At 41.2% G+C, this 72,089-nt stretch overlaps 1 protein-coding gene and 1 non-coding gene across 2 annotated transcripts; both read left to right on the top strand.

Moving 5' to 3' along the window:
• The first annotated feature begins 13,059 nt into the window (after positions 1-13,059).
• wasf2 (WASP family member 2) lies at positions 13,060-48,808 on the top strand. Its single transcript, XM_072547959.1, has 9 exons — positions 13,060-13,176; positions 29,984-30,136; positions 31,639-31,773; positions 33,670-33,823; positions 36,268-36,385; positions 40,524-40,654; positions 43,316-43,468; positions 43,967-44,490; positions 47,357-48,808. Exons 2-9 carry the CDS (start codon positions 30,004-30,006, stop codon positions 47,509-47,511), a joined length of 1,503 nt encoding a protein of 500 aa, XP_072404060.1. The 5' UTR covers positions 13,060-13,176; positions 29,984-30,003; the 3' UTR covers positions 47,512-48,808.
• On the top strand, positions 39,979-40,050 carry trnaw-cca (transfer RNA tryptophan (anticodon CCA)). Its single transcript has one exon. It is a non-coding gene; the product is annotated as a tRNA-Trp (tRNA).
• Positions 48,809-72,089: the final 23,281 nt, after the last annotated feature.

The raw sequence follows: 72,089 nt of genomic DNA on the forward strand, positions 1-72,089 counted from the left end.
AAGTATGTACAAGGAGAACTCAACTTGTATTATTACTAACTTGCAGGAGGAAGTGAATCTTTTTCACAGTAGACCATTCAGCCCATCGAGTCTCTTCTGCCAATTACATCATGGATGATTTGATAATGCATAACTTCACTGTTCTGTCTTTTCCTAGGTGATAACTAAAATAGTTTGAGGATAGTTTCTAAATCTGAGGCTCATTATAGACATTGCCCATTTTTTTTCCCACTGTCTTCGGTGTTACTGACTGAATTGGGTCTCCTGGGTTGTCGCATTTCATTCATATGGATTCTGGTTCTAAAGAATCTGGTTCTGAAGATTCTGGTTCTGAAATCCATCAATTTTCCCAACATTACAAAGAGACTGAAAAATCTATATTCAAATACTCATGTATCTCAATTTGAGGAAATGTGACAGACTGACAATATTGAAAAAAATGGGAGAAGGAAAGACATGTTAGAGGAATAAAACATTGCAATGTAAGGATATGATAGGCATTGTCTTTGGTCCCTGATGTGGTTTCTTGTGGTAAGTAAATAAGTGGAAGGTACAAATTTATTTTGATTTGATTTGTGAAACCTGTCTCCTTGGGCATAATTAAATGTAATAATGTGGGATAAAGTCTCAAAGCATGAGGAAGTAGAGACAGGGAGAGTGGGCAGTTATCTTCATTGAGAGGTATGGATGATAAAGGTCTAGATGATGTGGGAGATCAGTGCAGTTAATGAACTATCTATAAATGTGAGGGAGAATTCTTTCTGAACCACAGCTGGAATGTCACCTGATTGTTGTAAACTGTAAAGGCTGACCATGATTGCACAATAGAAGGCTAAAATATGTGAAGCTCATACCTCATATACAAGACTTGACAGAATCAGACGATGATTCATTTGCAAGAGCACCCAAAGAAACTATCCTTTTCAATCTGTCGCTGCCTATGTCTGACAGCAGTGCCTCAAGTCAGTGGACTGAATTTTCATAACAATACTGTAGAATATGAAAATCTGGAAGGAAGGGATTTGAGGTTTTCAGTAACAGTCTGAAAGAACCCACAGTCTTGAGAATGAACGTAGCTTCCTTTATTGCTGCATCCAAAGTTCTTTTTGGCTGGAGGATCTGAGCTGGTGAAAGGTTCAATGTTGGTCATTAGTGGAGCTTATATAGAGAAAGAAAAGATTTTGAAATCAAGGCCGAGAATTATAAAATGGAATCATTCCCTAATTGGATGCCAGCGTCGGGCAGTGAGCACAGGTGACTGCTGCGTGAACAAGATAGGATATGAATGTGATTGCCAGATGAGTTGAGGGCTTCTGGCAATTGGAAGATGAGAGGCCACTCAGGAGTGCTTTGGATTCTGTGCAAAGGTAACAGGAAGATGGTTTCAGCAACAGATGAGTCTGATTCAGGGGCAGGGTCAAGGGAGGTTGAATTGGTGAAACTATACCATTTTGGCAAAGTTCTTGCCCTTGTGTCAGCGCTAAATGGCACAGCAAGGCAGAATTAATATAAGCCTGAGGGGACAATGATTATGCAAGGCAAAGATAGTGGGAGTATCCAGGAATACTCAGAGTGAGTCAGCACTCTGACAGTGAGGGAAGATCCTGGAGATCCAGCCTGGGGCAGTCCCTGAGCTGTTGGGGGGTGGGGATTCCTGAGTACACAGTGTCCTTGCTGCAGCGTTACAATAAGCATTCCTAGGGCAGCATTGAAATGCAGTCAGTGGATCAAAGGTGTACAATGATCTTGCAGTAGGTTTAATAAGGATGAGCATCATTGTAGCCCCAGAACACAAAATCAGAAAGCAGGGATCACAGAGGACAGCTAGGGTGTGTGGGGAGATGGTGACAAAGGTGTTGTCATTTCAAGGGTGGATTCTCTGCCAGCATTGTGCTCCTCTGTTGAACAAAGGATGCTGAAGGAGGGATCCATTCTCCAACAAGCTCCAAATATATGTATATTTGGATGGATGCATAAATAGGAAAGTTTTAGAGGGATATGGGCCAGGAATAGACTGCTGGGACTAGTTTACTTTGGGATTATATATGGCAAGGATTGGTTGGACTGAAGGGTCTGTTTCTGTGCTTTATGAATCAATGGCTCTATGTCATTGTCCTGTTTTTAGAGGCTGGGACATGTCAGATGCCAGTGTCTGTGGACATGGAGTGTGTATGGCCACAGATGTTGTTGCTCAAATACCTTCACAGAGGCTGGGATCCCATCAAAAAGTCACCCTATATTTACACATGAACAGGCCTTGTCTCCAGTACAGTCTCATTCAGAGTCACCTCTCAAAGTGCCAGTATCTCTGACAACCCCCTTTTTTTTGTTTAACCCCCACACTACCGTCTAACTGCAGTAGTGCTTATATTTTCCCCAGCACCCATATTGTGTGTGTGCAGGTGTGAGACACAGTGAAAGACACAAGGTGCACAAATCTTTATTCAGTTGTGTTGGAAACACCCGAGTGGCCAGTGACAAGTGGTGACCTCCCCCACCCCCTTTGTTTTTTTTAAAAAAAAATTTCTCTAACCCCCACACTACCGCCTAACTGCGGTAGTGCTTATTTTTCCCCAGCACCCATGGTGTGTGTGTGCAGGTGTGAGACACAGTGAAAGACACAAGGTGCACGAATCTTTATTCAATTTCCACCACCAGGAAGATAGGAAAAACATTCGAGTGGCCAGTGACAAGCAGTGCCCTTCACATCAAAGGGCAATGCTGTGTGATCAAAACAGTGAAGGGGAGGGTAGGGATTAAATCAAAATAGAGTTGGAGGGGGAAATAATGCACTCCACTCCCTGTGACGCCCACCTCTCCCTGAACAACTCCAGGGTGTTGGTGGACACTGCGTGCTCCTTCTTCAAGGACACCCAGGCTCTAACATACCCCCCCCACCCCTTGTTATCTATCATCAAGAGTTCCCTGATTGGGGCTGTTAACCTCGTCCAATCAGGGAACTCAGATTCTGAGATCCAGCTGGCTGACCACATGACAATCAGTACAGAGTGCCCAGTGTCCAACATTATTGACTTTCAGCGGGATGTTACTCATGCCTTCCTACACATTAACAGCACAGAGGTGGAACGACTGAGAATGTCAAGCTCCTGGGAGTGATCATCCACAAGCTTTCTTGGACTCTTCATGTGGACGCACTGGTTACAAAGGCCCAACAGCATCTCCTCTTCCTCAGGTAGCTGAGGAAATTTGGCATGACTGTGCTTTATGAATCAATGGCTCTATGTCATTGTCCTGTTTTTAGAGGCTGGGACATGTCAGATGCCAGTGTCTGTGGACATGGAGTGTGTATGGCCCTTGCCAACTTTTATAGGTGTGCCATCGAGAGCATTGGGTCTGGATGTATCACTACCTGGTATGGCAACTGTACCATTCAAGATCGGAGATGGTTACAGAGAGTGGTGAACTCGGCCCAGACAATCACAAAGACCAACCTCCCATCTATAGAATCTATCTACCAGGCCAAATGTCAAGGAAAGGCCGTCAGCATTGTCAAAGATCCAACCCACCCTGGCAACGTTTTTCTACAACCTCTACCATCGGGGAGAAGGTACAGAAACCTGAACACACGCAGCAGCTGGTTTCGAAGTAGTGTCTACCCTACTGTTGTTAGAATACTGAATGGACTCACAAACTCTTAACATTCGCCTGTAACTGTGTTCTAGTTTTTGCTGCTGTTTACCTATTATATACTATCTATGCTATTTAACTCTGATCTGCCTGTACTGCTCACAAGACAAAGCTTTTCACTGTGCCTCGGTGCACGTGACAGTAAATTCAATTCAATTCAATGGAGGTCCTCCAGAGTAACTGGCTTCCTGACATTGCCGTGTACCCACTCTGGGTCAAGTTTCTCGAAGTCGGGTTTGTTTGGCTCGTTTGGTGAGAGGGGAAGCTGAATATTAATGAGGTAAGTTGGGAGGTTAACGAGGCATTTAATAAGGAATAAAGCTCCTGATGTGGGAACTCACTGCTGCCTATTGAGATATTCACCGCTGCCGGGTGTGAAAAGCATAAAAGATGGAAGTAGATACTCCCACTGTTGCAATAAGCCTCACTGGATTTCTTATATAATTTTGCCACACATCACACTGCAGCCCACAATGCTCAGCCTCCTGTTAAATTCTGCCCAGTGTATAATGATAAATGTGTTAGTGTCACAGCTTGCACATTGTAATGAAGTGGAGATCAGCAGAGATTTAGAATGGAATCTAATAATTACTCGGCATGTGGCTTAGCTGTCATTTTGTCTTAGAACAAGAATGTTTTCTTTAAAGTGCTTCGGAATATTTTACTGCAGCTTTAAAAATACACAGTGTTGTTGCAAAATGGTATTGGTTCTGCAGATTCATAACAACTGGAGTCCACTTTGGATGAGTGTGTCCTGCCAACTCATTGTCCCATATGTTATGGGGGTTAGTTAGTTCAGTTAATTGGAAGGCAGGTTTGAAATATAAAAGTGACAGCAATAGTATGGGTTCAATTCCTGCGCCAGCTGAGGTAGTCATGAAGGTCCCACCTTCTCAATCTTACCTGAGGTGTGGTGACTCTCAGGTGAATTCACCACCAGTCATCTCTCTCTTTAATGAGAGAGTAGCCTTAATGCCAACTAAACTGAAGTCGAGGATCAGGGCTCAGCACAGAGGAGTAACATCACAGGTAAACCACAAGTTGATTAACAACTACTAACTTGACTATCTATTATAGTTTATTTTTAGATTGAACATAAATAGGGGAAATATTTACAGGCTACAAACTAAAACACCAGTACAAAATTTAAAAAATCAAGAACCAAGTAATCAAAATATAGATGCAGGTTCAGGTGATGTGTTGTAACTGAATGATGTGGGAGGTAGAGTCAGAAGGCCTGGAATCTGTATGTGGGTAGAGTTGAGGAACTGGAAAGGGAAAAAGACCCTGATGGGAATTGTATACAGGCCTTGTAGTAGTAGTCAGGATGTGGCAAAGAAAATAAATCAGGAGATAGAAAGAGAAAGGCATTATTACAATAATCATAGGGGACTTCAATATACAGGTGGACTGGGAAAATCAGGTTGGTAGTGGATCACAAGAAAAGGAATTCATGGAGCAGCTTGTGGTAGAGCCCTTGAGAGATCGGGCAATTCTGGATTTGGTGATGGGTAATGAAGCAGACTTGCTTAAGGATCTGATGGTGAAGGAACCCTTGGGGGCACTGACCATAATGTGATAAAATTCATCCTGCAGTTTGAGAGGAAGAAGCTGGAATAAAGCTGAGTAATGGGAAACAAAGGAATGTTATCGGCACTGAATAGGTTGCATTAGTCTTCCTGGTGGAAGACACCAGCAGCAGACCAGAACTGCAGGACAGTCGGGGCAGAGGTGAGTATAGTAGCCATCACTAAGGAGAAGGTGCTGTGAAAGCTGAAATCACTCAGACCAGATGGACTACACTACAAGCTCTGAAGGAGACAGCTGAGGAGATTGTACAGACATTGGTTGTGATGTTTCAGGAATCACTGGAGTCGGGGAAAGGACTGGAAAATAGTTAATGTAACCACCTTGTTTAAAAAGGGAAGGAGGCTGAGACAGGAAACTATAGACCAGTTAGCCAGACCTCAGTTGTTGGTAAAGTTTTAGAGTCCATTATTAAGGATGAGATTGCAGAGTACTTGGAAGTGCATGGTAAGATAGGACTGAGTCAGCACAGCTTCATCAAGGGGAGATCATACCTGACAAATCTGTTAGAATTCTTTGAGGAGATAATGAGCAAGTTAGACAAAGGAGAGCCAGTGGACATGATCCGTTTGAACTTCCAGAAGACCTCTGACAAGGAGCTGTTTGGGTGGCAGCTATGAAAAGAACCCATGTTGTTAGGCACTGGTGTGAATAGAGGATTGGCTGATTGGCCCAGTTCTGCTCCTATGTCTTACGGTCTTAGAGGCTGAGATTGTGTTTTCCTCAGAGCAGTGAAGGTTGAGAGGGTGTAAGATTAGGAAGGGCATTGATAGTGTGGAAGCCAGGTCATTGAGTATATTTAAGACTGAGATAGATAGGTTCTTGAGTATCAAAGGGATCAAGGGTTATGGTGAGAAAGCAGAAGAATGGCTTTGAGAAATGTGTCAGCCATGATGGAACAGTGGAGCAGACTCGATGGGCTGAATGGCTTAACTTCTGCTCCTGTGTCTTTATGGTCTTATGGTCTAACTCTCCATGTTCCCTATGCTCCTCAAATTCTGACCTCTTCAGCATTCCCAATATTAATTGCAAAAACAGAAATTGCTGGAAAAACTCAGAAAAAGGCTCACTGGACCTGAAACGTTAACTCTGATTTCTCTCCACACATGCTGCTAGACATTCCTAGTTTTTTCCAGCAATCTCTCTTTTTGTTTCTGATTTCCAGTATCCGCAGATTTTTTGGTTCTTTTGCCCAATACTAACTGCTCCGCCTTCACCTCCAGGATTCCTTTTTCCTATCTTCCATCCCCACCCAAATCTTTCTGTTAATTCAAGACCATGCCTTAAAAACTACCGGTTATGTGGCTCAGTGTCAAAACTGTTTTGTTAATGCTCCTGTAAAGTATCTTTACCACATTAAAGTGCTGTTGGTTACAATTGTTCTATGTCTTATTTCAGTCCATTAATAAATATTAATTAATGTACTCTAAATTAAATACTGTAGCTATCAGAGTGTAATTTTCCCACTGTTTTTGAGACAAGAAGTTATGAGAATGGTTCATATTGTTTTCAAAACAGATTTGAAGGGTTTGATTGCTTACCCTGGGAATACAACATCACACTCCTTAACATATGAGGCACGAGTTGGCAATGAACAGTAGTTTTTTTTATATGAAGCATGAATGAAAATGATCAGACAGGAGGCTGAAATGTAACATAAGTCATGGTCATATTTTTCAATTAATCAAATAGTGTCATGCTTCTTGTCACATATCAAGAAATTTTTAATTATCTACTAAAATTAATTTCAAAACGTAGTGAGTCGAGGCCTACATTAGCATTAATGAACATTACCAGACTGTAACCATTAACAGGACATCTTATGATCTTGCAGCTCTCTCTCTCTCTGTGATCTGGCACACCCACACTTCCTCTCTCTATGACTTGGCATTCATACAGTCACAGAGTCATACAGCACAGAAATAGACCCTTCGGCCCAACTCATCCATGGTGATCATGTTTCCAAAACTGAACTAGTTCCATTTTCCTGCATTTAGTCCATATCCCTCTAAACCTTTCCTGTCCATGTGTCTGACCAGATGTCTCTGAAGTGGTGTAATTGTAGCTGTCTCTTCTGGCAGCTTGTTCCACACACACACCACCCTCTGTGTGAAAAGGTTGCCCCTCAGGTTCCTTTTAAAGCTATCCCCTCTTACCTTAAACCTACACCCTCTACTCCCCTACCCTGGAGAAAAGATCTTGGATAATCACATAAACCATGCCCCTCATTGTTATATAAACCTATAAAGAGGTCAACCTTCAGCCTCTGATGCTCCAGAGAAAAATGTCCCAACCTATGCTGCCTCTCCTTATAACTCAAATCTTCTAGTCTCAATAACATCCTTGTAAATATTTCTTGCACCGTTTCCATTTTAATAGCATCCTTCCTGTTGCTGGGCAACCAGAATTGTATGCAGTACTCCAAATATGGCCTTACCAATGTCTTGTACAGCTATAACATTATGTCCCATCTTCTGTACTCAGTGCTCTGACCAATGAAGGCAAGCATGCCAAATGCTTTCTTCACCGCCCTACCTACCTGTGATGTCACTTTCAAAGAACTATGTACCTTCACCCCGAGGTCACTCTGTGATCTGGGAGATCCCTTATTGTCTCTCTGTAATCTGACAATCCCCCCACTCTCTCCCTCTGTGATCTGTAGATCCTGCCATTCTCTCTCTCTCTCTCTTTCGGAGATAAGACCATGAGACATAGGAGCGGAAGGAAGGCCATTCAGCCCATTGACTCCACTCCACCATTTAATCATGGCTGATGGGCATTTCAATTCCACTTACCCGCACTCTCCCTGTTGCCCTTAATTCTTTGAGAGATCAAGAATTTATCCATCTCTACCTTGAAGATATTAAACGTCCCAGTCTCCACTGCGCTCTGTGGTAATGAATTCCACAGGCTCACCACTCTCTGGCTGAAGAAATGACCCCCTCTAATTCTAAGGCTGTGCCCACAGGTCCCAGTCTCCCCGCCTAACAGAAACAACTTCTCAGCGTCCACCCTTTCTAAGCCATGCATTATCTTGGAAGTTTCTACTAGATCTCCCATCAACCTTCTAAACTCTAATGAATACAATCCCAGGATCCTCAGCTGTTCATCATATGTTAGGCCTACTATTCCAGGGATCATAAGTGCGAATCTCTGCTGAACACGCTCCAGTGCCAGTATGTCCTTCCTGAGGTGTGAGGCCCAAAATTGGACACAGTATTCTAAATGGGGCCTAACTAGAGCTTTATACAGTTTCAGAAGCACATTGCTGCCTTTATCTTGAGGTAAATGACAACATTACATTCACTTTCTTAATCATGGACTCAACCTGCAAGTTAACCTTTAGAGATTCCTGGACTAGCACTCCCAGATCCCTTTGTACTTTGGTTTTATGAATTTTCTCACCATTTAGAAAATAGTCCATGCCTGTATTCTTTTTCCAAAGTGCAAGGCCTCACACTTGCTCACATTCAATTTCATCAGCCATTTCCTAGACCACTCTCCTAAGCTGTCTAAACCTTTCAGCAGCCTCCCCACCTCCTCAGTACTACCTGCCTGTCCACCTTGGGGCCGCACGGTGGCTCAGTGGTTAGCACTGCTGTCTCACAGCACCAGGGTCCCAGGTTTGATTCCAGCCTCAGTTGACTGACTGTGTGGATTTTGCACATTCTCCCCGTGTCTGCATGGATTTCCTCCAGACACTCCGGTTTCCTCCCACAGTCCAAAGATGTGCAGACCAGGTGAACTGGCCATACTAAATTGCCCATAGTGTTAGGTGCATTAGTCAGAGGGAAATGGGTCTGGTTGAATTACTCTTCAGAGGGTTGGTGTGGACTTTTTGGGCTGAAGGGCCTGTTTCCACACTGTCCGGGATCTAATCTAACTTTGTATCCTCAGCAAACTTCACCAAAATGTCCCCAATCCCTTCATCCAGATCATTAATATTTAAACTGAACAGCTCCGGCCCAAACAGTGAACCCTGAAGGATACCGCTTGTCACCTGCTGCCATTCTGAAAAAGAACCTTTTATCCCAACTGTCTGCCTTCTGTCAGACAGCCAATCCTTAATCCATGTAGTAGCTCACCTCGAACACCATGGGCCCTCACCTTACTCAGCAGCCTCCTGTGAGGCACCTTATTAAAGGCCTTTTGGAAATCTAAGTAGATAATATCCACTGGGTTTCTCTGGTCTAACCTACTTGCTACCTCTTCAAAGAATTCTAACAGGTTTTTCAGGCACGACCTCCCCATACTAAATCCATGCTGACTTGTTCTATTCCAACCCTGCACTTCCAAGAATTTAAAAATCTCATCCTTAACGATGGATTCTAGAATTTTACCAACAAGTGAGGTAAGGCTAATTGGCTTTTAATTTTCCATCTTTTCTCTTGATCCTTTCTTGAACAAGGGGGTTACAACATCGATTTTTCCAATCATCTGGGACTTTCCCTGACTCCAGTGATTTTTGAAAGATTACAACCAACGCCTCCACTATTTCCTCAGCCACTTCCCTCAGAACTCGAGGATATAGCCCATCAGGGCCAGGATATTTATCAATTTTTAAGCCCTTTAGCTTTTCTAGCACTTTCTCCTTTGTAATGGCTATCATACTCAACTCTGCCCCTTGCCTCTCCTTAACTGGTGGGATATTACTCATGTCTTCCACTGTGAACACTAACACAAAGTATTTATTAAGTTCTTCAGCTATTTCCTTATCTCCCATCACTAGCCTTCCTGCATCAATTTGGAGCAGCCCAATGTCTACTTTTGTCTTTCGTTTGTTTCTTATGTATTGAAAGAAACTTTTACTATAATTTCTAATATTACTGGATAGCTTACCTTCATATTTGATTCTCTCCTTCCGTATTTCTCTTCTTGTTATCCTCTGTCTGTTTCTGTCGTCTTCCCAATCTTCTGATTTCCCAATGTTCTTGGCGACTTTATAGGCTCTCTCTTTTTCTTTGATACATTTCCTGACTACCTTTCTCAGTCATGGCTGTCTAATTCCCACCCCAACCCCTCCACCCTGGATAATCTTTCTTTTCTTTGGGATCGACCTCTGTCCTGTGTCCTCAATTATATCCAGAAACTCCTGCCTTTGTTGCTCTACTGTCTTCCCCACTAGGCTCTGCTTCGAGTCAATTTTTGTCAGTTCCTCTCTCATGCCCTTGTAACTACCTTTATTTAACTGTAACATCACTACATTTTGCCTTGTCTCTTTGAAACTGCAAACTGAACTCTACCATATTATGATTGCTGCCTTCCAAGTGTTCCCTTACTTTAAGATCTTTTATAAAGTCTGGCTTATTACATCGCACTAAGTCCAGAATTGCCTGCTCCCCTGTCTGGCTCCATCACAAGCTGTTCCAAAAAGCCATCCTGTAAGCATTCCATTAATTTCCTTTCTTTGGATCCAGCAGCAACATTATTCACCCAGCACACTGCAGATTGAAGTCCTCCATGATCACCATGACCTTGCCTTTCCAACAGGGCCTATCTATTTCCCGGTACATCTTGCGCCCCTGGTCCTGACCACTGCTGGGAGGTCTGTACATAACTCCCATTATGGATTTTTTGCCTTTGTGGTTCGTCAAATCCATCCACACAGACTCCACATTATCTGACCTTAGATTTAATTTCATTCTTACTGAACAAGACAATCCTGCCCCTTTAGCCCACCTCCCTGTCTTTTTGATAAGTTGTAAATCCTTGAATGTTTAACTGCCAGTCCTGAACCGCTTGCAACTAAATCCCTGTGCATGCTAACCTGCTGCTTATCTCTCTCTACTTGACTCCATACTCCCGGTCACTTTCCCTTTCCCCTTCCCCCGACCCACAAGTTTAAAGTCCTAGTGACCACTGTATTTATCCTTTTTGCCAGAACACTGGTTCCAGATCGGTTCAGGTTGAGATCGTCCCATCAATACAGATCCCCTTGGTTCCTAAACTGATGCCAATGTCCTATGTAACAGAATCCCTGTTTCCCACACCAATCCCTTAGCCACGTGTTTACTTCCGTAATTTTCTTATCCCTATGTCAATTAGCGTATGGCTCAGGCAATAATCCAGAGATTGTGACCCTCAAGGACCTGTTCTTCAATTTCTTTCCTAGAGCTCGATAATCCCCAAGCAAGTCCTCCTTCCTAGCCTTCCCTATTTTGTTAGTGCCAATGTTGACCACAATTGGATCCTCCCCCTCCCGCTCCAATATTCTTTCAAGCCAGTCAGAAATGTCCTGTACCCTGGCACTGGGCAGGCAACACATCATGCGTGACTCCTGATCCAGCTCACAAAGGATACTCTTTGTCCCCCTAATTATAGAATCCCCTTAATCAACTACTTGTCTGTTTGCTCCCCTCTTAAATGGCTTTCTTCACCATGGTGCTGTGGTCAGCTGGCTCATCCTGGCCACAGCCCTTCTCCTCATCCGTACAGGGACCAAAAATCTCATACCTGTTGAACAAGGTGAAGGGCTGAGGCTCCTGCAATCCTGAACCCAGAATCCCCCTATCTGCCACAATTACAGTCATATCTTGTTGTCACCCAGTCTACCAGGTATGACTGCCTCGTGAAACAATGTGTCTAGGTAACTCTCCCCCTTGCGCTTGTGCTGCAGTGTTTGAAGCTCAGATTCCAGATCATTAATTCTAATCTGGAGTTTTTCGAGCAACCAACTCTTGCTGCAGATGTGGTCAGTGTCAATCATAATGGGATCAACCAGCTCCCACATCATACAGCAACAGCACATCACCTATCCAGCCATCTCTACTTATTTAATTAATTTTTACAATTTTATGAGTAAATAATTTCTCGTACTTCACTATGGCCTTATTCAACTATCCAACCAACAGTAAACTTGTAATCAATCACACGATTCACAAGAAACATCAATTGAAATGCCTCTCTGTGATCTAAAAGCCCCTCCCTCTGTCTCTGGGGTCTGGTAGTTCACCACTCCCCCCCCCCAACTTTGTGATCTCTACCTCTGCAACAGATAGGTAGAATCCCTACAGTGTGGAAACAGGCCCACAGGGTCCACACCGACTCTCTGAAGAGTAAACCCAGACCCAACTCCACCCTATCTTTACCCTTGACTAATGCACCCAATATGCACGTGACTCCTGGACGCTATGGGCAATTTAGCCTGTCCAATTCACCTGACCTGCAAATCTCTGGACTGTGGGAGGAAACCAGAGCACCCGGAGGAAACCTATGCAGACACATGGAGAATGTGCAAACTCCACACAGACAGTCGCCCAAGGCTAGAATTGAAGCTGGGTCCCTGGTGCTGAGAGACAGCAGTGCTAACCACTGAGTTACCATCCTGCTAGAATCAGGTACATCCCCTGCCTATGTGACCTGGTAGACCTCACCTCTCTGTGTGTGCATTCTGGCAGCCCCTGCCCCTTTGTGTGATCTAGTTAATCTCCTGTTTATGTGATCTGGTAGATTCCCCCACCCTCCCTCTCTGTGACTGGCAGTCCCCCCACTCTGACCATTCCAGGTTGTGCACAGACCTGCTCTGGAATGTGCAACATCTGGACAGGACCACAACGCCCAGTGACGAGGAGTAAATCAGTAACATTCAGAAGTCCCGGAAGGAGTTTCCAACTTTTACCCAAAGTACGGTCGTGACTTAGTAATAATATTTTTGTTGCCGAGTAGCAACAATGTAACCGATGTTTTCAGCGTTTATATTATTGTTTTGAAATAGTTCCCCCCCCCCTCTCAGTCTGGAATGGTTTCTCCCGGATTGTGACACGTCAGTGTGATTGATGGTCTGATTGGCCAATGGGAGTGCTTGCCTACCGGAAGCGGAAATGTGTTTGGCGGTGTGTGGGGTGTGGTCATGGCGGTCGGGAGGGAGAGTGTCCGGGGCCGAGTGGAGGATCTGCTCTAAGATGTGAGATCGGCCGCGACTCCCGTCGGGAATCTTTGAGAGTGAGTTTGTTTTTGTCCCGCGCTGTAATCGGGGCCATTTCGGCCGCGGCCTGGAGGCTTCCAGCTTCTTCTGGTGGGGGCCGCTCCCGGATTGTGTTCCTCACCCCCCGGCCCCGGCCCCGGGCCTGGCCCCAGAGAGAGCGCTCTATACCGGGGTGTTTGGAGGGGAACAGCACCTTCTCTTTTCCCCCCCCACTCCCCATCCCCTCCACCCTCCACCCTTATCCCCCCCACCCCCATCCTCCCAACTCCCCACCCCCAACCCATCCTGTCCCCATTCCCCCCGCCCCCCCACCCCCCCCATTCCCTCCACCCCCCCTCATTCCCCCCCCCACCCCCCCTCATTCCCCCCCCCACCCCCCCCCCTCATTCCCCCCCGACCCCCCACCCCCCCTCATTCCCCCCCCGCCCCCCCTCATTCCCCCCCCGCCGCCACCCCCATTCCCCCCCGCCGCCCCCCCTCATTCCCCCCCCCTCATTTCCCCCCCCCCTCATTCCCCCCCCCTCATTCCCCCCCCCCTCATTCCCCCCCCTCATTCTCGCCCCCTCATTCCCCCCCCTCATTCCCCCCTGCTGCCCCCTCATTCCCCCCTGCTGCCCCCTCATTCCCCCCACCCCCTCATTCCCCCTTATTCCCCTTCCCCCTGCCCTCATCCCCCCCCTCCACCTCACTGCTTTTTATTCCCCTTCTTCTCCCCCCCCCCCACCCTCACTCTCACTCTCACTCTCACTGTCAGCTTATCCTTCACATCCACTTCTCTGTCCCCTCCTGACTCCTCCATCCATCACGCCCCATCCTTGCCCCCCTTCTCGCCCTCACCCCATCCTCGTCCCCAATCCTCCATCACCATCCCTCACCTTGCCGCACCCTCACGTCTGCACCCTATCCTCAACCCCTTCCCCATCTTCACCATCACATCCTCCACCTTGCCTGGAAGCATGGTGGAGACTGGTCCAATAGTAACTTTCAGTTTATTTGGATGAAAATAATGTGCAATGAAATGGTGGAAAAGCTGGAAATTGACATGATAATTTAGTGAGCTGATGCAGGTACAAAGAGTCCAATGGTCCCCTGCACCAGGACAGCCAGTACAAGAATCCGAACCCTTGCTGTTGGCATTATTCTGCATCCCGCACTCATTTTGGGGCCATCTAACTGACACCAATTGAAAATAATTGACCAAAAGGAGGGCTTTGTAATAAATAAAGCCAGAAATTGCTGGGGAAACTCAGCAGGTCTGTTAGCATCTGTTGAGGAAAAGCATAACATTCTGAGTCCTGTAACACTTCAGAATCTTGTTCTGATGAATGGTCACAGGACATGAAACTTTAACTCTGTTTTCTCCCACAGATGCTGCCACACTTGCTGAGTTTCTCCAGCAGTTTCTGTTTGTTTGTTTGTTTCAGGTATCCAGCATTTGCAGTTCTTTGCTTTATTTAAAAGTTTTACAATGTTTGCCTTGACATATTGAAGGATGTCAATAGTACTTGTTTGGTGTGGAAAATCTCGAACTACAAGTCTGTTAGGTTTGCATGCTATAAGAGATGGTGAAAAAATTGCCAAAATGTTTCAATTTCAAGCAAATCTTTGCACGATCAGCTGCCTTGGTCATTTAAACTTTCATTTTGAGGAAGGGGAAATACTTTGTTCCGGGTTGTGGTGAATTTAACCTTTCTGTCTGCTGTCTTGTTTTTCATACGTTATTCTTCCTCAAAACTGCATTATTTGAAGTACTTAATGTTGAAGTTCGTAATTCGGCAAATAGTTTTCTTAAGGAAATGTATTCTGTTGCCCTGAATTTTAGTGTGATGTTTCTTTTAAAAAAAATGTTTAAAGCTTTCAGAATGTCTCATTTGCTTATTGCATGTATTTTTAAGAAAAAAAATGGTTTGTCAAAACGAAATCTGGTGTACTGTTGTGACATTCAAAGTTGGCATGTCATAAATCATCTGTTGAACATTTGCACGGCCATTCCAATCGTTGAGTCATACTTGGGTGTGTACTTAACTATTCTTGTCTTCCCACAAGCCATTGCTTTTGTACGCAATGTCTGTTGAGGGAAGATATTTGAATTTGATTAGAATTTTGAGCTGTATTTTGAAGTTTAAAAATATAAGCTTTTTCTAGCGCCAAAAGTTGCGATTGACATATGGGATGTAATTAAACAGAAATGTCCTGTAGATTTACCATAAATAGAGGGGGAAAAAAACGACTTGTAATCCTGTTAATTGACCAATCACCAGATCTGGATTGTATTCTGGCCACAATGTTTTTTCTGAGCATGGGCCTTAGATTTTCAGAATGAAAATACATTTTAGGAGATGGGAGTATGTGGGAGGTTGCAAATCTTCATGTTGAAGATGATAATTGCTCCTAAAAATGTGGCGTTATTGCTTTGAATCTCAGGTCAAGGTACAGTTCTGTGCCACTGCCAAATCTTAGGGTTGAAATTTAAAGAGCAGTCTTTGTCTCAAGGTGGCATTAACTCACAACCTTTGGGGCCTTTACAAAGGATAGTAATCTCCTTTGAGTTCCTCCTGGAATTTGAAGTCTAAGATTTTTAAAAGAATTATGTTGCTCTGAAGTCCAACATGGAAATTTTATTGGTTGCAAGCTATTTGTGATTAAACCTTGGACAACCCAAAGTTCTGCTCTGTATGTTTATATTTGATGTTATTAACACTGATTCTGAGTTAAAGGATTAAACAGTAAAAAGTGTTTGATAGTCCTGGAACATGATTGTTAGATTTTCCTCATGATAGGTTGAGTAAAGAGGGAAAAGCCAAATATAGTTAACCTGTCCACTCCAGTCTGTCATCTATGAATCCCTGTCCCAGGTCGTTTAGCTTGCTCTCACTTAGATGCAATAAAGGAAAAGGACCTATATTTATACAGTATGTTCATGACCACCTGGTAAGTGAAGTACTTCTGAAGTCTAGTCATTTATAGCATAGGAAACACGACAGCCAATTTGTGACTGGTAGTGACTGTGTTACAGCAGTGTTGTCTTGGTGCACCACTGGAGTAAGTCTTGATTTTCTCCTGAAGCCCTGGAGAGGGACCTGAATCCAGCACATTCTGATCTGAAGTGAGATGTCTTTAAACTGCTGTGGCTGCCATTTTTGCAGGATGTACACAGTTTTCAGGATTTGGGGAGGAACATTGTTCTGCTCCCACTAATCTGCCCTCTAGAAAATGTTAGTTGAACACGGATAATCTCAGTTCTGAGGAAGGGTCACTCAATCTGAAATGTTAACTCTGATTTCTCTCCACATATGCTGCCAGACTTGCTGAGCTTTTCCAGCGATTTTGTTTGTTTCTGATTTCCAGCATTGGCAGTTCTTTTGGTTTTTTTAGTGTAATCCCTGTGCTACTTTCAGCTACCTGCAGTGGGCAGACGTTTATCCAACCATAATTCTGTGAAGTTACCTGAAAATGTTTTGAATTGTGTAAGCACATAAGGAAAGTAAACTAAAGGAAGTGTCATTAGGCTAGGAAACATCAGTTATACTTCAGTGTTCCCCAGTAAGCATTCACTGTATGTGACATTGGATTTGCTATTGGTATGCAGAAAATAGTAAATTACAGAAAGTCATTTTGACTGGTATAATGAAAAATATTGCCTGGGCCCAGAGGTTACATTTTGAATGGATGGATATCCTTATTTCTGCTGTGTTTTGCTGTAAATGGGTGTGAACTTAAAGGCATGTGTTTTTGTGAAAACATAACATTTAATCCATAGCATTTAAAAACATTTGCACACAAGAGATTTACTAATGAATGTAGCCTGCGTAGACAATAAATTTTATGCTGTTGTCCCAACTGATCACAATTTAATTGGCCTGACTATTTTACTGAAATATTTAGCTGGGTGCAGTGAGCTATGTTGGCTTTTGAGATTAGATTGAAAAGGTGGATAAAAAGACTAGGAACAGAATGGGTGAATGTAATTAGATAATCTGTTTATGTGAAAGGTAAACACCAGCTTCCTGATTATAGTATGGGCTTCTATTTAAATATAAGGAATGCTTTTTAGTGATTTATTCTTGAAGTTGCATTGGTTTTTGGGAACAGTCCTTGTCAATCATTTCTAAAAAACTATGCCTTTACACTAAATTCTTATAAGAAAATGTGTATTGTGAACCTTGTGGATTGCATTTTGAATTGTTTTTAATTGTAGCAGGAGTTATGTTGGACTCTGCTTATTTTCACTTCAATTAAAACCATTTGGTATTGAAATCTTTAATTTGCCTATCTACTAAAGTCTACAGATAGCACGCAACTCTAAAGTAAGTTTTGTTTCATAAATTGGGTGGTTGTATAACTATTAATCCAGTAAATTGAATATTTCAAAACCTATCATCTTTGGCCTCTGTGACAAAAACTTACCATCCTGTCCAACATTTGAATAGATGCTGTGCTAGTGAAAAGTTTGCTCCAAATGTACAAAATGTTGCTGTGAAAGCCAGTGCAAAATAGCTGACACTCAGGACATGATGTTTTTCCTCCCTTAAGTGTAAATTGAAGTTACTGTTCATCACATGTAATAAGGCTAACCTCACATACAATAATTGATATTCCAGTCAGATGTTCATCAAAGTGAATAACGAAATAATTGCTGATTTTATTTTTAGTTGGACTTTTTTTTGTTTTGCTGATGGCATGGATTCAGAATCCTGAATACACCATAATGGCTTCCTTATGATCTGACTCCATTTTATTGTTGTTTTTGTAGTCAGTCGATTGTAATATGTCTGAAAGTTGCCACCCAGGTAAATAGTGCTGTGAAGAAGGCATATGGCGTACTGGGCTTTATTGGTAGAGGAATTGAGTTCCAGAGTCCTGAGGTCATGTTGCAGTTGTATAAGACTCTGGTGCGGCCTCATCTGGAGTATTGTGTGCAGTTTTGGTCGCCATACTATAGGAAGGATGTGGAGGCACTGGAACGAGTGCAGAGGAGGTTTACCAGGATGTTGCCTGGCATGGTAGGAAGATTCTATGAGGAGAGGCTGAGGCACTTGTGGCTGTTCTCATTGGAGAAAAGAAGGTTTAGGGGCGATTTGATAGAGGTGTACAAGATGATGAGGGGTTTAGATAGGGTTGACAGTGAGAACCTTTTTCCGCGTATGGAGTCAGCTGTTACTAGGGGACACAGCTTTAAATTAAGGGGAGGTTGGTATAGGACAGATGTTAGGGGTAGATTCTTTACTCAGCGGGTTGTGAGTTCATGGAATGCCCTGCCAGTATCAGTGGTGGACTCTCCCTCTTTATGGTCATTCAAGCAGGCATTGGATAAGCATATGGAGGTTATTGGGCTAGTGTAGGTTAGGTAGGCTTCAGTCGGTGCAACATCGAGGGCCGAAGGGCCTGTACTGCGCTGTATTTTTCTATGTTCTATGTAAGGAACCCCTTGTAAAATTTAAGTCAGTGGAAATCAGGAAAATCTCCACTGATTGAAGTCACATTTAAATATAAGAAAATGTCTGTTAAAGGCCAGTCATCTCACTGCTATGACATGGGTGCACGAACTCTTCAGGGCGTGTCCTCAGCCTAAACATCTTGAACTGTTCTATCAGTGATCTTTTCTCTGCTAATCATGAGGTCAGAAATAGGCTGTTCAGTTTGTGTCCAAATATAACAGGACTGGGACAGTATTTAGGCTTCACCTGATAAGTGACGAGTAACATTTGTACCACTCAAGTGCCAGCCAATGACCATCTTATCATATTATCACTGACATGAAATTGAATCTATGAGCCATATAAATGTGGCTACAAGAGTAGGTCAAATGACAAGTAATTTGCCTATTAAATGACAAAGCCACCTCTTCTACAAAGAATGAGTTGTGATTATGATGGAATACTCTCCATTTGCCTGGATTGTTGCAGCTCCAACAATGGTCAAAAGCTTGACACCATTGAGGAGAAAGGAGACTCAATTGGTACCCATTCACCACCTGAAAAATTCAACCCCTTACCAAGGGCAGCAGAACCCATATTGTGCAGTGGGATTCACCCTGACTCCTTCAGCATCTTCCGAATCAATACCTCAACTATGTGAACAAACAAAGGTACCAGTTGTGCAAGGACACAATCAATTCTTTCCAGGCTCACTAAATTTTGACAGGGATTTAAATCTCCGTTCAAAATCTTGAAGTTTTCCTCTTAGCAGCATTGTCAATGTACCTACAGCACATGGTTTGTGGCAGTTCCAGGTGACCTACCCTTCCTGGAATCAGTTGAGGAATGGCCAGGTGTACTAGAGTTGCCAGTGATGCTAATATCGTATTGACAGAAACAAAAAAATTCCTCTGTACACTAGCTGCAGGGTTACATCAGATGCTCTTGGGTGAATGGTTTTTAATATGAATTATAGGTTGTGTTTTTTTCCAATCACTTTGCTTGAAACGGTTGTTTCGCAAACATAAGATTTAGAAAAAACATGTAATATATTTCCAAACATGCAGTTCGTCAACTCTTAGCAAACATTCAGTTATGATGAATGGAATTCTCCACCACATTGATCGAGACACTGAGAGTGGGCAAATACACACCAGAGTCACAGTAATGTGGTAGGTGTGAAGTTAGCCACTTTGGGAAAAGCAGAAAGGCCTTGCATTATTTAAGTGCTGATAATTTGGCAAATGATGATGTACAAGGACAGCCATGTCCCATTGTACATCAATTGCTGGAAGTAAATATGCAGGTGCAGCATGCAGTTTGCAAAACACACAGTATGTTGGCATCCATCGCAGGAAGGATTGAGGAGAAGAGCAAGGAAGTCCTTCTGTGCTGAATGGGGTCTCTGTGAGACCAAACCTGCAGTTTTGTCGTCTTACATAAAACATAAACTTGTTAGAAGGATTGCAGTGAAGGTTCACCAGACTGATTCTTGGGGTTGCAGGATTGTTGGATGAGGAGAGGGGTTGGCTGGGCTTGTATTCATTGGAGGTTAGAATGAGAGGGGATCTCATTGTAATGTGACATTGACAGGGCTGGACACACTTGCTGTAAGTAAGAGGTTTTCCTTGGCTGGGCAGTCCTCAAAAGGAGGTCCCAATCTCAGGATAAAGAGTAGACCACTTTGGACTGAGATGAGACTTCACTGTGTGGTGAACCTATAGAGTTCTTGACCACGGAAGGCAGAGGAACCTCTTACTGAAGAGTTTTTAAAAAAAAACAGATTTCTAGCACTAAAGGTGTCAAGAATGGCGTTGAGATAGAAGATCAGCTACGATTGTGGTGGAGAAGGCTTGATGGGCCAAATAGCATAGTCATATTTTCTATGTTTGGTATAATATCAAGTTACCCTGACATTACTTGTCAGCTGCCATTTAATCTAGCCTTGCATCCTGCAATTTTCAGACATCATCTTCACTTTTCTTGTATTCGATTTGCCTGCTATTCTGTATCTGAGATGAAGGCCAAATGTGTGTGTTCATTTAATCAGGATTTCAACATGTTTGCACTTTTCAAAAAAATATTAAGATCTCCACCATGTGAGATTTTGTCAGTTATTTTGATCATTCTGTCCCCTCAGCTACATGTTTTGGCCATTTTATTAATTATATTTTCAAACAAAAACGATTCCTGCTAGATGATTGCAAGGAATTCAGATTGTTTAGTTGCTAAACAGTGACACAAATGAGCCACAGTGCCACAAACATTGCAGGTGGGTGGGGCAAATAATCAAACTGAAATCATCCAACAGGAAGTGTGCTATGTTGTTTGCAATTAGCACATGGGGGAGGGGAAGAGGTCTATTCCTTATCAATTGTCAGCTGTGTGTAGGTTGGGAGGGGAAGATAAATCAAGACTTAATTAAGCTATCGTCTGTGAACTGACTTGAAACACAAGCAATTTGCACAGATTACCCGTTCACTACTTTTACATTTCTATAAACTGATTTTCCAATTTTTGGAATATTGGGTATATGTATCTGAAAAGCTGCTCAGGCAAAATATAAAGTAGCTAATATTCAGGAAACTTAAATTTTGCAGAAGTCTGTAGGAAATAGTGCTGCCGTGCAACTGGTGATAAACCGCTACATAACTATTTTTAACACCTTGTTGGGGGAACAGACAATGCTCTCATTGGCAGAATTCTTCACAGTTCTGACTTCAGTTTATAGTGCACAAAGCCATCCATGATATTCATTGTAGTTTAAATTGATATTTAGGTGTCTTTTAAACTTCAAATGTGATTTTTACAGAAACTCATGCACTGTACAAAGCACATCAAATTATTTTATATCTGCTGTATCATATATCAGTGTACAATTTGATAGCATTAACTGTAAAACCACCCACTGGGGTATATCTCAATCCAGCTTGTAGCAAACTGCTGGTTTGTAGATCCCTGGGCCTTAGTTCATCAGACAACATACTTCAGTGAAGAGCTTGGCACAATCATTAGAAAATCAGCCATCAATGTTGACTGACTAATTATGGGGCAGCACAGTGGCACAGCAGTTAGCACTACTGCCTCACAGCGCCAGGAACCCAGGTTCTGTCTGTGTGGAGTTTGCACATTCTTCTCCGTGTCTGTGTGGGTTTCCTTCGGGTGCTCCGGTTTCTCCCCACAGTCCAAAGATGTGCAGATCAGGTGAATTGGCCACGCTAAATTGCCCGTAGTGTTAGGTGCATTAGTCAGAGGGCAAAGAGTCTGGGTGGGTTACTCTTCAGAGGGTTAGTGTGGACTTGTTGGGCCAAAGGGCCTGTTTCCACACTGTAGGGGATCTAATCTAATCAAAACAGGCTTCAAAAAACAGTAGATTGATTCACAGGACCAAGATATTTATACGTAAGGTCTGTGTCCTCCGCACAATGCGTGGACAATCTCTACCTACTAAGAAAGAATGCTCAACAGCTTCCGTCTTCTGTGTTGATGGTATATTCTCAACATCAAATGGGAAGACAAAGTATTAAATGAAGTAGACCTTTCTGGGATAAATGTGCTGGCTGCAGCCATTCAAAGAAGGCTTCACGGCTTGGGCATATGCACAAAATGGAAGCTGGTCATATATCCAAGGATTTATGATATGGGGAAGTAACTTGTGCCAAGAGATCAGAGCAACTAACATCACATTTTAAGGAACAAACAAAAACAGACACTGGAGAAACTCAGCCGCATCTATGGAGAGAAAACAGTACTATATTATAAAGAATATTGTCAAAGGAATTGTGAAAATCCTCAATGTAATCGCAAGTGGGAAAGGGAAGGAAGCCAAAACCAAGTAATGTCTGTAATTGGGAAAATGTTAAATTCTATTATGAAGGATCTAACAGAAGTATGTAATGATTAAGCAGAGTCAACGAGGCTTCATGAAGGGGAGTCATGCCTGACAAAATTATTAAAATTGTTTAAAGAGGTGATAAGCAGGATAGATAAAGGGGAAGCTGTGGTAAAACATATTTATAACAGTGGATTTTCAGAAGGTGATTGAGGTAGCACAACTTACGTCAGGAACAAAACAGAAGTTGCTTGAAAAACTCAGCAGGTCTGGCAGTATCTGTCGAGAGAAAGTAGAGTTAACATTTCAAATTCTGAAAGAAGGATCACTGACTTGAAATGTTAACTATTTTCTTCAACATATGCTGCCAGATGTGCTAAATTTCTCCAATTTATATTTATTTCAGATAGTCAATATCCATCGTTCTTTGTTTTGTATAAAAGCAGATAATGTTGGGTGTAGTTTATTAGCATGAATAAAGGATTGGCTAACTAATAGAAGACAATGGGAGAAAGGGTTCATTTCAGGATGGTCAGTTGTAAATAGTGGTGTGCTACAGAGATCAATGTTATTTACAAAGTATGCCAATAACTTGGCTCTCCGCCTGTATTCCTGATGAAGCGCTTTTGCCCGAAACGTCGATTTTACTGCTCCTTGTTTGCTGCCTGAACTGCTGTGCTCTTCCAGCACCACTAATCCAGAATGAGGAAGGTGAATGTCATATCACCAGGTTTATGGATGATACAAAAATAGAATGACACAGTCTGTGGAGGGATATGGGCAGATGGCATATAATGTGGGAAAGTGAGGTGATGCACATTGACGAAACGATTCGAGGAACTAAGTATTATTTAAATTAAGAAAGGCTACCAAAAGCTATGGAAGAAAGGGACGAGAGACTCCTTGTCATAAATCTGAAATTGGATGCTAGTTTATGAGCAGGTAGTAGGGAAGAGATAGAGTCATAGAGATGTACAGCATGGAAACAGACCCTTCGGTCCAACATGTCCATGCCGACCAGATATCCCAATCCAATCTAGTCACACCTGCCAGCACCGGGCCCACATCCCTCCAAATCATTCCTATTCATACACCCATCCAAATGCCTCTGAATTGTTGCAATTGTACCAGCCTCCACCATGTCCTCTGGCAGCTCATTCCATACACGTATCACCCTCTGTGTGAAAAAGTTGCTCCTTAGGTACCTTTTTATATCTTTCCCCTCTCACCCTAAACCAATGCCATCTAGTTCTGGACTCCCCCCACCCCAGGGAAATTGCCTATTTATCCTATCCATGCCCCTCATAATTTTGTAAACCTCTATAAGGTCACCTCTAGCCTCCGACGCTCCAGGGAAAACAGCCCCAGCCTGTTCAGCCTCTCCTTGTAGCTCAGATCCTCCAACCCTGGCAACATCCTTGTAAATCTTTTCTGAACCCTTTCAAGTTTCACAACATCTTTTCGATAGGAAGGAGACCAGAATTGCACGCAATATTCCAACAGTGGCCTAACCAATGTCCTGTACAGCCGCAACATGACCTCCTAACTCCTGTACTCTTTACTCTGACCAATAAAGGAAAGCATACCAAACGCTGCCTTCACTATCCTATCTACCTGCGACTCCACTTTCAAGGAGCTATGAACCTGCACTCCAAGTTCTCTTTGTTCAGCGACACTCCCTAGGACCTTACCATCAAGTGTATAAGTCCTGCTAAGATTTGCTTTCCTAAAATGCAGCACCTCGCATTTATCTGAATTAAACTCCATCTGCCATTTCTCAGCCCGTTGGCCCATCTGGTCCAGATCCTGTTGTAATCTGAGGTAACCCTCTTCGCTGTCCACTACACCTCCAATTTTGGTGTCATCTGCAAACTTACTAACTGTACCTCTTATGCTCGCATCCAAATCATTTATATAAATGACAAAAAGTAGAGGACCCAGCACCTTGTGGCACTCCACTGGTCACAAGTCTGAAAAATGTTAGAATGATAGAAAATGTTGACCTTTATTTCAAAGGGAGAGGACTACAAAAGTAGAGAAGTTTTGCTAAAACAATACAAGGCACTAGTCCGTCTATGATTGAAATATTATGAACAGTTTTGGGCCCCTTATGTAAGGAAATATATTGGTACTGGATGTAGTCCAGAGGTGATTCACTAGGGTGATCTTAGATATGGAGGGTCTCTCTTACGAGGTGAGGTTGAGTAGGTTAGACCTGTACTGTGGAGGTTAGAAGAATGCGAGGCGACCTTATTGCAGTATGCACAGTTTTAGAAAGGTTGTATTTCTTCATGCGGTAGTCAGAGGTCCAGAAGGTTTAGCCTCCGAATAATATTTAAGGCAGATGAATTTATTCTCCTGAAGGTGTGTAATTCCTTACTGCAGGGGGCTATCTGGCCACGGTTGTTGAGTATATTCATTGCTGAAATAAATTTTCAATCGCTAAGTAAATCCAAGATTATGGGTAAAAGGGAAGAAAGTAGGGTTGAGGATTGTCAGATCAACCATGATCCTGTTGAATGTCAGATGACTTGATGGACTGGCCTATTTGTCCTATATCTTATGGTTTTATTTGCAATTATTAGTTGCCCTGCTAAAATGACTAACGGCAGTTGACTTATATGACCAATTGTAGGGCAATGACAGACAACAGTGTTCGTGTACGGTTGGAATCGTGAAGTGGTCATTCTGAGTAAGGATGTTAAGTTTCCTTTATCAAATGGTCTTGACTTCTTTAAAAATTGGCAACTCAGTCCTGAGTTGAAAATTAGTAGGAGCTAGTCAGTGGATATCGGTATAATTCCTAAAGTGTGGAAACAGGCCCTTCGGCCCATCAAGTCCACACTGACCCTCTGAAGAGTAACCCACCCAGACCCATTCCCCTACTACTCTACATTTCCCTCAGACTAATGCACCTAACCTACACATCCCTGAACACTCTGGGCAATTTAGCATGGCCAATTCACCTAACCTGCACATATTTGGATTATGGGAGGAAAGCAGAGCACCCGGAGGAAACCCACCCAGTCATGGGGAGAATATGTAAATTCCACAAGACAGTTGCCTGAGGCAGGAATCGAACCCCGGTCCCTGGCGCTGTGAGTCAACACAGCTAACCACTAAGCCAACGTGTAGCCCTCATGTTTACCAGTCTGTTTTGTAACCAGAGTATGGAAATTGACTGGACTTCCTTTTCAAATGCTCTCCCTGGCTGACCTTTCCCCAAGAATCCTCCACTCCCCACTTTCAGCCAGTTTATAAGGTTAGATGCCTTTGTACCCTAGGGCAGTCAAGCCTCCACTTGGCTACCTTCCTTCTCCATCCTCTCCCACTCTAACTTGGTCTCATATGAGGAGTTGTTATAAGAAGCTCCTTGCTCTATCAGCTGCTTGTTAGGTATTTATACCAAAGCAATTATGAGCGAACTTGTTCCATTTACAGTTGTTGCAAAGCGTGAATTCACTGTGCGACCTCTATGAAACCAAACAATTCTTTAGTTCCATAATAACTGTTGCTTTATTTCTCAAAAGCAGATTTGCCTCTTCAAATGCTCTCCTGGCTGACCTCTCCTATCATCTAGTTTTCTATTCTCTTTCCTTAAATGTAAGTACAGAACTCTGATGCCTTTATCCTAATTGGCACTAGATCCTCTATTATGCATTCTCCTGTGCTTGCTGATTTGCATTGGCTTCTGGTTCTCTGGCATCTCAAGTTTAAAATTCTCATTGTTCATTCTTTCCTGTCACCACAAATGCCTCCAGTTCCCTCCGAACTCTTGCATAACCCCACCAGTGGTAGCCTTGACTTAATCTTCGAAACCCTGAGCTGAAGCATTCTGATCCCAAAATCTTTGTTTCTCAACCAGTTTCCTCATTTTACAACTAAGCTCTTTGACAAAGCTGTTAGTCACCTGTTCTAAAACCTTTCTTTGGCAATTTTGTCTGTGCTTCAATGGAAACAACCTTGATAATGTGTTGAGTCATTGGCTGCTTTTTAACCTTGTCATATTCATTGTTAAAGTTGCTAGAATATGAATAAACTTTTGTTGGAACAAAAGAGTTCATTGAAAATTGTTCTGTGGCGTTTACGTCATTTTCAGGAGTTTTTCAGGGGAATCTCCCAAGACTGATCTTCCCTCTATCAGAAAGTCAGGAGTGGAGATGTTCACTGTGCAGTCATCAACGTTCAGCACCATTTGTGGCTCCTCTGATACTGAGGCAGCCTATGTCCAAGTACAAGGAGGCTTGGATGATATCTAGATTTGGGCTGACAGGTGGCAAGTAACATTTACACCCACAAGTGCCAGGCAATGACCATTTTCAACCGAAATAGATCTAACCATCATACCTTGACCTTTAGTGGCATTATCATTACTGAATGCCTAATTGTCAATATACTAGGGGTTACCAAGGACCTGAAGCTGACCCAGACCAGCCGTATAAATACAAGAGCAGGTCTCAGGCTATGAATTCTGTGGTGAGTAATTTTGTTTTTGTGTCCTCAATACTTGTACCTTCTTGATGGTAGATAAGTCAGGAATGCAATGGATTACACTCCACTTGAGGTTGAGTGCAGCACCAGCAACGTTCAAGCTGAATACCATCCAACACAAAGCAGACTGCTTGATTGGCTGCCCATCTTCCATCTTCAACATTCAATGCTTTCACCTTTCACACACAGTAGCAGCAGTATGTATCGTCTATAAGGTGCACTCTGGTAACTCACCAAGATTCCTTGGACAGCATCTTCCAAACTGTAATCTATGAAACATAAAATAACTAGGGCAGCAGTCGCATGGGAATGCCGCCACCTGTATGTTTGCCTTCATCCACAGACCATCCTGACTTGGAACTGTTATTGTTAATCCTTCACTGTGACTGTGTTAAAATCCAGGAATGCCTTTCGAACAGCATTGTGGTGCACCTATATCCAAGGACGACAATGGTTCAAGAAGGCAGTTCACTGCTATCACTTCCAGGGAAATTGGGAATGGACAAGTACTGGTCTAACTAGCTACACCCATATCTGATTATTATTTATTTTAATGAATTTTAAGTGTTCACGTGCATTTAGAAAATTGCTTCAGAACAATGTTAGATTTCTCAGACACCCATCAGTGAGACTTCTGACAAAGCAAGGTTTGTACCATTGAAATTTAATAATTAAAACGTTTCTCACTTGAACCATTATATTTGAAATGTTATTCCAGGCATCTGATTGTACCAAGTTGGCTAAAGTCAGATTTAGTTGATTGAAATTATTCTGTCAGTTTATTTATCAAGCTGATATTCCAGTCAATGCGATGACAAGCACTTAAAATTGTGAATGATTTGGCTGAAAGTGATGGTAGGGTCTGGCAGTTGGGATTAGTGTGTTAGCTGGTGCTGAAGAGTGATAAGATCTCTTAAATGGGCAGTTGTCAGTAAATGTTTTGAGCAGTGGTGGAATGCAGACCAGTCATTCTAAGATTGAAGCTTATCTGGGATGTGCTTGACTACCCTTTCTGTTGGTCAGCCAGCTGCTGCTTCAGAACTTGGTTTAGGAAAAGCTGCAGCATTTCCGATGGGAGCTCTTCATCAGTGAACTGAATAAGATTTGGCAATATGCAGCACGAGTTTCCTATACCATCGTATTTTTGGAAAACAGTAAGTTGAAATTTTGTTGAAATGTAAGTAGGCCAATGGTCTGATCACTTCAGAGTGTACTCAATGCAGAAATAAACTTGGACAAAATGAACCTTTGCACCAACAAATTTATTAGCACTTTTTAAAATTTTTTAAATGCTAGTTCTTGAGTGCAATTATTTCACTTTTTTTTTAAATGGTTACATGCTTGGCAGATTTGTTTCTTTAAATTTATGCTTTGTATCAGAAAAGTTTTTATTTCAGTATCCTGCACACTGTTATAAAATTAAATGTACATATTAAACAAATTTCCTGGGAAATTCTGTGCAGCAGTTTTGGGCTTTTGTCACTTGGACAGCAGTCTTATAGTTTTTAGTCAACTGATATCTGATTAAGAGAGAACTCCAATTTGAGATAATTAATTTCGTTTCTTCCCTGTATTTCAAATGCAATGACAAATAAATAATTGCTACATCAAGAGCTTAAACTGCTATCCAAATGACTAAAGCCAAAGAACTCTGCGGAGAAATTCCCATACATAAACAGTATAATAGACAGCAGTTATCTCAAAGTAAAATTCTAAAATGGGGGTATGGTTTCATCAAAAGTATTAATTCTGTTGGAAACAAGTTGGAATGGAAGGCAGGTGTGAAGTATTTCTATCTGTTTAGAGTTTTGAATCAAAGAACAATACAACACAGAAACAGGCTCTTTGGCCCACCAAGCCTACTTCGATTCCTATCCTTGTTTAGACCTGCTACTTATTGCAAATACGTGGTTCCCATCCCTCTGTTTGCCTCCCGTTCATTTGTCCATGAAGATACACCTTAAATGTTGCTAATGTGCCTGCTTCCACCACCTCCACCGGCAGTGCATTCCAGGGACCTACCATCCTCTGTGGTAAAACTTTTCCCCACACTTCTCTCCTAAATGTTTTTTCTCTCTTACTTTCCACCCTGAGAAAAGTCTGAGTATCTAATCTATCTAGAAGGCGTTTGGTATGCTTTCCTTTATTGGTCAGAGTATTGCGTACACGAGTTGGGAGGTCATGTTGTGGATGTACAGGACATTGGTTAGGCCACTATTGGAATGTTGCGTAGAATTCTGGTCGTCTCCTTGTCGGAAAGATGTGAAACTTGAAAGGGTTCAGAAAATATTTACAAAGATGTTGCCAGGGTTGGAGGATCTGAGCTACAGGGAGAGGCTGAACAGGTTTGGGCTGTTTTCCCTGGAGCGTCGGAGGTTGAGGGGTGACCTTATAGAGGTTTACAAAATTATGAGGGGCATGGATAGGATAAATAGGCAAAGTCTTTTCCCTGAGGTTGGGGAGTTCAGAACTAGAGGGCATAGGTTTAGGGTGAGAGGGGAAAGATATAAAAGAGACCTAAGGGACAACGTTTTCATGCAGAGTGTGGTATGTGTACGGAATGAGCTGCCAGAGGAAGTGGTGGAGGCTGGTTCAATTGCAACATTTAAGAGGCATCTGAATGGGTATATGAATTGGATGGATTTGAAGGGATTTGCACCAGGTGCTAGCAGGTGAGATGAGATTGGGTTTGGATATCTGGTCTGCATGGACGAGTTGGACCAAAGAGTCTGTGTCCATGCTGTACGTCTCTATGACTCTAGTTTTTGAAGAGAATATGAGAGTCATAAAGACCTTCAGAGCAGGCAACATCCTGGTAAGCCTCTACACCGTTTCTAAAGCATCCACGTCCTACTGGAAGTGTAATGACCAGAATGGTACACAATATTTCAAATATGGTTGAACTGAAGGTTTATACAGCTGTCACATAACTTGTGTATACTTTGGCAGAACCCATATGTTTTGCAATAATCTATTCTTAAAAATTAGGGTTGGAGCCTCAATATTTCCTCTTGTTAATATATTCTATGATATTAAAAATACTATATTTGAGATTTTCACAGTTTTTATGATTTGTATTTCTAGGTCCTATCTTGTGAACCACGATGCCTTTAGTAACAAGGAACATTGAACCGAGGTACCTGTGCCACCAGCCTCTACCTAATAGTATTCAAAGTGAATTGGAATGTGTGACAAATATCACACTTGCAAATGTCATCAGGCAGCTTGGCAGTTTGAGTAAGTATTATTTAGCCTGTATCCTTTTTAATTTTTAGAAGGCTCATTTTCGAAACATGTAAAGCTTTGATCAAAAGTTGTTATTGACTCTTTGTTAGAGCTCCTGATTCAAAACGCGCAAGATTTAAATTGTAACCTGTTGTCTATTTTTGATTTCTTTTCACTTGCTGCAGCCTGCTACTCTCCGTGAAATAAGAGATTGCAGACAATTGAAAACAGCAAAAGGTCAAGTTTTATTTAGCTCTCTGAAAACATCATAGACAGTGTCTGAACAATAAAGGGGCTCAAGGGTGATCTCTGGATTTTTAAAAATTCATTCACAGGATGAGAGCATCAATGGCTAGGCCAGTATTTATTGCCCAGAGGGCAATTAAGAGTCAACCACATCGCAGTGGGTCTGGAGTCACATGCAGGGTTTGCCAAAGGATGGCAGTTTCCTTCCCTACTGGACAATCGTGAACTCGATGGGTTTTTCTAGCATTCAACAATGGTTTCATGGTCATAATGCTCTTAATTCCAGATTTTTATAAAATTCAAATTGCACCATCTGCTTTGGCCAGATTTGAACCTAGTCCCCACATAATTACCTGCACCTCTGGATTAACAGTCCAGTGATAATACCACTGGGCTGTGACCTCCCCATTTGTGTGTCTCAGTTGCTTTGGATTTTTGTGATGTGGTTTGCTCTCTTCGCTATCGACATTCAAGGGTTTCTCTTTTTTTGTTGACAGTGTTCCTATGTCATAGTGTTTGAATTATCTTATTCATCAGTAATTCTTTCAAATAAAGGGAAGTGCTTCATAGGAAATAGGACAACATCTGGTCTGCAACTCCACCATGAAGGAAGTGTCTGTGCTGATGCAGACACTTAAAAATCTGGCTGTCTGCCTCAAATGAAAACAGCTGTCAATATAAACTATTTTGGTTTCTCTACATTAATGTCCCCTGGATTAAGCTATTTATAGCTTTATATTAAAACGAGAATGTATGTGCAAGGATAAATTCATCTGGATGGAAGTTTCAGCCAGGTTCATTTTAATTGCAATTCTTATGCAGTAATGGAATTTTTCTGAATTGTTTCTGCCTTTTTCATTATCTTTCATCTTGTATCCAACCCAGTTATAAGCAGCTTTTATAAACAATTCACCAATGTGCCTCTTCCTTGTTCCACCCCAAATACACACCCAGAGCACATTTTCCCCTTATTCCCATCCCCAAAATATTAAAACCTGAAACTCACATTTTGCATTCCGAATATTTAGTTGTATTAATTTAAATGCAGCTTGCCTGCGTCAGTCTTTGTTCATGTATTTATTTCTTAAAAGTTGAATTTATTGACTGACCAGACCAACTATAGTCCAGAAACTGCTGCTGGAAGTTTGCATGCAAGTACACAGAAATAACTGAAGAAACTTGGTTTTGTAGAATTTTACTCCTAGTATTTTTACATTTGTGATTTTATAACTGTTGCCTATTAACCTATTGCCTCTAATTCTTGTCAGGTAAATATGCCGAGGATATCTTTGGTGAGCTATTTAGGGAAGCAGGTAGCTTCGCTATTAGAGTAAACAGCCTTGGAGAGCGGATTGACCGTTTGCAGGTTAAAGTAACACAACTCGATCCCAAAGTAGAAGATGGTAAGAGAGAATGACCTGGTGATGTTTACATTTTTATACAGATATCATATAACTGTTACTTTGCTGAAGTGTTGAGTTTATATGAAGCATCTGACAGGGGTGCAAACCTCTTCATTCCGTGCTTTTTAGGTCTTTTCATGTTTTAATTTAGAAACACTTAAAGCTATTTCCCCATTCTACCCACGGCGCAGCTTCAATATCTTTTTTTGGTTTGCTGGCTAGTAGCTTTTAAACTTTGGTTAGTGACCATTCACAAGCTTGAAACTAAGATGACTTGAACCAGAAACAAGCCCTTTTGCTGGTAAAATTGCTCTGCCTCAGTTTAGTGAGCAGAGATTAGCTTGAAGAAACAAAAGTTCAATTCTTTAATAAATGTATTTTCAAGTTATCATTGACATACTTATGAACATACCATGGCATCTTATTTTTCTTGTATGATAAGTTGAAAAGTAGTATTTTCTTTAATCCTGTTGGTAGTTTAGGTGAATGGTAGTTGAATGCAAAGAAGAAATACTTAAGTTTTACTAGTTATATTTGACACATTTTAAAAACTCAAGCACTTATCATCAGTATTGAGTATTCTGTATCCAATTAAAGTCCAAATTAAAAGCACAAGCTGGTTTTGTTCCAAAGGCTTGTGTTAATCCACTTGAACAGTGTAGGATGCCATGGGCAGAGAATTAGAAACGAGACAAAGTTAATGTGGAAAGCAAACAATAATAATTCAGATTTGTTGCAAACAGACTGAGCTATACAGCAAAATGATAATTACTCAATCTGCTTTTGGCTTCCCTTGTGGATACGGTCCATAATGTTTGGTGTTTGTAATACACTAGTTTGGAAGTGATAGAAATAAACTAGGAAGTAACATTTGGGACCCTAATCTGCTAGTTCGATTAGATTACTCTACAGTGTGGAAACAGGCCCTTCAGCCCAACAAGTCCACACCGACCTGCCAAAGCGCAACCCACCCATACCCCTACATTTACCCCTTCACTTAACACTACGGGCAATTTAGCATGGCCAATTCACCTGACCTGAACATCTTTGGACTGTGGGAGGAAACCGGAGCACCCGGAGGAAACCCACACAGACACGGGGAGAATGTGCAAACTCCACACAGTCAGTCGCCTGAGATGGGAATTGAACCCGGGTCTCTGGTGCTGTGAGGCAGCAGTGCTAACCACTGTGCCACCGTGCTGTCGGTTAATCAAGAGGAAGTGAGGTGAAAAGTCTTGTATCTCCTGTGTTTGTGTAGGAGAAGCTGAAATCCTGGCAGAAAAGTCAAGTCATAGAGAGTTACACAGAAAAAGGTCCTTTGGCCCATTGCATCCACAGCAGTCAAAAAAAAACATCTAAACGTCTACAAACAAGAATTTAGAATATATGATCTGTCTTTTGCTGAACCTCTGGAAACGAAAGTGTAGAATAATTTTACAAAATTGTATAATAGAGCTAGAAGATATTAATTATATAGTTTTCCCTAATGGTTGCATGTATAAAGTAAATTCACTATATGGTATATTGATTCCGTCTGGGAGAGTCCAGGTTTCCTAAACTGTTTTTAAACTGATCTTGTTTGAGATGGTGCTGAGGCAATGCAGTTGGATAGAGAAATGAAGTAGCAGTCTGGAGTTTTGTTCCTGATTGAAATCTCCATACTTTATTAGAGGGAGAAATAAGCATGTTGGGGTGGGTTAAAACAAGTTTAACCATTATGGCTCCAAAGCTGAACAGCTGAGAGAGCTTTGCCAGTTAAGCTTATTAATGCAGAATGGCGACTTGGGCAAGATGTTAGGAGATGCTGCATTTGTGAACATGTCAGATGACATTGAAGAATTGTACAGACCAGTGTGGGCACATTTAAACATTTGAAATAATCTGTATTTTCTTCAGTTTCACTGCAAGCAATCAACCTGAGGAAAGCTTTCAAAAGCTCCACGAAGCAGGATCAGCAGTTGTTCTGTCGGTCATCTGTGCCCGTTCCTATTGATGATACATACAATACATGTGACAAGCCACCACCCCTTCATATTCTAACTCCATACAGGTAGGAGATGCTGAACAGTGTGATCTAAATAAGGTTAGTGAGTTTAGAGAAGATTTGTAGCTCGGGTTGTGATTCTGGATGTAGGTTTGCTTGCTGAGGTGGAAGGTTTGTTTTCAGACATTTCCTCACCATACTAGGTACCATTGTTAGTGAGTCTCTGGATGAAGCACTGGTGGTGTGACCCACTTTCTATTTGTTTAGGTTTCCTTGGGTTGGTGATGCCATTTCATGTGGTTACGTAATTTCCCATGGTGATATTTCCTGTTCTTTTTCTCATAGTGGTAAATGGGATCTAAGTCAATCTGTTTGTTGATAGAGTTCCAGTTGGAATGCCATGCTTTTAGGAATTCTCGTGCATGTCTCTGTTTGGCTTGTCTTAGGATGGATGGTGTTGTCCCAGTCGAAGTGGTGTCCTTCCTCATCCATATGTAAGGATACTAGTGAGAGTTTGTGATCTCTTTTTGTGACTAGTTACTGTTCATATATCCTGGTGGCTATTTTTCTGCCTGTTTGTCCAAAGTAGTGTTTGTTACAGTTCTTGCAAGGTATTTTGTCGATGATATTGGTTTTGCTTGTTGTCTGTATAGGGTCTTTCAAGTTCATTAGCTGCTGTTTTAGTGTGTTGGTGGATTTGTGGGTTACCATGATGCTAAGAGGTCGGAGTAGTCTCGCATTCATTTCAGAGATATCTTTGATGTAGGGGAAGCTGCATTAGAACATTATTTCAACGACCACACACTGCAGCACAGAGGAACTACGCAGAGCAGAGGAAAATCACCTGTACAGTATATTTAAAAAGAATGGGTACACAATGAACACAGTCCTCCGATTTCTCAGCGACAAAACACCTCCAGAAACCCTAGCCACACTCCCTTGTGTCAAAGACTATTCAGAAATGACTGCCAGACTACTCAAACCCCTTGGCATCATGGTAGACCACAAACCCACCAAGACACTAAAACAGCAGCTAATGAACTTGAAAGACCCTATACAGACAACAAGCAAGAACTGTGACAAAAAGGCAGAAAAATAGCCACCAGGATACATGAACATCAACTAGCCACAAAAACTCTCACTAGTATCCTTACATACAGATGAGGAAGGACACCACTTCATCTGGGAAAACACATCCAAGCCAAACGGAGACACGCACGAGAATTCCTAGAAGTATGGCATTCCAACTGGGACTCATCAACAAACACATTGATTTGGATCCCATTTATCATCCTCTTAGGAAAAGAACAGGAAATGATGTCACCACAGGAAATGGCATCACCAACCCAAGGAAATCTGAACACATAAACAGAAAGCGGGCAATGCCATAAGTGCTTCATCCGGAGGCTCACTGATGTTACCTAGTATTGTGATGAAACATCTGAAAACAAAACTTCCAGCTCAGCGAGCAAACCTACATCCATAAATAAGATCACATTAGGAACATGTGAGCCATCTTCATATTCCAACAGAGGTCTTCCTATGTTTTCAATGATGGGGAGGGAAATGTTTCTTTTATTTCTGCTTGCCCCATTCCCTTATGGTGCTCATGGTACAGTTCTTAGAATGCATAGGACGAGCACAGACTTGGTAAAATCTTAGATGTACTGAGTAGGCAATACATTAGGGAATTTTTAAAAATTTTTTTTAAAAAGCACATGATTGTGTCAACTAAGTTGCATGATAATTCAAAGCAGAATTCTAAAGTGAGTCAGGTTATAACAGCTGAAAAGAATAATTTCAGCCATTGAGGAGCAGATATTTACAGTCTGTTGCCTGAAGTATCTACATTGGAAACGTACTCTGTTTTGCAAATCACCTACAGCCTTGGTGTTCCAGGAAGCTATTCGGCCAATTTTCTTTGTCCTTGGACGTGAAATGAGCTGTTATAATTGCTTTGCAGTCATTTAAAGAAGCACAGGGCATTCAAATTTAATTCTTGCAAATATCAGTATGGGCCAGAATTTGTTTGGAAGTATGGAACACCTTATTTCATCCTCCAAATATCCCAAAATTAAAAATCAGTTGTCATAGAGGTAAACGTAGTGACAAGTTTGTGTGTACAAGTTGTCAAAAACGGCAAATAATTTAATTAGTCAGTTTAACAGTTACCTTGAAGGTGAATCCTGTCGAACGGTATTAGCTAGGAACTAAGGTCACCTTTTGTCTTTTTAAAGTGGCCGACACAGGTGGATGAGACTTGAGATCAATGTGCTATCTAAGCAATTACATCGCCAAGATGGCAGTAGATCTATCGTGATCTATTAAAATGAAACTCGGATGCACGAGCCTTTGTCGGATAGGAGTTTTCTGATCAGTAAAGTTAGCTGTTTAAGATAATTAAATGTATTTTGAGAGGTGAACAAATTTATCAAATTCATGGTTTGCAAATTAATTGATTTGACTTTACTTTTACAGTCTTATTAACTTCTGATTTCCTTGTGTTACAGAGACGATGGAAAAGACAGTCTTAAGTTTTACACTGATCCTTCCTATTTCTTTGATCTCTGGAAAGAAAAAATGCTGCAAGATACCAAGGAAATAATGAAGGAAAAGAGGAAACATCGGGTACTGTTTTATTTTTCATTCTTGAATAATGGTGAATGTCTATTTCAAGGCTGAAATTTTGTGATTCATTGAATTGCAATTGTAACATTTTCATTTTGGTGTGTATTACCTTGACAAGTTGGTGCTGCCACCTAAAAATGACAGGAACTGGACAGTCTAAGGTACTGAGCTTATAACATCATGACAGGTATAAAGTGCATGCAGAATCAGTCAGTGGCCAATGACTTGTAGTGGAGAGTAAAGAAGGTCATTTTCCGTTTGGCTCGTAAATTGTGATTTCAGTGCTATTGCTTTTAAAATCCAGAATGCAGGCAATTGTGTTGAGCCTCTGTATTGTAAGTTAATTAGCTGTGGCTGTCTACTAGTGTTGATATGTTATCAATAGAACAATGCTATTAGCGTTAACTTAATTATGAAGACATGTTTCTTCAAGAACGGTGTGTTTTAAAACAAAAATATCACTGGTAGGTATTGCCAGTGTTATCGAGGGAAGGAGGAAGTTCTGAATGTCCACAAGGGAAAGGTGCAAACTGAAGTTTGTACTAAATTTTAGATTCACATTAAAATCTGAGACTTTTTTGAGAAGATTTGTAGCTCAGGTTGATGTAAGTATGTAAGTTACCTCGCTGAGCTAGAGGATTTGTTTTCGGACGTTTTTTCGCCATACTAGGTAATATCAGTGAATCTGTGGTGAAGTGCCTAATTTAATAATTGGCCATTTGTATATGAAACAAGTGCAGCAGAGTCAGATTTGATTTGAAAGGTTTGGAGCAGCTGAAGGAGAAAGAAGCACTCATTAGTGCTTCTTTCATATAACTGTCTCTATCTCTATTTTAGTTTGTACCTCTTAGGATATGTCTTCATTTTCAATATGTTTATAGCTTCTGACCTGTCTTTTTGCGCCTATTTTTCTGTTTTAGTTATCACTAGCCCATTATACTTTAGTTTAGGAGACCTGGTTTGAATTGTATTTATCCAGGACCCTGTTAGGCTACTTCTGCTTAATTTTTCTTGGAACCTCAAACACGATCTCATGAGGCCAACACTTGAGATCCCACACTAAATATAAAGATGTGTACTTTGACTGAAGATCTAAGTTTTAAATGTACTGTTCTGAAATGCAGTCAAATAGGTTAAATGTTGCCAGAATTGCTAAAGTTGGTGCTGAGTAAAGCGTATTATAGTAAAAACTGCTAGAGATGCAAAAATGATACAATTCCTGTTTTGGCACTATTTGCAAATGGACTAGCTTTGAGGGGGTGTGGTGGTGGTGGGTGGGGGGAGTTATGTGTAGAATTCAAATAGTAGTCTAAAGGGCTCTTTAATCATTTGAATCATGTTTATCTAGGCCCCCTATACAATGACCTCCTTAATTGAAAGTGAGTGCTTCATTCAATTTGCAAATTGTTTACAAAACTTGTGTACGAAATGTACAATTGTGACATCCGTTCCATATATCTTGTCCTAAGAGTATTAACAAAATAGAAACACAATTGCAACAGAAATACTGATAAAGTAACTGAACAAAACTCTGGCAAGTAGATTTCAACTTGATCAAATGTGAGATCATCCACTTTTATCCTAAAAATGAAAGGATGGAATAAATAAATAATGAAAAGATCGAAACAATGGAGTTCCAAAGAGTGTTGGCTGGAGGGGTTGGTGTTACAATTGGAACTGGTGGAGAATCCGATCCCAGGATGAAACCTGGCTTGACGGATTTTTTTTAATGAAATTTAGTTAATGTCATGGTCATTTATTGAGAGTCACACAAGGCTAGAGTTTACTATCTGATTTTATCTTATGAAACCTAATATTCTGTTATCCTAAACCCAAGACCAGCAAATAGCCTTCATTGTTTAACCCGCTTACCTTAATTTACCAGAGGTTTTAAAAAAAAGTCAACATTTGTTAACATGTGAGGCTGTTCCTGTTCTCCAACGCACACTGTTCTGGAAGGAGTGTCTGGCCCATCCTTTGGAGTATTGTGTGCAGTTTTGGTCGCCATACTATAGGATGGATGTGGAGGCACTGGAACGGGTGCAGAGGAGTTTTACCAGGATGTTGCCTGGTGTGGTAGGAAGATTCTATGAGGAGAGGCTGAGGCACTTGTGGCTGTTTTCATTGGAGAAAAGAAGGTTTAGGGGTGACTTGATAAAGGTGTACAAGATGATGAGGAGTTTAGATAGGGTTGACAGTGAGAACCTTTTTCCACGTATGGAGTCAGCTATTACGAGGGGGCATAGCTTTAAATTAAGGGATGGTAGGTATAGGACAGATGTTAGGGGTAGATTCTTTACTAAGCGAGTCGTGAATTCATGGAATGCCCTGCCAGTAGCAGTGGTGGACTCTCTCTCTATGGGCATTTAAACGGGCATTGGATAGGCATATGGAGGACAGTGGGCTAGTGTAGGTTAGGTGGGCTTTGATCAGCGCAACATCGAGGGCCAAAGGGCCTGTACTGCGCTGTATTTTTCTATGTTCTAAAAGACGCTTTACAAAAGCACTCATTTACATATCACTATACTTTAAAATCCAGAGTCTCAATATTTACATTGCTATATTAAAATCACTCCCCTCTAGTGAGTTGGTAAATTCAGGAACACAGATCATTTAAATTCTACAAGCAGGAATAGAAAATCTAAATGACTGGTGGAATTCCCACCTTTATATCCAAAGGACCAGAATAGAAACTGGCAGGAGTCAGTTTCGTTTGTATAAAGCCTTAGTTCGATCAGACTTGCAGTTTTGGGTTCCACACCTTGGGAGATTGCACAAACAAGGTTATATTTCCTGGAATGTATAAAGTTAAAGGGTGGTTTTTATCAGTTTGTGTGGTATTCTGGGAAGGAAAACTGCTGACTGCTGGTGATTATAGGACATGGAAGAAACCATTCTGAGTACCAAGAGTGGTAGAAGTTTGAAGCCCTCTTCCACAAATGACATTGATGCTAGATCAATTATTAATTTTCGATTGATCTTTTCATCCCAAAGTAAACCAGTATTAGATTAGATTACTTAGTGTGGAAACAGGCCCTTCGGCCTAACAAGTGCACACCGACCCGCCGAAGCGTAACCCACCCAGACCAATTCCCCTATATTTACCCCTTCATCTAACACTACAGGCAATTTAGCATGGCCAATTCACCTAACCTGCACATTTTTGGACTGTGGGAGGAAACCGGAGCACCCGGAGGAAACCCACGCAGACACGGGGAGAATGTGCAAACTCCACATACAGAGTCGCCTGAGGCGGGAATTGAACCCGGGTCTCTGGCGCTGTGAAGCAGCAGTGCTAACCACTGTGCCACCATGCCGCCCATGGGGGAAGTATATGGGGCAAGATTAGATGAATGGAGTTGGGTCATAAGTTAGCCACAGTTTTGTTGAATAGCCAAACAGGTTGGACGTCAAAAGGCTGCCTCCTTTGCTGCAGCCCTGCTCTGGTCTCTGCTTTCTTTTAAAGGTTGCTTGTAATAATAGGCATTCATGATGAATGATGCCAGCACAAGAATAGTACAATATTAAGAACACAGCTTGTACACTTGGATTAGTTGCAACATTAAATAAAAACACCCTGTACTGTAAATGGGGACCTCGTGGCGCAACGGTAGCGCGTCTGACTCCAGATCAGAAGGCTGCGTGTTCAAATCACGTCGGGGTCATAATTTTGGGTGGCACGGTGGTTAGCACTGCTGCCTCACAGCGCCAGAGACCCGGGTTCAATTCCCACCTCAAGCGACTGACTGTGTGGAGTTTGCACGTTCTCCCCGTGTCTGCGTGGGTTTCCTCCGGGTGCTCCGGTTTCCTCCCACATTCCAAAGATGTGCAGGTCAGGTGAATTGGCCATGCTAAATTGCCCGTAATGTTAGGTAAGGGGTAGATGTAGATGTAGGGGTATGGGTGGGTTATGCTTCGGCGGGGCGGTGTGGACTTGTTGGGCCGAAGGGCCTGTTTCCACACTGTAAGTAATCTAATCTAATCTAATCAGATCAAGCAAAGTTTGTGGAGAGAAAAATGTTTCTGGTAAATAAGCCTCTTTCAGAACTGTGTGAATGTACTGAGATTGGAATTTAATTTTTCTAAGCTCCCACAAAACATTAAAATACATGTGTTGCTGTTTTGACTTTATCTCTAGAAAGAAAAAAGGGAGGTTTCAAATAGAGGAAATTTGAATCCACGGAAAATTAGAACCAGAAAGGAAGAATGGGAGAGGTTGAAAATGGGCAAGGAATTTGTGGAAGCAAAGTCTACACCAGAAGAAACCCTGTAAGTTTTGCCATTTTAAAAATTCTAATATTTGGGCTATATGTGCAACAGTAATTATCTTGTGACAGTTCTTGGTTTTATAATGTATACAGATAAAAATTTGGTGCCGGGATTCTCAAACAAATAATGCTTGTTCATACTGTATTAAGTTTAACAATGGGCAATATCAGAGTACATAGGTGAAACCGTAAACCCTTGATACTGAAATAATTTATGTTAGGTATTTTTAATGAAACAAAGGACAGTTTATTTTTGTTTTGAATGTCAGAATTTCCACAACCACCCCACCCCCCCCCCCCCCCCCCCCCCGCCACCCCCTCAAAAACAAAAAACACAAGCTCCATGGGAAGGTAACAAAATCAGTCCAGGCAATTATTTAATTCTAATTGCAGGAAAAAAGCTTTTGCACAGATTTGTAGTTGATGAATTTAATGATCCATCTTGTATACTTGATTACTACAGCAAGGCTGCCAGCCTTTTCAATCTTTTTATGAAAAAGATTTGGGTGATATAATTACTCTGCAAAACACTAAATAAAAAATTAGTTATTGATGGATTATTGACAGTTGAAATGGACAGACTGATTGATTGATTCAGTTGAGTGCAGAGCAGTGCAGCACAAATCCAATCCTGTCAATTACCACCCCATTAGTTCACTAACTATCTGCAAGTGATGGAAGCTTACCACAATAAAGTATTATTTACTCAAAAGTAACATGCTCCTGACACTCAGCTCCTGAATTTGGCCAAAAGAGCTGAATTCAAGAGGTGATGGTGATTTCCCTAAACACCAAGGCAGCATTTGATTGTGTGTGGAATTGAGCCTAAACTGAATGGGAATCTTGAAAGCTCTCTACTTGAAGTGCAAAAGACGTTGTAATTGGAGGTCAATCATATCAGCTTGAGGACATCGTTGTATGAATGCTGAGGATAGTGCCCTAGGTCAAACTATCTTCAGATGGTTCAGCAACAATCTTCTTTCTATCAGATAGTCAGAAGGGAGGAATCTCCCTGAATGCATAATGTTCATTAATTTTTGAGATTCCTCATGCTGCAAATCAGCACAGACTGCTTCTGTAAGATCTCAACAACATCTGTGCTCGGGTTGATGAGTGACAAGTGACACACAAACAGTGTAAGTGCCAGAGAACCATCTCCAACAAGAGAATTTGATCATCTCCCCCTCAGTATTCAATGCATTATTCATTACTGAAACCTCCCACTATAAAGATTCTAAGGGTTACCATTGATTGAAAGCTGAACTGAACCAGTCAACTACTGTACCTACAGAAGCTGGTCAGAGGCTGTCATTGCTGTGCTAAAGCCACTTCATTACCTCCAGATCCCAAGAAGGCTCAAGCCACAAGATGAAGAAATACTGTCTGCTTGTATGGATAAGTTGAACAGCAATGCTGACCTCTTTCACACCATCTAGATTTATGACTTGGAGGAGCCAATGTTGCACTGGGGTAGATAAAATTAAAAATCACACAAGATCAGGTTCTAGTCTAACAGGTTTATTTGGAAACTAGCTTTCAGAGCAACGCTCCTTCATCAGTTGGACTGTAACCTGGTATTGTGATTTTTAACTTCATCTAGATTTAAGCAGTCTGCTTGATTAGCACCACGCCCACCATCTTTTGACATCCACTCCCACCGCACTGATGATGGGAACAGAAATGATGCATTGCAGGAATTCACCAAGGCTTCTTCAATAGCACCTTCCAATCCCACCATTTCCAACACCCAGAAGGACTAGACTAGTTACAGCATCATCTGCAATTTCTTCACTGTAACGGGATTAAAATCCTTGGGCTGGCTTCCTAATAGAATTGTGATGTACCTATGCTCCTATCCTTTAAAAGGGCTGCAGTGATTCAAAATGCAGCTAACTGCTACCTTCTCAAGCTATAAGGAATGGTCACCGCAAGAAAGGCCAGTATTTATTGCGCTCTCATCCCACAAGAAAGTAAATGAAAGAAAAATTCATCACTGGTGACTGGAAGTATCTGAAAAGCCGTGACCGGCAATGGTGTTAACCAGTAGGACCGTCCTAAAGCTTACCCTGATGCAACAGCAGTATCGTCTTTCAGATTTCCTCATAACATCCGAAGAAATGGATGTGCTGTTCTGGTTACACATGCTCCTGATGTGATTGATTTCTGATGATTAGTTAAGCTTTCAACACATGCAACACTCAACGTTTTCCTACTGATAATGCAATGCAATGGGAAGCAACCATAATCTATTGCCTGCATTTTGTTCTGAATTTTGTCCAAAATAACCAACAAATCATTCTATACATCTATCAGCCAAGAGGTGAGTGCAATCAGGATAGAATTATTTTACCTGCAAAATCATTTCCTACACTGCTGAAATATTATACTTAGCCAATTTCTGCCTCTTGCCTAACTATATTCAGGATAATTCCTGCTGCCACTCTGACTGAGATCATCGAACACAACGTGCGTCTGTGGTTTTGGAAGATGGAAGCATTGTGTATTTTGGGTTCCAATTTTTTTTGGCGTTTTTAAATCCTTTGGCATTTTCCTTTAAGTTGGATATGACTAGTTTTAAGGTATACCATAAAGCAAGCATTATGTATTGTGACTGCTGATGTGCCAACCTATTTAGAGTTTGGGTGAATATATTGTTTTACAGGCCTAATAGCAATGAGATCTGTCATAATGGGAGTATAGGTTCAGATGGAAATGAGGATCTTGTTTATCGAACTCATGGAAATTATCATGATTCAATCATTCCACCACCAGCATCACCAGGGACTGACTTACCTCCCCCACCACCTGATTTTGGGTAAGATGAATTAACTTTGTGTTATTTACATACTCTTCACAGGTGTTTTGAAACATGATAAAACCATATGATTGTGCACTAAACCAGGATATCTAGAGCATGCACTGGTGGTGAGAGAGAATTAGTCGCTACAATTTATCTATTGCAATTTAGCTGAGATTTTCTGTACTCACAAAGGACCAGAAAGTTTTGTGAAGGAACTGACCTTGTTGCACTACTTGGCAATAGCACCCTTCCTTAACACTTCCTAGTATAACTTCATGGCGTCAACGGAACTGAACAAATTTTAAGCACATTTTATAATTTAGTTATGCTACTCTCTAGAAAAGAAGTATTTCACAAAGGTTTTCTTAGGTTGCAGAAAAGTGTTATCCTCTGAATATATAATGTTTTGAATGTTCACTGCATCAAAGCCATGGTAGAGAGTGCTTACCTGGTATTACTTGTATCTGCATATGAATTGTAATTTTGATTTAATTTTTTTTTCACTTTTCTTAGTTATCCCATGGATGTGCAGAAGGATTCTTCAAGCCACAAAAGGATTAGCTTTGGCAGCCCAACTATTCCCCCTCCAGCACCACCACCTGGCCCACCTGCAGGAGTTGGACCTGCTCCACCACTAGCTCCTCCTCCACCACCACCATTCATGGGACCTGAGGGGCACATGCCACCTGCTGTCCCACCACCACCCCCTCCCTCAATGCCTCCAGTGCAGTTTAATCAAAATTTCCATGGTGTTGATGCTCCATCTATGCCTCCTCCACCGCCTCCAACTGATCAGTTCCCTGCTGCTCCTGTTCCATTTATATCCTCCTCCTCTGGAGGAGCAGGTGGCCCTCCACCACCCCCTCCCCCTCCCCCACCTCCCGGACCCCCTCCGCCTGGTCCTCCCCCACCTCCAGACCCATCAACTTTATCCTTTAGCAATGGCCCACCACCACCACCATCGGAGCCAAAATCAAAAGCGTCTTTGCCACCAGTGAGTGATGCTAGGACCGACTTGCTATCAGCTATTCGGCAAGGTAAAGCTGGTTTTTGTTTGCTTTGGTTAGTTCTATAAAGGGAGCACAGAATGGTTGTAAATTGTTTTTTGTCCAACTACATAAAAATGGTGTTACTTAATTGTTGCTTTTTTTTTAAACTGAGGTTTTTTGTGTTTCTCCATGCAACTAGTGCATAATGCCCAGGAGGGGATAGGGCTTAGTTAGCTAGTATTCCAACAATTCAGTAGCTATCATTTCCCTGGAATTCCTCCCTCCGATTTCCTGATTTACAGGTACTTTTGTGTGACAATACCATGGCCTTGAGAGATCTACTTTGTCTTTTTTTTTGCAAGGAAGGTTTTAAGACCGAGGTACTACAATGTCAAACAGCTTGTGAGGCCTTGGGTTTTATTTTAGAAGTTAAAACAATAGAAGCAGCGTGAATGGGTGTGATCAAGCTTTCTCAGAACCAGGATTTTTGGTTTCTTAGTTTTTTAGTAGCAGTTGTTGCTGTAGTACTTCTCGCTCTGCTACACTGAATTCTCGATTTTTTTTTCCATCCTGGGCTGCTGGAGTTGCATGTGAGACAATCTGCTTTCTGAATTTACTTTTTGCCGAGGGTGGATTTATGGGATGTTACTATATTGAAATAGTTGATGTTTAGTAGTTAATCTGTTATTCTATTACATTTTCTAATAGAGTTACAGCCAAGCCAATTCTTTATTCTTTTTGTTGTATTTTAGAGTGTATGAATAAAGTATGTTTTGCTTTGAATCTAGTAGTTTGACCAATCAAATTGCATCTGGAATGTAGCACTTTACACTTGCCTTTAAAATAACCTTATTAACATTATTCCTCTGCTCTGAAAGAAATGTCTAGTGGGCAAATTGATGACTTTCAAAATTCCCTAGATGCTGTGAAGGTTTCATTAAATGGTAAATGGGAAATAACAAATGTAACTTGTTTGTTCCATAAGTGTGGAAGACAAAAAGCAGGAAACTGCAGGCCAGTTATCTTAGCATCTGGCATAGTGATGGTATTAGAAGTTGTTATTAAGGATGTACAGCAGGCCACTTAAAGGTAATCGGGCAGAGTTAACATGGTTGGGTGAAATGGATATTACGTTTAACCAATTAATTGGACTACTTTTAAAGATTGTAATATATACACAGATGTTCAATGGTTAGCACTGCTGTCTGTCAGCGCCAGGGACCTGGTTTTGATTCTGTGTGGAGTTTGCACATTTTCTCAGTGTCTGTGTGGGTTTCCTCCAAGTGCTCCAGTTTCCTTCCACAGTCCAAAGATGTGCAGGTTAGGGTGGATTGGCTGCGCTAAATTGCCCATAGTGTTCAGGGATGTGTAGGCTAAGTCGATTTAGCCATGGGAAATTTAGGGTTACAGGGATGGGGTGGGTCAGTGTGGACTCGATGGTCCAAATAGCCTGCTGTCACACTGTAGGGATTGCATGCTTTTAGATTAACTGGAACCAATGGGTGTAGTTGAGAAAGTGGAAAATTAAAGCTCTTGCTCTGGATAAACTTTTGGCTAGCTAACTGTAATGGTAGCTTCAAGAATGGTTAGGCTCAGGTTGTTTTCCTTAGAGCCAGAGGGATGATTTAATTGCAGTGTACAGAACAATGTGGTGATTGAATTCACTGGACAGAGAAATGTTTCCCCTAGTTGAGATGTCAGTTGCCAGGGGGCACAGTTTAAGCTGATCAGTAAAATGGGACACCAGGAGAATCTTTCACTTCGAGGGGAGTTTGTGTTTGGAACTTGCTGCCCAGTTTGGTGTTCGAGGCAGAGAACAGAAAAGGAACCTGCCGCTGGAATGCTGTAACCTACAAGGCTGCAGAGCAATCGCTGGAAAGTGCAATTAAAATAGGTGGCTAGTTTCTTCACCTGATGCAGGTACATTACGTTGAATACCTCATTCTTTGTCAGATGTCTACAGGGCTGTTTTGGCCCAATGAGCCTGCACAAGTCAAAAACAAACACCTAATTATTCTCATCTCGTTTTCCAGCACATGGTCCATAGCCTTTTGCTGTAATGTTTGTGGTTCTAAGGTTAAAAGATGATGATTGGACTCTAAAAGTAACAATCTGAATTAGACCTTATGTACAAGCCATTGTAGACTAGTACAGTATCTGTGAATGGGCGAAAAGTGAAACATCAACGGAAGATTTTAGTTGGTTGTATCAGTTACTTTTTTGGTAACAACTTTCAGCCCCCGCTTTTCTTTTGTAGTGCCATTGTTATACTGAAAGGTAAACTGAGACATTGTTGGCAGACCGTGATGTCAAGTACTCCAATGGAGTGTGTGAGGTGAAGTGGCGATTAAATCTTATGGACACTTTTGAGCTGAATATTCTTGCACCTGAAGAGGTAGAACAGAGCATAGTAAAAGGGAGCAAACATGTTGGGACTGCACCCTTCCACCAGAGAATGTTCCCACCCACGGGTGGCTGGGTGAGTGTCAGTGGCTGCCCACCCCAGGCAGGCAGGCAAAATGTGAGGTCAGGTGTGTTTGTTGAAAGTGCACCACCTCTGGGTAGATTGTAATGGATGGACTGCTGCCGGTATGTGGACACATTTGTACCAGAGTTTATTATCCATGAGAGTTCTTCAGATTTATTAGTTTTTGAATGCCATTCTTGTTTGGCCTCATAATATTAACTCTCCTTTTGAACAGTGAAAAAGCTGGCAATCACTTGACATCAGTTTGCAGAGCTGCTCGTATAATCTGTCCCCAGTATGATATGAAGTTATTTCTCCATCTCCAGCATTAGAGTACTCTTTAATTTTGGCATTTGATCTAAAGTTAGGAACATGACTTGATCTGATAACTAACTTGTTTTAGAAGGATGAATGTTGGATCTGAACCACATGTTAATTGTTCCCTAGGATTCCAACTTCGCAAAGTTGAAGAACAGCGTGAACAAGAGGAAAAGCGGGATCGTGTTGGAAATGATGTGGCCACGATCTTGTCCAGGCGTATAGCAGTTGAATACAGTGATTCAGAAGAATCAGAGTTTGATGATGAGGAATGGTCTGACTGAGCTAGGCTACGCTGACACATGAATCACCAGCTGCCAATATTCTTCTGTTTGAAAAACCAAACTTTTTCCAACATTGCCTTCACACACAAATTATAATGTATTATTTGCACAGGTTGTGAATCTGTGTTGGGAAAATGTCAGACAAGAGAACACTTGGCATTCTAAAGGCAGGCTTAAAATAGATAACGTGCCACATTTACAAAGCAATAAAATAGAGTTGTCTGTGTAGGGTGGTTCATATACACTGCATATAGATGCATTTATCCTCATTGTTGACCTGCTAAAAACCACTGGATTACGAAAATGAAAATAGCTTGCTGCCTCAAATCAGACCTTACAGCAGTGGACATCATCTGACAAGTGAAATTATATTTATCAGCCAATATTTTCTTTATAAATTATAGTATTCTACCTTCTAATCAAATACAGTAGTTAGAATGATGGAATTTTGTAATCTGCTGCACTTCAGCTATATAAAAATATAGAAGCCGGTATAATTTAGAGTCCATATTAATTTGCTAGTGTTAATTGGATTTATATCTTTCAGAATGCTCCTTTTGACTTAAATCATGCCAACATGTCTTGTGTGTAATTAACATTGTCACCAAAGTGCTTTACTGAACAGTTTTAAAAGGAACATATGTAAATCTTTTGTAGGAATCTTCAAGTCTTACTGAGGTTCTTTTTGAACATGACAACCTCATCCTAAAACAAACGTTTTTGTATTAATTACCTACAGTCTACACTGGTAATTATCCATAAAGAAGCCAATAATAATAGACCAAAAATGACTCTAAGCCTATGAGGAAACTGCAATCTCACCTTTGCTTTGTTTACATCATTTGTAAGTGTTTCTGCATCTTGCTTATGCAATCATCAGTGAATGGATGTGAGGAGAAAGTTTCACTGACCAACTATGCAAACTTAGTGCTGATCAAAACTAACATAATGTGGAATATTATGTACAATAGTGTAATTAAGTGTTCAAAATTATCTTGATCTAAACTTAACAGATTTTTTTAGTGCTTTTCTGGTAAATTTTGCCATACTGCGTCATTGGGTAATTGGGTTAATGACTTCTATCATTTCCTCCCCTATTTGTTCTTATCTCCTGAAGATGGGCAATTTAATTTGTTATCCAGAGTAACTCCCAGTTACTTCTATACAATTTTTCAAGACTAACTGCAGCAGAAATGCTCACAGGAATGTATTTCATTTGAATTGTATGCAACTAAAGATCATGTGCAAAGTTTGCTATGGGCTTCCTGAAGACTTAAAATAAATGATGACCAAACTATTCTGCTTAATTGAGTCTGATTTTAATTTGTGCATTATAATCTTTCTCATTTTGTATTTGAGTCATGATTGCACCATTGCTTTAGATTTTGTTTTGAACCTTGCATTTTAGTTAAGTGAAGCTCCTCCAGTAAACAAGTACAGAAAACAATTAGCTTGCAGTGTAGCACCATGTAGCCACATGATTGTGATCAATTTTCAGAACAAAGAATGAGAAAGGGTAACTTAAGTAATTGGAGCATATTGTGTTGTGGTTTTTCTATAAAACAAAATCTGGGCTGACGTCCAGTTTATTAGAGAGAATATTGCCCTATCAAAAATAGTCCTTCAAATTGAATGTCAGCCAGGTGTTTTTTTCCTGTCTAGTCAGTATTTTTAAAATAAAACTATTGCTATTTGCAAGATAACAAGAATTTTCCCACTGGCTATTTTTATATTTCAACCAATACATTTGAAGTAAATTGTCTGATTACTTACTCATTGTGCTGGATGGTGTCAAGTTTCTTGAGCATTGGAGCTGGACTCAACTTGGCAAATGGGAGTATTCTGTTACACTCCTGACTTGTGCCTTATAGATGGTGGACAAGACTTGGGGTCTCAGAAGGTGAGTTACCCATTGCGGGATTGCAGACTTCTGACCAGCTGTTCTAGTCACTGTATTTACATGACTATTCCTGTTCATTTTCTGGTCAGTGGTAACCCTTGGCGTTGAAGTGGGCTATTCAGTAATAGTAATGTGACTGAATGTCAAGGAGCGACAATTAGACCTAGTGACGACAATTGCCTGGCATCTGTGTAACATGCATGTTACTGATTATTGCAACAGGAATTAAAGTAATGAGATCTAGATTCCTAAAATGATGGGATGGTGATTATTCATGCAATGAGATCCTGGATGTTGATGCAATAGGCAACTGACTATTAATGTTAGAGTATTAGTGAGTTTTGAGAAGATTTATAGCTCAGGTTGAGGTTCTGGATGTAGGTTTGTTCGCTGAGCTGGAAGATTTGTTTTCAGACATTTAATCACCATACTGGGTAACATCAGTGAGCCTCCAGATAAAGCACTGGTGGCATGGCCTGCTTTCTATATGTTTAGGTTTCCTTAGTGATGTCATTTCCTGTTCTTATTTTGGGGGTGGGGGGGTGATAAATGGAATCCAAGTCAATGTGTTTGTTGGAGTTCCAGTTGGGATGCCATGCTTCTCGAAATTCTCGTGTGTCTCTCTGGCTTGTCCTGGAATTCCTAAAGCATAGCATTCCAACCAGAACTCTATCAACAAACACATTGACATGGATCCCATTTACCATCACCTGAGAAAAAGGGCTTATGCCCGAAACGTCAATTCTCCTTCTCCTTTGCTGCCTGATCTGCGCTTTTCCAGCAACACATTTTTAAGGTGAGTCTTGAAAGCAATTCTTCTGGTAGAGACACTACCACTGTCCCAGAAGAACCCTCTTTGGTAGTTGGAAGTGCCAAGGATAGTTATAGAAGTTAGTGAACTCACTGGGAGTTTCAACCTCTGTAACTGAGCAAGTTAGACAAAGGACAGCCAGTGGATGTGATCTGTTTGGATTTCTGAAAGGCCTTTGACAAGATGCTTGTCAAAGGGGTGCTAAATAAGGTAAGAGCCCATGGTGTTAGGGGTAAGGTACTGGCATAGTTAGAGGATTGGCTGACTGACAGAAGGCAGAGTGGAGATAAAGGAGTCATTCAGGATGGCAACCGATAATGAGCGGAGTTCCATAGGGCTGTGCTGGGACCATATGTTAATGATCTGGACCAAGAAACTGAGGGCATTGTTACTAAGTTTGCAAATATACATGTGGAGGGACAGGTAGGGTTGAGGAAATGGGGGAGGCTGCCAAAGGGCTTAGATATGCTAACTGATTGGACAACAAAGAGTCAGATGGAATACAATGTGGGGAAAGCCATGAGGGTTATGCACTTTGGTATGAAGAATAGAGACATAGACTGTTTTCTAAACTGGGCAAGGCAGTAGGAAAAATCTAAAGCACGAAGGGACTTGGGAGACTTGGTTCAGGATTAAGGGTACATGCAGCTTTAGTTGGGGTTTAGACATTCAAATGCAATGTTAAGTGTTCATTTCACAAGGGCATGAGTGAAAGAGCAAAGATGTGCTGTTGAGGCTGTAAAAGGCTCTGGTCAAACTGCATTTGTCATATTGAGTAATGTTGGGCTGCATGTGTACTGGTGTTGGAAGGAGTCTCAATGAGGTTTACAAGAGCAATCCTGGGGGTGAAGAGCTTGTCATACATGAAGTGGTTGAGGAGTCTAGGTCTTTATTTGGAGTTTAGTAGGATGGAGGTGGAGTGGATCTGATTGAATCTTACAGAACACTGAGAGGCCTGGATGGAGGTGACATGGAGAAGGTGTTGCCGTTAGAAGGAGAGACTAGGACTCGAGGGCACAACCTTTAGAACTGAACTGTGGTGGAATTTCTCAGCCAGAGGGTGGTGACTCTATGAATCTTGTCACCATGGGATTGTGGAGGCCAAGCCATTGAGTGTATTAAAGGCAGAGAAGTCTGTGATTGGTATGGGGATCAACCCTTATGGGGAGAAAGCAGGAAAATGGGGTTCAGAAACATCAGCATTGATGGAATGGTGGAAAAGACTGGCCTAATTTTGCTCGTATATATCTCATGGTCCTAAGTGAGCAAATCATGTACTGATATTGAAGAGCTACTCAAGCTGATAGTGTCTGGTCAACAGTATTGATGTGTTAGTCAGAGGGAAATGGGTCTGGGTGGGTTACTCTTCGGAGGGTCAGTATGGACTGGTTGGGCCGAAAGGCCTGTATCCACACTGTAGGGAATCAAAAAAAATATCAGCTAGACAGAACTTTTTTTTTGTAGACTTAGCATCAACCTTGTAGTTTAGAGTTGCTAAACAGTAGCCTTCACTTTAAGATGCAGTAGCAGATCTTGCCCAGTAACTTGGCAGCAACATCCATGTCCAACAGATAAAATGAGTGGGCACCTTTTCCTAACGTCCTGTTGGTACTGACGAAGCTCGGTTTCAGCTTGCCCTGCACCCAGTATAAATTAATAAATTACTTTAACTGCAGTCTCCACTACCATACCTCTCAAAACACAAATGGCATATTTGCCTCTGTCGTTCCTCAAAGCACTGAAATATTATTTAAACATTGGTGAATGTGCAAGTTTATAAAGTTGCATTGGAGCGCTAATTTTGCTCCACTTAATTATGGTCATAAATGAACTTTAGAAAATTTAATGCAAAAATTTAGACCCAAAATGTCTTTTTACTATTGAAGTGTTGTACCTTAGGTTGTTAAAATGCTTATTTGTAAATAACTTAATTAACAATCTTGGACTTAATTCTAGCAAAGTAGAATAATCATGGCATTACTTGTCTGCAGTTCAGTTGTAATGAGTCAGGTATTGACCTGTAATTGAGTCTTCTGCCTCTGGAGGGCAGTGATGCAGCATATTAATTTAACAATACAAAGAAAGTAACTACCACAAAATGATTTGATCTGATTTGATTTATTACTGTCATGTGTAACTGAGGTACGGTGAAAAGTGTTGTTTTACGTGCTTCACAGACCGATTGTACTATACAATTGCATCAGGGTAACAGCAGAGTGCAGGATACAATGTTACAGCTGCCAAGAAGTGCAGACATTAATATTAAAAAGTCTAACACCAGAAAGCTTTAACCAAAACTGGCGAATGCTAGATTTTAAATTGCAGACCACAGGGGAACTTTTAAATGAACATATAATTTCTTCAGTAGAAACTGGAACAATCTATTTTGGCAAGGGTCAGCAGAGATTAAGACAAAATGATTTTGATTGATTTTGGCATGATTGAGTTGGCAATACTGAAATATTTAGATTGAACCTATTCTAGCAAAGCGAGTTGTTATACTCAGTTGGTTCATTTCTCTGCAAACGTGAGATAACAACACACTGACGTTTAATCTGCTGGAAATGAGAATTGTAATTTGAGGATTTCATTTATCTTTATTGAATTTTTTTGCATAGATTTGATACAAAGTACTGAATGTGTTTTAACAATGCAGAAAAGCCAGCAGGTAGTCAGAGCCAATTGGACTGATGCAATGATGACTAGAATATCAGCATTAAATGCTTCCTTTTCTACTGCCACCCACCCCCAACCCCACACACATCCATATAAAGTTGCACATTTCATGTCATTGGGTGAAGAGATTATTGAGGAAAGCACACTAACTTGGGTTTGTTTTATATTAGGACATTCTAGAGTAGGACTTTGCCCATCAAACCAATTTTTAATGGGTACACAATACTAGTTGTTTGGTTTAACTTAAATTTATCATTTAAAATTAGAACAAATGATGCATAATCTGTTACCTTGATTATGTCACGGGTACCTTTGTAAATTCAGAGCTGAGCTGAAAATGTGTTGCTGAAAAAGTGCAGCAGGTCAGGCAGCATCCAAGGAGCAGGAGAATCGACGTTTCGGGCATGAGCCCTTCTTCAGGAAAGATCCCTGAAGAAGGGCTCATGCCCGAAACGTCGATTCTCCAGCTCCTTGGATGCTGTCTGACCTGCTGCGCTTTTCCAGCAACACATTTTCAGCTCTGATCTCCAGCATCTACAGTCCTCACTTTCTCCTAAATTCAGAGCTGAATCAATCTGTAACCCAGAGGTGGCAATTCAGTACGCAGCGAGCTGCAGTGTACCCAAGAGAATTGCAGGTGTTGAAGCTTGCATCCAATGTGCTTGCAATAAAGGTAAGGCAAAGATGGAGAAGTCAATGTCTGATTGAGTCCTGTATAAGTGACGAGGAGCTGAACCGATAAATAGCCATTGTTTCAGTACGCGGCCTTCCCGATGTAAGAGAGAGCATTGATAAGTGGTGAATTCATGTTGCAGAATTGGAACAAATTCACAGAAATTACACTCTTTATAACACATATTTGATGCCTAAGACAGTGCGGAGTTTCTCACTTCAGCAGGAGAAGGGATGCCTGGTGAGGAAATATCAGCTGGATTGTGTAAAAGTGAATGATGGGTGGGGATTAGAATCATTGGGTGAGATATTTTGTGCACCAGCTGACTGTTTTTGCAATTGGTCTCATGAAAGGAGGTGGATAGCTAGCCCACCATCTTCCCATTCGTGCTCATAATAAAGGGGATGGTTATGTGCCACAAATAATTAAGAGGCATTTAGAGAGGTGGTATTGTCTATTAATCTCCAGATCCCCAGATTAATCCTCCTGGTACATTGGTCAAATGCCCCTGTGACACATGGTGAAATATGAATTCAGTAAAAATCTGGAATAGAAAGTTAATGGCAGCTACGTAATCGCTGGTTCACTAACATCCTTGAGGGAAGGAAATCTGCCACCCTTACCTGGTCTGCCTCCTATGTGATTCCAGACCCATGATGATGTGGTTAATTTCTAAATGCTCTCTAACAACCAATGGAAGGAAAATAAATTCTGGTCAAATCAGTAATGCCAACATGTCATGAATGAGAGGAAAAAGAACAAGGTTGATGAAAGGCTGGGGTGGTAGTTGGGATGGGAATGGTCAGGATATTTTTAAATGCCTATGTGAACAAAAATGGGAAGTAGGTCAGTACCTCATTTGGGGGTGTGTCCCAATGGAACATGGCCCCTGGCATCATTCCTGTCTTAGCATCTCTATAACACAGCATGAGAAACTGTGGGGTCAGTGATATCATGATAGTTACCATTGATGGGCAGCACTACCTTGACAAGTGAATTCTTTCCATTGAACCATCTCAAAGATTCAAATTAGAAAAAGGAATCCTCCAGAAGAGAACTCTGAAGTTCCACTTTATTGAGTTACAACAATTTTTGCGGAACGAGGTTATCCAGCTCATAGCGACAATGTACCTTAATCATCATCGCTTTCTGTCATGCTTTCCAAACGTGATTAAACTGGTCTGAAAATGACAGATGTTGTTTCATGTTGTGATGCAGGTTTTTAAGTTCAAGCTTACTATGCTTTTGGACATTGACCTACCAGAAAATGATTTAGAAACAAATTGAACACTAATCTTTGAGAGTTAAAGGTAATTTAGTCTCAGACTATTTGCACCCAATCCAAGAGATGCAGCACAGCCATTATAACCAGCCACCTCACACACAACATGGGTCCTGGGGAAAATATAAGCCCTACCGCAGTTAGGCGGTAGTGTGGGGAAAAAAACAAACCAGGAGTATTAAAAAGAGAGAAAAACATAAACAGGATTTTAAAAAAGGGGAAAAAAACAGGAGTGTTAGCATTGAAAAAAAAGGAAAAAATTATAACAGCCACCTATGCCAGAGCCCAGGTGTCAGTGGAGAAGGAGCACGCGGTATCCACCAACACCCTCGAGATTTTCAGGGAAAGGTGGGCGCCGCAGGGTGTGGAGTGTATGATTTCCCTCTCCAACACTATTTTGATTTAATCCCTGCCCTCCCCTTCACTGTTTGATTACGCAGCATTGTCCTTTGATGTGAAGGGCAGTGCTTGTCACTGGCTACTTGGGTGTTTCTTTTCTTCCTGGTGGTGGAAACTGAATAAAGATTTGTGCACCTTGTGTCTTTCACTGTGTCTCACACTTGCGCACACACACACCATGGGTGCTGGGGAATAAATAAGCACTACCTCAGTTAGGAGGTTTGGAAAAAAGAAAAGAAATTGAAACAGGAGATTTAGAGTCTCCTCTGAATAAGACAAAAAAGGAATAAAAAACCAGCCACCTTGATCCATGTGCACATGCACAGTTGCATCATTTTCAAGGAAATGCAGCTCTTGATATAAATTCTACACAATTCTCTCACTGATTTGCGACTAAACCTGATAAAGTGCTTTTGAGTGCAAAGGAATAAATAACCAAAGAGAGATTGCATTAGCAACCTTCAAAACATTGCTGATACAGCTGGAACTGTTACATGATAAGGTTTAACGTGGCTTATATTACACCAGGGATGTTGAATGCTTCTCATGTCCAAACTTTCAAATACATTAGTTTCTCATAAACTTAGTGAATATTGTGCTGAAAAATCATTGAGTAGCAAACTCTCACTTAGTTGTAAATATGCAATTGTCTACTGGGGTGAGGCTTTTAAAGAAAATTCCAAGTTGTGCTCATACACACCAACCTTCACTGGTGCATTCCCAGGATAAATCAAAGTCTGCTGGTCCTGCACTCTTGTCCCTTTCTGTTCCTACAGGCAATAGCAACCTATTAGTTTTTTGCCATTTTGACTTCTCCCATTTGGTGGTGCTTTGGTTGAGTGCAATATCTGTTCTGATAAAAAAAAAGAAGTAATTTAAGGTTTGAACATTCTGTACATATACCAAATGTTTTCTGTTCACTGGTGTCATAGAGTCATACAGCACCAAGACAGACCATTCGGTCCAACTCATCTGCATCGACCAGATCTTCTAATCTGATCTTGCCTCCAAACCCTTCCTATTTATATACTCATCCAGATGCCTTTTAAATGTTGTAATTGTACCAGCCTCCACCACTTCCTCTGGCAGCTTATTCCATACATGCACCACCCTCTGTGGGAAGATCTTACCCTTCAGGTCCCTTTTAATTCTTTTCCCTCTTACCTTAGTTTTGAACCCGCCTACCTTGGGGAAAAGACCTTAGCTATTCAATTCCTATTTAAACATTGTATTGCAATGTATAAATATTGGTTCATGTTCCTGGGTTAAAATTATGACTATGACACTTTTAGATCAGAATTATGATTAGAGTCTAGATTAGAGTGGTGCTGGAAAAGCACAGCAGATCAGGCAGCATCCGAGGAGCAAGAAAATCGACGTTTCGAGCAAAAGCCCTTCATCAGCCTGACCTGCTGTGCTTTTCCAGCACCACTCTAATCTAAACTCTGGTTTCTAGCATCTGCAGTTTGCTGGAATTAAGATGAGATGTGTCGTGTTCATAACACATGGCAATAGATACTAAATTGTTTTAAAAGCTATACTTGTTTAATTATTAAATTAACTTATACTGGACTAAACTTGGCTACTGTTAATCACATGTTACAATTTGAATACAATTTCTGAGAAATTCCAATCAGCAGGTACCAAATTTCCAACACTATTCTACTGGAATCTCATGTCCATACATTGTGTTTACCTTGCAGTCAAGAAACACTACATAACTTCAGTCCAAATGTTTCCCCAACTAGTTCTATACAAAGGGAAGCTATCGAAGCTCATTATACCTGAGACGGCACTAATGAGCCACCATTCATTGCATAAAAGTTAACAATGGATTGACCAGGGCCATTCAAGTTGAAACTCTTCACACTTAATTATTGGTGGTAGGCCGAGTGGTGTGGAGCAGTGTGATAAATTCCCATTTATCTCCTAATGTGGATACTGCACTCCTGACAAGAAAGATAGAAATCAAGCATTATGTTTAAAGTGACTCTTTAACAGGCTTTACACATGATTTACCCTTCACCATCCCCACACCCCTGGAGAGGTTTACTGGAGATTAGTCAATGGTGGACCAGGTATATTTTTAACAAATGTTCCCTCTAAACTCTGCGCATGTAGCCGCTCCAATTTTTAATGCATGGTGATGGGTGTAGGCACATTGATTGTGACATTGACTTAAAGTCACTGCTGTACTGTTCCAGCATTGGAGGCCCTGGAACTGGGAAGAAAATACTTTTCACATCAGTAGGAATCTAAAGCGAGCTAACGCCATGGCTAGATTCCAGGCATAGCTCAGCCTGCCTCAAGTCTCAACCACCTTGAAACTTCCGTAAGAAAAGTAATATTCACCAGAAAGTTGGGCCAAGGTCTGTATGCCAACATTATCTCATTACACCTTTGTCAATATCAAAGACAATTCTGAAACTTTAGTCAGGTGTATGTCCCTGAATTCAGATTGATAAGGAAGAGACTGGACACTGACTTTCCGGGCTCAGACAAAAATCCAAGCGAATTAATGTTTATACCTTTAATTTATAAATTATATATAATTCCAACCTGTCTCCTTTCTTTCTTCTTTTTTTCTCTCTTCCTTCCTTATATTCTTGTGGATGTGTGTATTGTGACAGCACTCCGCCACGTTTGATTACATGCTTCTGTTTTAGTCCTAAAGGGAGTTTGTTGTCGGTAATCGTTAAATTTGGGCTTTACAATCATTGTGTATGTGAGAAACATGAAAGGGAAAAGAGATAAGAAAAACTAAAAAGAATTCAACATACCACTCCAGTGTCTGTAACTGATGGTAATGTGTATGTTGCCATTTTTGACTAAATTTTCTGTCTAATTTTCTATTAGTGTCTCAAATTAGTGTTAAATTAATGTTAGAGTAAGCTCTTCAGGATTACAGAAGCTTAACCTCCAGAAAATGAAAAGTGAATATTATTTTGAAGTTGAACAAGTCTATATTGTCTACATAAGACTGATTGCCAGAGCTGGCAAGAAAGTGGAAGTATTGTTTCTCATGCAGAGAGCAGAGAAGTCATTGTCTTTTGTCCTCTGGGATTCCAAGACAACAAACAGAGAGAATGTAAGCCAACCTTTGTGTGTGGATACATTGAAATTTGTTTTGCATTTCAAAACTGAGGAATTTGAATGACCTGATTGTAAACATTGTGGTCATTTGATGAAGTAAGGTGTCAGTACCATGCTCAGGGACTAACTCCATCCTTAAATGAAAACCTTGCCTTTTTATATCTTATAGCCATTCCACTCACACGTTTGCAACCTTTGTGGCCTCTGAATTAAGACAACCAAAAGTTATAGACTGCCAAATTATTCCTGAATGGGATTTCCTGATCCTCGGAATTGGACTGGAATATGCAGTCTTCTTATTTGCACTTGTTCAGAACATCCACTGCCAGGTTTATTCATACTGTGTCATTGAATTGCATCAAGAATCAATGAACTTGGTCTTCATTTGAAATTTTAACATTTCTTGTTGCAGCTCCACATTGTTTTAAACAGCACCTTTTGTTGAAACTCTGGATTTCTCTAACTGTAGTTTGCTGGTTTCTGGTAAAGACTGAAATGTTGCAATAAATTGTTAACTGCGAGAGGATAACCTATTATAGTTCTACAAGTTTAAATTATTTGGAAAATACTGCATTGCAATCTTAAAATAGTTTTGCTATTTTTCTGGTGTCCCACCTTGAAGTCCAATTCAGCTGCACCAGAAGAGGTTTTCCATCATCAATGAATCGTTCAAAGTTGACATATAGAAACCAAGGGTTCTTAGCAGAGGCAATAATGCAGAGACTTGAGCAAACAGCTCTGCCAACCATCCAACCCAAACTTTGGGTCCGCTACGTGGATGACACCTTTGTCATCACTAAACGAAACAAGTTAGAGGAAACCTTCAAGACTATCAATGATCTCCTCACTGGCATAAACTTCACTAAAGAGGAGGAAAACAATAACAAACTGCCATTCCTAGATGGTAAAAACAATGACTGCAGATGCTGGAAACCAGATTCTGGATTAGTGGTGCTGGAAGAGCACAGCAGTTCAGGCAGCATCCAAGGAGCTTCGAAATCGACGTTTCGGGCAAAAGCCCTTCATCAGGAATAAAGGCAGTGAGCCTGAAGCGTGGAGAGATAAGCTAGAGAAGGGTGGTGGTGGGGAGAAAGTAGCATAGAGTACAATGGGTGAGTGGGGGAGGGGATGAAGGTGATAGGTCAGGGAGGAGAGGGTGGAGTGGATAGCTGGAAAAGGAGATAGGCAGGTAGGACAAGTCCAGACAAGTCATGGGGACAGTGCTGAGCTGGAAGTTTGGAACTAGGGTGAGGTGGGGGAAGGGGAAATGAGGAAACTGTTGAAGTCCACATTGATGCCTTGGGGTTGAAGTGTTCCGAGGCGGAAGATGAGGCGTTCTTCCTCCAGGCGTCTGGTGGTGAGGGAGCGGCGGTGAAGGAGGCCCAGGACCTCCATGTCCTCGGCAGAGTGGGAGGGGGAGTTGAAATGTTGGGCCATGGGGCGGTGTGGTTGATTGGTGCGGGTGTCCCGGAGATGTTCCCTAAAGCGCTCTGCTAGGAGGCGCCCAGTCTCCCCAATATAGAGGAGACCGCATCAGGAGCAACAGATACAATAAATGATATTAGTGGATGTGCAAGTAAAACTTTGATGGATGTGGAAGGCTCCTTTAGGACCTTGGATAGCAGTGAGGGAGGAGGTGTGGGCGCAGGTTTTACAGTTCCTGCGGTGGCAGGGGAAAGTGCCAGGATGGGAGGGTGGGTTGTAGGGGGGGTGTGGATTCCAAGATGTTATGGTAGAGCGAACAGCCAATGGGGATCTTCAAAACAGCATCTACAGGAAAACAACATATACAGACCAAATATTGAACAACAGAAGCAACCATCCCAACAGCCACAAATGAAGCTGCATCAAAACATTATTTCATTGAGCCAACACACACTGCAGCACAGAGGAACTAAGCAGAGCAGAGGAAAATTACCTATACCGTGTATTCAAAAAGAATGGATATCCAATGAACACAGTTCGCCGATGTCTCAGCAACAAACCCAAACAAGCAGACAAAACATATCCAGAAACCCCAGCCACTCTCCCCTACATCAAAGACATCTTGGAATTGACTGCCAGACTACTCAGACCCCTTGGCATCATGGTAACCCACAAACCCACCAACACACTAAAACAGCAGCTAATGAACTTGAAAGACCCTATACAGACAATGAGCAAAACTAACGTAATTTACAAAATACCTGCAAGGGCTGTAATAAACACTACATTGGACAAACATGCAGAAAACTAGCCACCAGGATACATGAACACCAACTAGCCACAAAAAGACATGACCCTCTCTCACTAATATCCTCACATATGTATGAGGAAGGACACCACTACGACTGGGAAAACACATCCACCCTAGGACAAGCCAAACAAAGACGAGCACGAGAATTCCTAGAAATATGGCATTCCAACCAGAACTCTATCAACAAACACATCGAGTTAGACCCCATCTACTACTCCCTGAGAAAAAGAACAGGAAGTGACTTCACCACAGGAAATGACATTACCACAGGAAATGACATCACCAATCCAAAGAAACCCAAACATACAAATAGAAAGCAGAAATTTTCAGCATTGCCTCGCATGAGGTCCACTGAAGATGTTACCTAGTAAGGTAACGAAACGTCTGGAAATGAACCTTTTAGCTCAGCAAGCAAACCTACATCCAGAAACCAAGTGTTATATTTGAGATTTACAATTAAGTCTGAAAGAAATTAAACACAAGACAAAATGTAGCAGATGCTGGATATCTAAAATAAGAACAGAAACTAGGCAAAACAATTGGGTCAGACTATTAACCTGAAATCTTCACCCTACCCCCTCTTCTTCAGCAATACTGACAGACTCCATGAGACTTTCCAGTTTAGTTGTGAAAGGAAATTTTGCAAATGTGATCCCCAGCAGCAATCTTTGGAACAAAAATATTCTTAAAAATGTAGATTTAAACCATTTTCCAAAGTGTAGGCCAGAAACACAAAAGTGCTGGAGAAACCCAGCAAACCAGGCAGCAACTGCAGAGATAAAAACTCAGGGGACATTTCATGTTATTGACCTCTCATCAGAAATGTACTGGCCACATCATTCAAACTATGTCCTGACGTGATTGATCACAGTCTCAGGCTATTAAAATTCCATTTCATAAAATGATAGGTTTCATCATGCATCTGCAAAAGCTTGCCAACTTATTCTAGAAATGGTTTTAAGGACAAGCCATTGTTGCCGAAAAAAGACACATTTTGTAGAAGCTTTTCATCTTGTTCTCATCAGGACAATTCAAAAGAATGCCAATGTATTGGGGAATAGCATTTTCATACTGTATGAACCTGGTGTGTTGATTGCTAAAAACTTCATTCACCATATAACTGGTCCATTCTTCATGGTAACCCTCCACCAATCAGTGTCCACTTCCTATGCAATCTGTACATTTTGTTCATACAGTATAAAAATGTATTCTTGCAAATTGTCCTGATGAGGCAATACTCAGGTGCTGTGCTACCAAAGGTCTATTCACAAATGGTTAATTGAAAAGATGTGGCTCATCACTCATCCCCAGTTGGTTATTAACCCCACATGCTTTCCCTGGTTTTTAAACTCAACAGGGGCAAGATTTTAAAAAAATCAAGGATAGAAAACAATAGAAACATATTGCTCAGTGACACTGGCAGTGATTCTTTTAAAAAGTAGATTTATGTTTGCTCTATACAGCAATCAATGTTAGTCTTAGAAAAGTTGATGCGAAGGAACTACAAAATACTTGACAACTATACAAGGCATTGGTGAGACTGCACCTGGAGTATTGTGCACAGTTTTGGTCTCCTTGTTTGAGGAAAGATGTCGTGACATTGGAGGCAGTTTACAGGAGGTTCACTAGATTGATCCCAGATATGAGAGGTTTATCATACGAAGAGAAATTGAACAGTTTAGGCCTACACTCCCTGGAATTTGGAAGAATGAGGGATTCAAGATGATAAAAGGTGTGAATAAAATAGACTTGGAACATAGGGCATTCTAGGTCAAGAGGTCATAGTCTTAAGATAAGGGTTAGCAAATTTAAAACAGACAGGAGGAGAAACTACCAAAGAGTTGTGAATCAGTGGAATTTGCTACCCCAAAATGCAGTGGATGCTGGGATAGTGAGGAGTTAGATGGATTTTTAATTGATAATGGGTTGAGGCGATATGGGGAGGAGGCAGGAAAATGGGGGTGAGGAGCCTTTCAGCCATGATTGAATGGTGGAGTAGACTCAGTGGGCCAAATGGCCTAATTCTGCTCCTATATCTTATGAACTTTTAAACTTGAGAGGCTTGAATCAGTCTCTATCGACTGGTTACTGCTGTGTGTATAAAGGTTATGACTTTGGTCTTTTCATTCCCAAGATTTTCTACCGTCACGGCTTCCCTTGTGTTGGTGTCGGTGTCTGTGTCTGTTGTAGGCCAATTGGTTGTGTTTGAATGGTAAACAATTCCATAACCATTGTATCATGTGAATTCCAAGATGATAGAAGGTGTGGAAGATAGACTTTGATCTTATTTCAACAGGAAATTCCCATATTCCAATTATTTTCAAATGGATATCTGCTGACTGCCTATGATATATTTTTCCACACGTTCCTAGGTAACAGGAGTGTTTATTGTTTTCAAAAACATTAATACACTAGCACATACTATGACTTCAAAACAATCTATTTCACAGATATTCTTTTAGACATATTTTCAGCCAAATATGAAAAAAAATCAGTGTTTAATGCAGAAGTGACAGAAATTATAAATTACACATTAACCAAATATTTTTTGAGAGTTTCAAAACCATTTGAGGGTACTTGCTGATAGTATATTTAAATATGCAGTGAATTTTGCTCCTACAGGAAACAAGAGTGAATAAGCATTACACTAATACTAGAAGGTACTTATTAAAGTAAAATATTGTGAGACAAATCTATGAAAAGAGAGTTATAAGATGAGCTGAACAAAGATCAGGTAATCAAGGAAACCTCTAGGTTAAAAGCAGGTGTGGTAATGTACAGTGCCCTAAATGTTCGACAGTGCACAAAATTCATCAGACAGCAAATTCATACTTAGACCTGGTGTGAAACATGTTATTTCCTGTCAATAGCTTCATTCACAGAGACCTGCAATTACTACATTAGCAATTGCTTTGGTCTGATTCTAAGGTTCACACCAATTTCCAGCAAAAGCTCTGGTCCCAAATGAAAATAGGTTGCAGGGTTTCACCTGTCCAACGTGTTGAAATCATGAAGTAGAAAGCAGTGATCAAAAGGATTTGGATCCATTTAAAATATTATACAATTGCTTTAATTTTGGTCATCCTTACAATAATGACTTCTATTTATTATTGTAAAAGATCTTCACGAAAAATTACTTAAAGGAGCATTCTACCCAAAGGATAAGGAGTGTGTTTGCAAATTGAGATTCCTGTTCATAAATAATCGCACACTAAAGCATAATAACAAAGACATGTTTGTCAGCTGAGTCTTTAACTCTTCCTCTGCAACAGCAAACCACTCAGTTCAGTGACAATTCGAGACGGGCAACTCATACTGGCCTTCTTAGTGAGGACCATGGCCCATGAATTAGTGAAAAAATGCAAAGGTGAAATTTGATCAAGAAGCTTTGTTTCATACAAAAGTCAAACATCAATGGTAAACATTGGTAGGAACCTCGGCAATTAGAGAGACTGTATAATGCTTCCTTTAATATGTGTACTGTAGGAGCTTCAATATTTTTTGAAAACAAGGGGACTTTAACTTAATTTAATTTAGTTTAGTTCATTGCTATTAGTTCAACAGTTTGATGACAAATTGTTTCAATAACAATCTGATAACTGTTCTAGCACCTCTTGCTACATTATTATAACAATTGAAAAGAACAAAGAACAAAGAAAATTTACAGCCCATGAACAGGCCCTTCGTCCCTCCAAGCCTGATCCAATCCAAATCTACTGTGTAAACCTGTCACCCAATTCCTAAGCATCTGTATCCCCCTGCTCCCACCTAATCACGCATCTGTCCAGACGCATCTTAAATGAATCTGCTGTGCCTGACTCTACCACCTCTGCTGACATCATGTTCCAGACACCCACATCCTCTGTGTGAAGTACTTACCGCGTGTATCCCCCCTAAACTTTTCACCTCTCACCTTGAAAGAGTGACCTCTCGTTATTGAATCCTTCACCCTGTTTATGCCCTTCATGATTTTGTAAACCTCATTCAGGTCCCCCCTCAATCTCCTTTTTTCAAATGAAAACAATCCTAACCTACTCAACCTCTCTTCATAGCTAGCATCTTCCATACCAGGCAACATCTTTGTAAACCTTCTCTGCACCCTCTCCAAAGCGTCCACATCCTTTGGTAATGTGCTGTATTGCTATGTGTATTAAAGAAATTCCAATCCTGCTCAGAGGATTCCTCCTTATCAAAGCCATTGGGTTAAATCTGAGATATATTTGGCTCTGTTTTTGATGTCACTTATGGGAGATTTGGTTACTTTGATGAAAGATTCAAAAACCTTGCAGTATAAATAACAAATTAGGAAGATCATTAGAACTGATTATCCAAAAGATGTGCACAGGCTACAAGAGAAGTTGTTGAAGCTAATCATTTCAGCCTCAGAATATCTCTGAGGCATTCCTTAGGATAGTGTCTTCAGCTCAACCATCTTCAGCTGCTTCATCAATTACCTTCCCTCCATCATAAGGGGTCAGAGGTGGGGATGTTCACTGACGATTGCACAATATCCAGCACCATTTGTGATTCTTCAGATACTGTCCATTTGCAGCAAGGTCTGGACAACATTTAGACTTGAGCCGATGGATGGTGAGTAAAATTCAAGCTATGCAAAAGTGAAACAATGACCATCTCCAACAAGGGAGAATCTAACCATCACCTCTTGATATTCAATGGCGTTATCATCGCTGAATCGTTAACAAAGAGCATCCTGTAGGTTACCAGAAACTGAACTGAATTAACTATATAAATACTGTGGCTACAAGGACAGATCAGGAGTTAGCAGATCAGAATTCTGCAGTGAATAGCACCTGATTCCCAAGGCCAATCCACCATCTACAAGGCACAAGTAAGGAGTTTCAAGGAATACTTTCCATTTGACTGGAAGAGTGCAGCTCTAACAACACTCAAGAAACTCAATAGCATCCGGACCAAAGCAGCTCAACCAGCACCTTCATTATCCACGCCCTCCACCATCGATGCACAGTGGCAGCAGTGTGTACCATCTACTAGGTGCACTGCAGCAACTCATCAGGCTCTTTCACAAGCACCTTCCAAATCTGTACCACAACAAGGGCAGCAGATGCATGGGAACGCCACCTTCTGCATGTTCACCTACAAGCCATGCACCAGCCTAACTTGGAACAATACTGTCACTGGGTCAGAATCCTGGAAGTCCCTTTCTAAGAGCATTGTGAGCATATAGAACATAGAACATAGAAAAGTACAGCACAGAACAGGCCCTTTGGCCCACAATGTTGTGCCGAGATTTAATCCTAATGTAAAATATATTAACAACCTACGCACCCCTCACTCACTGCTATCCATGTGCATGTCCAGCAGTTACTTGAATGCTCGTAGCATTCATAACAAAGCCGATGAACTAATGGCACAGATAATAGTGAATGATTATGATGTAGTAGGCATCACAGAGACTTGATTACAGGGGGGTCGGGACTGGCAGTTAAACCTCCATGGTTTTTCAACTTATCGAAAAGACAGAGAGGTGGGCAGAGGGGGTGGGGTTGCCTTGTTAGTTAAGAACAAAATTAAATCTATGGTATTGAATGACATAGCGTCGGATGATGTGGAGTCTGTGTGGGTGGAATTGAGGAACCACAAAGGCAAAAAAAACATAATTGGAGTTGTGTACAGACCTCCTAACAGTGGTCAGGACCAGGGACGCAACATGTAGCGGGAAATAGAGAAGGCATGTCAGAAAGGCAAGGTTACATTGATCATGGGAGACTTCAATATGCAGGTGGACTGGGTAAATAATGTTGCTAGTGGATCTAAAGAAAGGGAATTCATGGAATGCTTACAGGATGGCTTTTTGGAACAGCTTGTCATGGAGCCTACAAGAGAGCAGGCTATTCTGGACCTAATGCTTTGCAATGAACCAGACTCTATAAAAGATCTTAAAGTAAGGGAACCCTTAGGAAGTAGCAACCATAATATGGTAGAGTTCAGTCTGGAGTTTGAAAGGGAGAAGGCAAAATCGGATGTAATGGTGTTACAGTTGAATAAAGGTAATTATGAAGGCATGAGAGAGGAACTGACTAAAATAGACTGGAAGCAGAGGCTAACCAGGAAGACAGTAGAGCAAAAATGGCAGGAGTTTGTAGGTATAATTGAGGACACTGTACAGAGGTTCATTCCCAAGAAAAGAAAGATTAACCGGGGAGGGATTAGACAACCTTGGCTGACAAAGGAAGTCAGGAAATGTATTAAAGAAAAAGAGAGATCCTATAAAGTGGCTAAGAACAGTGGGAAATCAGAAGATTGGGAAGGATACAAAAGCAAACAGAGGATAACAAAGAGTGTAATAAGAAATGAGAGGATCAAATATGAAGGTAGGCTAGCCAGTAATATTAGAAATAATAGTAAAAGTTTCTTTCAGTACATAAGAAACAAACGACAGGCAAAAGTAGACATTGGGCCACTTCAAACTGATGCAGGAAGCCTAGTGATGGGAGATAAGGAAATAGCAGGAGAACTTAACAAGTACTTTGCGTCAGTTTTCACAGTGGAAGACATGAGTAATATCCCAAAAATTAAAGGGTGTCACGGGGCTGAGTTGAGTATGGTTGCCATTACGAAAGAGATAGTGCTAGAAAAGTTAAAAATTCTTAAAATTGATAAATCTCCTGTACCCGATGGGATACACCCTAGAGTTCTGAAAGAGGTGGCTGAGGAAATAGCAGAGGCATTGGTTGAGATCTTTCAAGAGTCACTGGAGTCAGGAAAGGTCCCGGATGATTGGAAGATGGCTGTTGTAACCCCCTTGTTCAAGAAAGGATCAAGGCAAAAGATGGAAAATTATAGGCCAATCAGCTTAACCTCGGTTGTTGGTAAAATTCTAGAATCCATCATTAAGGATGAGGTTTCTAAATTCTTGGAAGAGCAGAGTCTGATTAGAACAAGTCAACATGGATTTAGTAAAGGGAGGTCATGCCTGACAAACCTGTTGGAAGTTTTTGAAGAGGTAACAAGTAGGTTAGACCAGGGAAACCCAATGGATGTGGTCTATCTAGACTTTCAAAAGGCCTTTGATAAGGTGCCACACGGGAGGCTGCTGAGGAAGGTGAGGGCCCATGGTGTTCGAGGTGAGCTGCTGGGATGGATTGAGGATTGGCTGTCTAACAGAAGGCAGAGAGTTGGGATAAAAGGTTCTTTGTCAGAATGGCAGCCGGTGACGAGCGGTGTCCCGCAGGGTTCGGTGCTGGGGCCACAGCTGTTCGCATTCTATATTAATGATTTGGATGAGGGAACCGGGGGCATTCTAGCGAAGTTTGCCGATGATATGAAGTTAGGTGGACAGGCAGGTAGTACTGAGGAAGTGGGGAGGCTACAGAAGGATGTAGACAGGTTGGGAGAGTGGTCCAGGAAATGGCTGATGGAATTTAACGTGAACAAGTGCGAGGTCTTGCACTTTGGCAAAAAGAATAAAAGCATGGACTACTTTCTAAATGGTGAGAAAATTAATAAAGCCAAAGAACAAAGGGATCTGGGAGTGCTAGTCGAGGATTCTCTAAAGGTAAACATGCAGGTTGAGTCCGTGATTAAGAAAGCGAATGCAATGTTGTCTCTTATCTCAAGAGGGTTGGAATATAAAAGCAGAGATGTACTACTAAGACTTTATAAAGCTCTGGTTAGGCCCCATTTGGAGTACTGTGTCCAGTTTTGGTCCCCACACCTCAGGAAGGACATACTGGCACTGGAACGTGTCCAGCGGAGATTCACACGGATGATCCCTGGAATGACAGGTCTAGCATATGAGGAACGGCTGAGGATACTGGGATTGTATTCGTTGGAGTTTACAAGATTAAGGGGAGACTTAATAGAGACGTACAAAATAATACATGGCTTGGAAAAGGTGGATGCTAGGAAATTGTTTCCGTTGGACGAGGAGACTAGGACCCGTGGACACAGCCTTAGAATTAGAGGGGGTCATTTCAGAACAGAAATGCGGAGACATTTCTTCAGCCAGAGAGTGGTGGGCCTGTGGAATTCATTGCCACGGAGTGCAGTGGAAGCCGGGACGCTAAATGTCTTCAAGGCCGAGATTGATAGATTCTTGTCGTCTAGAGGAATTAAGGGCTACGGGGAGAATGCTGGCAAGTGGAGCTGAAATGCGCATCAGCCATGATTGAATGGCTGAGTGGACTCGATGGGCCGAATGGCCTTACTTCCACTCCTATGTCTTATGGTCTTATGGTCTTACTTAAATGGCCCCAGTGACTCTGCTTCCACCACCACCACTGGCAACGCATTCCATGCATTCACAACTCTCTGCATAAAGAACCTACCTCTGACGTCTCCTTTATATCTCCCTCCTAATATCTTCAAACTATGACTTCTCATACCAGTCAATCCTGCCCTGGGGAAAACTCTCTGGCTATTGACACATCTACAGCACATGAACTGCAGCAGTTCAAGAAGGCAGTGGTCACTGTCAGCTTCTCAAGGGAAATTAAGGGCAATAAATGCTCACTTAGCACGTTATGCTCATGTTCCATGAACAAATAAGAAAAGGAAATAATTAACAAGTTCCAAGAATTTCTTGAAAGGTAATTTTTTTCCGGAGAGATAAAGAATTGAAATGTGTTGTTAGAAGATCAGTGAAGTGAGCCAAGGTAATTGTCAATTATGAAAGTAAGTGGAATTTAATGGCTTCTACTGCTTCTTGGTAGAATTTATGTTTATATATAACTAACTTTCCTTATTATGTTATTATAGGCCATTATTCTGCATCTATTGTTTAACCTGGCATCATTTTTAAACCAATATATTATGTACAACTACAAATTCAACACATTAATTTATGAATATTCCACATTGTAATTTATGCTGACAATTTCATATTACAGAAAACAATTATTTATACTCCATTCAGCAGCAAATGTAATTATTTTTAAGTATAATATCCCACCGTTCCTGTAAGCTCTCAGCCCAAATATAGATTTTTTTTTAAAGTGGCAGAAGACTATGATATTTTGGCCACCAAATTTTAATCTAGGTCACCAGTGAAGACACATTTTTGTATCTATAAGCCTTTGTGAAGGAGTTTTGACTTTGATGTTATCAATAAATTTGATATCAAACAGCTCTGGTTTAAATGTGAAAGTTAACCTGGATTCAGTCCACTAGATGACAGTTATGTTGTCAGTAAGACTGGTCCAGAGCTCTGATGTCGTGCATGCAACAACTAAATTTCGTGAATATGTTTTATAAGACTTCAATAGATCTGAACATGATTTCTGAAGGAAACAGAACAAATTACATGAAACTACCAGATTGCTGTAAAAATACACTATTGTATACACACAAGAAAACATTTTAAATTTTAGAAATATTGTATTTTTGTGATAAATATTCATGAGTATACAGTGAATCAGTATTGTTAATTGAGGAAGAAGTCACATGCATATGATTGTACCATTGAGATCAAATGCATTAACTCTCAATTTCCTGAACTTAATGAGTACAAACAATTGGATTTCTTAAATTATAATTTAATCATTGATGATGCAGTTTCATTATATCAGAAAGATTTCACAAACAACACTTGCTATTCCAGTCATTTTTAAGACCATACCTGTTAAAGATACAGGTTTGCTTTGAGAAAATGTGTTTAATCTAAATTCCTCTGAATGTGGCAACATTCTATTTGACTGAATACAGTTTAAAGGTTCCATACAGCTCTAGGAACCACTGGTCTGACATCATCTATCCTTCACTTGTTTGTATGAGTCAAAGGTCGTGAGTTCATGTTCCCCAACACAGACTTGAATGTACGAATCAAAGCTTACATTCTCCACTTCAACACCAATGGAGTGCTTACTGTAATAACTTTCAAATTAAATTTTATTTGGAGTTTCCCGCCTGCCCATTGCGGTGGAATAAAAGATCCCATGGCTGTATTTCAGGAAAAGTATGGAAGTTATCCCTTACTGTCTTGTTCCAATATTTAACTGTCACTCAACATCACTATCTGACAATACTATGGCTTTAAGAGGTGCATTTTGTCCTCTTTTTATGAAGAGAGGTTGAGACAGAAGTGACAGGCAGTCTGCTTCAAAGCCCATAAACAGCATGTGAGGTCTTGGTTCTTTTTCCAAAAGTCAGAACAATATAAGCAGCCTGAATGGGTGATCTCAAGCTCCCACAGAACCAGAATGTTTTGCTTTAAATTTTCAGTAGCAGTTGCTAGGGACTTAAATCTGGGTTTGGAAGCTACAGTACATCTCTCCCTGCTACTCTGTCTCTCAGAGTTTATTTTGGAAAGCCCATTTTTCTGAATCTGCCTTTGCTGGGGTGTGTTTATGGGATTAGTATTCCCTGCAGTGTGGAAACAGGCCCTTTGGCCCAACAAGTCCACACCGATCACTCCCCTCTGACTAATGCATCTAACACAATGGGCAATTTAGAATGTGCAGTTCACCTGACCTGCACATCTTTGGACCATGGGAGGAAACCGGAGCCCCTGGAAGGGTCCCGCACAGACAGTCGCCCAAGGCTGGAATTGAACCTGGGACCCTGATGCTGTGAGGCAGCAGTGCTAACCACTGAACCACCATGCCACCCCATGTTACTATATTGGAACAGTTACTATTTAGTAATTAAATATCTATTATTCTGTTCAGTTTTCTAAAAGAGTTATGTTATTCCAATTCCTTCTTTCTTTTCTTTGTATTACAATGGTTGTGTGTGGATGAAGTGTGTTTGCCTGAAGACTGGTAATTTTACCAATCAAATTGCTTCCAGAACACAACATCTGGCACTTGCCTTTCACATAAGAAAAAGTTAAGGTCTAAGCAATTTTCTTAATATATTTTGAGGGGGGTCTGATCCATAACAGCTACAACAGATCATTTGGTCATGATTGCATTGCTTGTGAGAGTGTGTTGTGTTCATGTTGGCTGCCATATTTTCTACAACAGAGTTGTGAAAGTACCTCATTAGTTGTAAAGTGTTTTAGGACACCCAACGATTGTGCTATCAAAGTGCAGGTATTTCTTATTGATGTTAATCTGATTGCTTGCATCAATCGATTTGCTTATTTTTCCATCATTTTCAACAATGACATAACATTTGCAACCTTCCAATCCTTATTGAGGATATGATCCCTCAAATTAGCTGCTGCAATGACAACTTCCTACCTGCATAGTTTTTTAAATTCTTTCCTGGGGTATGGGCATCATGGGTTAGATCAACATTTACTATCCATCCCTAGTTATCCAGAGGGAAGTTCAGAATCGACCACATTGCTGTGGGTCTGGAGTCACGTATAGGCTAGATCAGGTAAAGCTGGCAGTTTTCTGAGCATTTGTGAACCAGAATTTGATATTGCTTTCACAGCCACCATTAGGCTAGCTTTTTAATGCACATTTATATTGAATTCAAATGTTACCATCGGCACCAGTGGGATTTAAACACATACCCCAAGAACATCGGCTCTGGGTTACATTACCATTTCACCACCTTCTCCGTTTTTTTGGGCTATTT

The sequence above is a fragment of the Chiloscyllium punctatum genome, chromosome 27, assembly GCF_047496795.1.
Source record: "Chiloscyllium punctatum isolate Juve2018m chromosome 27, sChiPun1.3, whole genome shotgun sequence".
NCBI classification, from domain to species: domain Eukaryota; kingdom Metazoa; phylum Chordata; class Chondrichthyes; order Orectolobiformes; family Hemiscylliidae; genus Chiloscyllium; species Chiloscyllium punctatum.

Excerpts from the sequence above, each read along its gene's own strand:
- wasf2 (XM_072547959.1), top strand. The coding sequence starts at position 30,004 with ATGCCTTTAGTAACAAGGAACATTGAACCGAGGTACCTGTGCCACCAG. Across the intron at positions 30,137-31,638 it reads CAGGCAGCTTGGCAGTTTGA|GTAAATATGCCGAGGATATC; the intron begins GTAAGTATTATT and ends AATTCTTGTCAG. Across the intron at positions 40,655-43,315 it reads TCTACACCAGAAGAAACCCT|GCCTAATAGCAATGAGATCT; the intron begins GTAAGTTTTGCC and ends ATTGTTTTACAG.